This window comes from Pyrus communis, chromosome 12 (assembly GCF_963583255.1).
Source record: "Pyrus communis chromosome 12, drPyrComm1.1, whole genome shotgun sequence".
NCBI classification, from domain to species: Eukaryota; Viridiplantae; Streptophyta; class Magnoliopsida; order Rosales; family Rosaceae; genus Pyrus; species Pyrus communis.
In genome coordinates, this window is record NC_084814.1 from 16,919,497 (window position 1) to 16,972,805 (window position 53,309).

Consider the following 53,309-nt stretch of genomic DNA (forward strand, 5'->3'; position numbering starts at 1 on the left):
CGCCACATCCCATTTCATTCCAACCCGGTAATAGAACAGACGGATAGTGTGATACACTTTGATGCTTCCTAGATGCATGGCATACGCTAAAATGTGAGCCTCATCAAGGATTTCCTTTTTCACCGCTTCATTATCCTTAGGGATATACAACCTGTTTCCCAACACCAAGGCTCTATCCCTTCGGATATTAAAATTTTTCCTTTTCTCATCCAGTACCTGTCTCTTTATGTAGGCACATTCCTGATCAAGTTCCTGGGCTTCCCTTACCATATCCACCAAAACAGATCTAACCTAGAAGTGTGCCAGGCATCTATTGGGATGCCAGAATGAGAAGTCCCAAGAATAGCTGAAACATCGAGGATGGTGGGGCCGAGAGGGCCAAACGGAAGGATCATGGTGTTGGTGGCCGAGCACCAAAGACTTAACGCTGCCATAAGAAGTTCCTTGTCCATAACCAGCTCCATGGTCGATAGTATAATGGCATCATAAATACCAAAAGCCTTCCATTCTTGACCGAAGAAATTTTCCATTCGAACGACCCAGGCTGCCCAATTGGCGTTGGTCGTAGGCCAAGCTCCTTGGGGTTTTGTTAGGTCCCATTTTGACCAATCGAACCCTTGTAGCAAGGGTGTCAAGCAGTGAGCCTTGAAGAGTGTGGTGATGGACGATGGTACTGCATCCTTGAAGAGTGGCCCCAAGATTTTATGAGTGGTGCTCAAATCACTCTCGAAGCGCAGAGTTTTGATGGCGCACCGATCAATGAAGCCTTTGCGTTTGTTGTATTCATCAGTGAGCTCGGAAATAAAGGTGTTGGAGGCCATTGTGGAGAATTTGAAGGATTTCTGGGATGAGAATTTCCGGGTTTTCTGGGGTTATGAAGGCAAAAATGACGAGAGGAGTTTCAAGGTTTCAGAAAGCGTAAAATGCAAATGGAAGGGATTCGGGTATTTATAAGCATTTCGAGAAGAAGGTCAAGCGTTTGTTTTTCTAAAGTGTTTGATTTTTAAATTTCAGGGCGAAATCGACCGGGAAATCACTAATCATTATGGATATCTAGGGAATCTCCGGGAGAGAATCGAGGTTTTCGTGGTTTGAGGACACACGATTGCGTGTTGCGGCGGATTTAATGCATTAATATGGAAGAGACGCTTCGGCTGGCGCATGTTTCTAAGGGTCATGACTAAGGGCTACCAGGTTAATCAAGGGATTGACACACGGCAAGACGTGCAGGGGAATTCGGATCGTGCGATCGTGCTTCATAAATGAGATCGATGGATAAGATGCGTAAGGCTTTTCATTATCCCGTAGTTATCTTGTAGGGTTTGCTTCTTCAAGGTCAAAAATCAGCTAGGGGATTCTAGGCCGAAGACCTCAGAAGTGAGGGGGCAATGTTTGGGCCCAAAATAATATTATTGGGCCGAGTGTAGGTTTATGTTCAGTAAAGGTGGTTGAGTCCTATTGCCAGAATGAGTAGTTTGGATGAGTGGATGGGTCAAAGAAATCCCAATACGATAAGGGGGCCTAGTGCAATATGGATTCTTGGCCGGCAATGAATACAACCTCAAAAATGGGGGGGTGAGTTCAAAGTCCTAATAGGAGTATGATTGATCGAGATAAAGTTGGAACAGAATAAGAAGTCCTAATCCGAATATGGTTTCAATTTGATCTTAAGAAGGATTTGTTAATATAAATAGAGAACAGAGTGCATCATTCAAGCCCCTCAAATTCAACATACAATTGCCCTGCACAAACCTCCTAAATATCTTGAGAATTTTTATTTTCTTTTTCCGCCAACACATCTTCAGTTTGGATAAACAGCATTGTGAAGGCAATCGGCGAACATCTTCAGTTTGGATAAACAGCACTGTTGTTGTAGAATTAGCCGACCGAGGAGCATCTTCAGTTTGGATAAACAGCACTGCATCAAGGCCGACTGGTTATCTATCCAAGTCTCGGTCGAGAAGGGTTTCCGAATCCTTATTGGCAGAGGTCATCTTATTAGCCTTCTTGGCGAAGTAAGGTGTTACGAGTTACGACATTCGGCACATTGAATGCCGAGTGATTTTATGATTGGATACTCACAAGTGAGTTTCAGAGTTCGGCATTCTGACGGTCGAACCACATTTACCATCAAGACATACGTCTCCTTTGAGTACTTGTGTCCATATAGTCTGGTGTCGATTCGACGTGCTTATACTCCCATGAATATAATCATTGTGACCGAATCCGGCACCGACGATTCGTAAACTTCGCAGAACTAGCAGCCTTATCTTCAGGCTCGAGAAGTCAGCAACGCGCTCAATGCAACATCAACAAATTGTACTCCTCTGCCAGGCTCGGCCGACGAGTTGGCACGCCTCGCATCAACCGAATGACGTAGTTAGCTCATTAGTTACTCGGCCTGCGCATCACATAGGCTTTGTAATTTTTTAGGGTCAACAACATGTCATTAGTTTATTTTTTAAAATAAAAATGCTATATGTTGATTTCCCACTTTATCCTTTTAGTTGATAACGGGAATTTTTTTGGCTTGTCAAGATTTATACCTTTTTTTTAGGGATATTATTAATGGCTATTAACTAAATCACCAATATTATCTATAAACTTTGAATTTTGAAATTTTTTTTGGTGTCAGGATTTATACCCCTTTTGTTGGCTCTTTGACATCATAAAATTATTATTTTAATATAAAAGTTGTTGATAAAAATGATGAGTTTGGAGTCTTTGGACTGAGATTAGTGTTATTCGGCATGAGATATATAAATGTGAATTTTAAATTGAAATCAATTTGAAACATATTCAAGTCAATTTGAAACGTACCAATAACAACTTGAAACGTACCGATGCTAAATTGAAATGTACCCATTTCACCTTGAAACGTTCAATAACAACTTGAAACGTACCAATGCTAAATTGAAACATACCCATATATAAATATGAATTTTAAATTAAATCAATTTGAAACGTACCAATAACAACTTGAAATGTACCGGTGCTAACTTGAAACGTACCCATTTCACCTTGAAACGTTCAATAACAACTTGAAACATACCCATTTCACCTTGAAACGTTCAATAACAACTTGAAACGTACCGATGCTAAATTGAATGGTACCCATTCTAACTTAAAACGTACCAATATATCGGTTTGAAACATACCAAATTATCCTTTAAAAGAAAATGTATCACTAAATTCTATTTCCCAAATGTACCATGGTATGTGAAAAAGATGGAAAGATGGTAAAAAGTGTGCTAAAACAAAAAAGCATACCCTTTGATATGGATACTCAGATCAAGAGGTGTGCATAAAATGAAATATGAAGGAAATGAATACGGCCAACAAGGGAGAACGAAAGAGGGTTTGATCGGCCGATCGAGGAAAGCAATGAAATGAAAAAATTGCTAATGGTTGTAGAAGAAGATAGCACGTTAGTTACTTGTATGGTGTGGAGTTAGGAATAAAATGCACGTTAGAAGCATAGTTAGATCATGTTTGATGTGTTAAGATTTTTAAAACTAATCTACTACATTTTAGGAGATTTGGGATATTAACATGATAATTATTAATTAATTAAAGGTACATCATAATGGCAAATCATGTAATATGGCATTAAAAAGATGTTACTTATAAAATAAGTGGCACCTTAATTGTAGGAAAAATATTTAATCAAATTCTTAAAAGCAACAGATGTTTAATCCAACAAATTAAAAAAAGAGGCGACTATATCAAAACTACCCTTGTGTTTTTTTGGCATGGGTTCGTGTACATTTTTTCATTGTTTTCTTATGTATATATCTCTAATTTTTAAAAATTTAAATTGTATGATTATCCATAATATTTAGTCTTATAATAGATAGAATTAACCCACGTAAAATATGGGATAAAGGAACGAAAGGATAGTTGGAGAATGAAATACCACCAAATGTAGTCTACTCAAAACTTAAAAAGCGATGAATGTTTAATAAAAAAAATAAAAAAAAAATCTAGAGATAGTAGGCGGTGGAATCAAATTGCCCTTTGTTTTCAAATAGTATAGGCCAATTACTATTACAAAAAATGGACAGCCAAAATTGAATTGAAGAAATACTATTTTTTTCAACTGCCAATTTAATAGATAAATGTCGAACCACCCAATAGTTCAAATCACTAAAGACAAACCCCCGCATGTCGGTAAAAATCTTGTTCTCCAGTTTCGAAGGTGCTGGTAAATCTTGTTCTCTACTTTAGAAAGTGTTGCTGAAAAACATGGCCAGATTGATCAAGGTCCTGCTGATCGTAGACATCTCTACCTCCGGCGTGTGATGGCCGGATCAGGTGTCCATTTCATGCCGACGCCTGTTCTGAATCGAGACCAACAGATGCACAGCTAAAAAACATAGATACAAGGCAGAAAGTAAATAAATTTCTCACTTTCCCCAATCCTTGTTTCGTTGATCAACAGTTCCTCAATAGTACAACAGATTAATTAGTGTAACGATATTCTTAGTAATGAATGAATCCACTACGTTCTTCCAAAATCGGCATGCTCGCGAAAATTAACCTACTTCTGCTCAAGAATATAGATGGATGAGTAGATGAATACCATATCAATCCAGATTTTATGGATTGTAAATTTGTAATGCCACGAGTGTTCTTCTCGTCGCCAGAATGCAATAGTAAACGATCAAAATTCTGAAGTCATACTTTAGCGTATCACTGGCAAGAAAATAATCAGCACTCTATTCGAGCAGCACCACTCGCTGACGAAATGAATTTGGGCTTCCTTACAACTTGCTCCAAGCATTGGACCATGTCTCCAACTCGGAAATCATCGTAATCTTGGATTACCAGTCCACAGTCATTCCCCTTCTTTACCGTGTCCACATCCTGTTTCTCCCGCTTGAGTGATTCGCAGGATCCTTCAAATACGACTTCCCCACTCCTAAGTAGCCTCAAGATTCCCGATTTGCTCATTAAACCGTCAATCACTCGGCATCCTGCAATCTTCACATCAGGTCCCTTGGTCTTGCTCCTTCCTTTGAGCTCAAAAATACTAAGCACCTCAGCTTCCCCAGCAACCTTGGTTTCACAAGTTCCAGGGGCTTTGTCTACTATAAAATTGCCAATGTCCTCCAGAAGGTGATATATAACACGATGCAGCATTATCTAGGCCATCAAAAACAGAATAACTCGATTTCAAGCTTTGCACGCTAAAGTAAATAAAAGTTCAACACCAATTGTGCACGCCCAAAATTAGAGAGTAGTATCCTAATCCTATAGACTGTTTGACTAAGTGCATCTCTTCTGATCATTTAAAAAGTGAGAGTAACATACTTAAGAAATGGCTTTAATCAGAAAAGGAGTGGTTAGTACCTTTATATTGGCTCGAGTTGCAGCCAAACTGAGGGAAGTGGGCGGAGTCTTTATATTAAATCCAATAATGCAAGCACCACAGGCTTGTGCTATGTCCAAATCAGACTGAGATAAAGGCCCAACACCAACATGCACTACATTCACAAAGACCTGGCAAATAATTGAAGAAATATCAAGAGTGGCAAGATTAGTTAGGACGAAGAGAATCGTATAAATCAATAAAAAAACCTCTCTAAATGCACCATTTTGTAAAGGTATTGCCATCCAAAAAGGAGTTTAGAGTGTGACATATTTCAGCAAAGGATGATGATGTTTATATTTGTTTTAAAAAAGAACAATGTCAAAAGATGATTACTGCACATAACATTGCATGGAAAACCTACAAAGCAACAAGTAATTATTCGAAAAATATTGTAACTATTATAATCTTGTGGCACACCTGAGGACTATTTAAATTCATTAATGCGTCTGTAACAGCTTGGACAGTGCCCTGCACATCTGCTTTTACTATTACTGGCAATTCCACCCGCTTGGGTTCCTCCTTTGGCTCGTCTCCAGACTCTTCTGCTTTTTGTGCTTTTAATATTTCTTCCTCGTTCCTCTCATCCATCTCAGCTTTAATCTTCCTAAGTCTATCTCTCTCAAATTTCTTTTTCCTCCCTGCACTAAGCATTCTAGCTCGCTCCTCAGATTCCACAACAATGATATCATCTCCTGCCCTTGGAAGTCCCTTCAACCCTTCAATCTCAACTGGCATTGCGGGTCTTGCCTTCTCTGCCAACTTCCCCGCCATGTCCCTAATAGCCCTTATTCTGCCCCACTCGGATCCCACCACCACATACTGCCCGGATTCTAAAGTCCCTGCTTTCACTATTGCTGTAACCGCTGGACCCTTTCCCTTATCAAGCCTTGCCTCCACCACATAAGCTTGAGCAGGCCCATCAACTCGAGATTTGAGATCCATAATCTCAGCTTGGAGAAGCAAAGCCTCCTCCAAGTTATCTAATCCAGTCTTCTTTATCGCTGAAACCTCCACAACCTGCACATCTCCACCCATCTCCTCCAGCAGCAAACCCTCAGAAGCAAGCTGGAGTTTTATTCTTTCCGGGTTAGCAGCCGGTTTATCACATTTATTAATTGCAACCACAATCGGTACATTAGCTGCCTTTGCATGAGCCATGGCTTCAAGAGTTTGAGGCATCACCCCGTCATCAGCAGCTACAACTAGCACAACTATATCTGTGACAGCAGCACCTCTTGCCCGCATCGCACTAAATGCTGCATGACCAGGGGTGTCAAGAAATGTAATTGATGCTCCTGATGTCATACCAACAATGAAAGCACCTAGATGCTGAGTAATTCCTCCAGCTTCCTTGGCAGCCACAGATGTTTGACGTAGAGCATCTAGAAGCGAGGTTTTACCATGGTCGACGTGACCCATGACAGTTACAACTGGAGGCCGAGGTAGAATTTCTGTACCTTCATTGGAGTGCAGCCTCCTAACATTGATCCCAACTTCCTACAAATTAATCCACGACTCATTCAAGTTTTTAAAGTGGCCAATATGCAGAATATCATAATGAATACACGTCATTCAAGGAAAACAATGCTAAAGAGCAGCAAGTATAAAGTTCTGAGTTAATTACTATATGAAATATAGTGCCCAACTATGGGTAATGTCACAAGACCTGATTGGAGTGCCATACTGTAAAAGTGGATTGCACCCTTCCCAATAATGATTTTTAGTAAAACATATAACAAGCCATCCGCTTCAAATAACATGCCCTCCCACCCCCAACTTCCAAGAAGTGAGAATGGCTTTGGAAGCAAATTTTCTCATTTAAGCATATTTCAGTCTTGGAGAATTTCCAAAAACACTTTTAATATGTTGACTTCAAGTTTATGTATGCACACAATTTTATATGGTGAGATTCAAAAACTAAAATTTGTTAACCAATAAAATTATATATTAATCAAGAATAACATATTAATTCAGTGGCAATAAGGAAAAATACCATTGCAATCAGCTCCGAAACGTCAATGCTGAGAGGATCAAACTCTGTTTCAACCTTTTCCCCGACATTTGTAAGAATACTTTGCAGAGTTGGTATTGATTCACCAGTACGCTTCGCAAGTTCAACAACTGTCATGCCTTCAAAAATCTCGATCGTCTTATCTGGCATAGGTTTGGTAGTTCTCTGTGGTTTAGGAGGCACATATGGAGCTTCAACAGGAGGGTGGGCCTTATGGTCCCTTTTTTTGAACTTCCCTTTCTTGGGAGTTTTTAAACCAAATGAGTCTTCATTTCCTTTTCTGGCAAACAGTTCTGGGCTTGCATGATAGCATCTAACCACAAAAGTTTCAACCACAAAGGTTGAAATTAGAAAATGTACCTCACACACACTGAATTGAGAAGAAATAATTTCTAACAAATGCTTCAAAATTGGATAAGCCCAACCCTTAAGGATTCAATGAACAAGCAACCAAAATAAACAGAAAGGTCAACTCACCGTATCAGGGAATCTTTTGTCAAACCTTCACAACAATCAAGCCTCCTTGACATAAATCTAAAGGGGGGATCTACAATTAAGAAAATGAGCAAGAATGAAGTATAATGTACTACCTTACCAAAATAAAAATAAATACTGCAGTCTGGAAGTTGTTTTGATTCAATTCAAAACATGCAACTATGATCTGGTAAAATTATGTGGTTAAAGATAATGAAACAACAAGCAATCAAAAGCGCAGTTATTACAAAAAAGAGATGCATTCAATATCAGAGATTTATTGAGGTATACTGAATTCCAAAGGTAAACACAAAAACAAAGTGAATAAAGATTAAGGCTCTATTGAGATATGAAGTCCAAACTATCACATAGAAGGTTATTCCTTGTGCAATGTTAGTTTACCTGGTAAGCATCTGCCACCAGCAGAAACTGATTTTATTACATCCTCAACAGTAGATACAGATGTAAATCCCATTGCATGTCTTCGTAGTCTTGAAGTTAAATCCGTAGTTAAACTAGCATGTAACCCCTGCGACAAGAAATTCACACAAAACGTTCTAAATGTCAATGACATACATGATACATATATACACATACAAAAATATAATACCAATTTTTTTTAATGCTTAACCAAGAATGAGTGAAAAGATTATAAGACAATCGAAGGTAGGGGTGAAGCAAAATAGAAAGGGAGCAGGGGCGGCTAAAAGACCGGCCCTTAGGAACTACAAGCCATATTAAACAAACAAAACCAATTCAGCCAAAAGAGATAATAGAGGCATTTGTGTGATTTGTGTGTCCATTACGAGAAAAATGAACACTTACCCTTTTGCCAAGCTCTCTCCACGCCATTCATAAGTATTCCAGGCCAAAACAACAAAGTATTTCAAAGCTTCAATGTCTGCATAGTTGGACAAACACAACCACAGAAAACAGTGATTAACTAGAGTGATGCTCTGCTTGGTTGCTAAGAAAGTAACCAAAATTTAACGTTATTAAGAACTATCAAGTACACAAACATGCATTATGCGGTTAAAAACTCGAAACCTAGATTGCCCATCCACCAATTCAACTCAGAATTCACAACAACATATCACAAAGTTTAAAAAGTTTCAATCTTTTTTTTCTGAAGAACAACCGAGGAACACGAAAATGAATGGCTTTTTCAAAATCTGAATAAACCCGACAAATAAACACGAACATGAAAGGTAAAATCATTGAATTCCTTCTACATCGAGTGGTGGAATATGAATATCTATGAGCGCACAAAATAAAGCCGAATAAGAAGCAATACAAAGTTGGAGTATGGGAAGCTTTGTGCTTACGGTTTTGCCGGATAACCTGCAGGGTTCGGTTTCTCGGCGGCAAGCTGTTGAAGGCGGTGAACCTTCTTCGTTCACGTTGCCGGTTGCCCCCTTTCAGCTAGAGTTCAAAGGCAATGAGAACCTCAAGAAGAGAGAGAGAGAGAGAGAGAGAGGGGTTGTCAAATAGCCTGGAGGCCCATTTTTCAGCCTGAAATTATTTGGACTAAAGCCGCTATGAGTTGGATTGGGTCTAATCTCAGTAGAGAATTATGACCTGATATAACTTTAGGGCTGATGTCGGGCTTGGACGGCTGCTGGTTGCTATACTGTTTTCTTGGTTCGTCATGCCTTTTTTAAAGCAAGAGACGTTCAGTAAGGGCTCGTTTAGAAGTATTTTTAAAATTACTGAAAATATTTTTGGTTTAATTGATTGGTGCTTTTTTGCAGGAAGCACTTAAAAAACTTTTTAGGAACCACTTGATTTTTACTGAGAATTGGTTTCAAAAACATTTTCACCAAAAGCGTTTTCAATCATTTTAAAAGCACTTCTAAACAAACCCTAAATCTCAATTCTATTTAGGTTTTTAAAAGCGGTCATTTTTCAGTTCTAGTCTCAAATTACACTGTGAACCAATGTAATGTCATGGTTCAGATTGTTTCGATTTAAGTCTCAAATTAAAAGCATAATTAAACCAAATCTAACCTTTTTTTTTTTGGTCAGGGGTAAAGTTTCATTAACAAACAAGCATACATACACAACATAGAGGCCCAATTACAAATAAAGCACAACATCAACAGATGGACCCCCAAAGCAAAATACCCAACACAAAAGTTAAGCCCATAACGAACAAACAGAAGCAAAACCCAACCCAAAGGTTGAGTCCACAACAAACACACAAAAACAAAACCCTAGCAACCTTGTCGCCGTTACTACCACTGATCATCGAGCACCAGAGATCTCGCTAACAAGAACCTCAACATGAACAAGGTAAAAGGCCGCATCAACCTCAAAGACCCGCCAAAACAACCACCACCATGAACCGAACCAATAAACAAGAATCAAGGAAGCACACATGATGATAGATCCCACGAGCAACATCGCCGACAAGGGTGAACATCGAGGAGGACCAACAAGGGTCAACAAAGGTGCTGGTGTGAACACGGGCCAAAACTCTACACACCTTCCCATAGATTCACAACAAATCGAGGTGAGCACCGGTGGTAGTTGAATGGAATTAGGTATGGCCAAAGAGATGATAGAGCCAAATGAATAAAAAGATGGAAGGCAATGCAAATGGGAGGATGGATGACACATATGATTGGGGATTAGAGCTCAACATGGTGAGATCACAGGCAAGGAGAGAAAAAAGGGGGAGATCGTGATAGGCAGTGATGGTGAAAATTACAAGCAACTGAAAGATAAGGGAAGGGGAAAACCCAAAGGAAAACATGGTGTAATGATGAAACTACCACCGACTCTAACCACAACTAGAGTCGGCGGTGACGCGGATCGACATAACTGAAATCACTCACACGCAATGTAACAACCCGTCCTTAATTTTACGGTTTTATTTATTTTAAAAGAGTGAATTGACGAAAATACCCCTAGTGGCATGATTGTTGACTTTCATTGGTCGTCTTTTTGTGACGTGTATGAGCTGTTATTTTACTGTATTCTCAAAGTACTTGACGATACAAACGCGTAGGTACAAGCGGAATCGAATTCGAAGTTACGACGAAGATTTTATGGAACTACAAATCCGAAAAAACTTTTGTGAAAATTACTATTTTATATATTTCTTATAAATATTTTATTATTATACTATTAATTTAATAATATTTAGTGGGATATGTTAAATATTTTATAAAAAAATCTGGCCCATGGGGTCCACACCCACATCAAAGTCTCCACTCTCTTCTTGCCACGTCTCTCTTCCCTCACTCTCCCTCTTTCTTTTCCCCTTCTCTCTCATTCCTCTCTCTGTTACTCCCTCTCTCACTTACTCTTTTTCTCCGGGATCCACATGCCGCTGCCACTGCGTTGTTACTACTTTTGCGAGCATGACTGCACCACCGCATCAACCTATGTCCTGAACCCCAAGCCCTAGAACGTGATATCTCTCATTCTCTCTCTGTACAATGGCGCCACCATTGTTCAGTATTTTTCTCCAACGAGTTATCGCCGTTCCCAGCGAAGATGAGCCTTGAAACTAACCTAAACCTTCTTGGATCACGTTTTAGTGTACGATTAGAGTAGTTTTGAAAATTTATTGTGATGGTTGAATGTAGAACCAGCTCAGGGAAAATTTTGCAGATTTTTAGGTTGACCTGAAGCCTTTACAAGCTTTTTTCGACCAACTCCGGCCACAACTCAACCCTACTTAGATAGATTCTTGTTCCTCATACTCTAAACTTCATTTTGGCTTTTGAACCGTAGAAAATGGTTGAGTTTTGAACTTGTTATATACATTGTAAGTTTCCGGGCTCCCTCCACAAATTCCGGCCTTCTTCTTCTTTGGGTCCGATGACCCACGAGCCCAAATGGGTCAACCCGACCCGATACAAAACAAATGACCTTTGGCCCAAACCTTTGGGGTGTTGTTTCTAGCCTGGCCTAGTTTCGAAATGGGCTCAAAATATTCCTAGAATATTCTTGGAATATTATTTGGAATATTCCCCGTGTTGACTTTTTTGAAATTTTCTCAAAAACCCTCCTAAGCTAATTTTGACGCCCCGAGTCCATTTTTGACATCCATAGTGAAATTCCAAAGTTTTGACATAGTAGACTATCTCGGTGGCTCAATTGACTTTTCAGGGTTGACCGTTGACTTTTTACAAAATTTGTCTGAGACCCTTCTCAGCGTAAGTCAATGTTTGATTCCAAATATGCACTATGTTTTTCCAAATTTAGTCGTTTTAGTTGAGTTTGACTAATGGGTCCCAATATTATGCTTAGGTGCGATTACTATTAGAGACTCCGACTTTCCTAACTTGAACGGATGTGACATCGCAAGTACTTGTGAGTGGGTCTTTTCTTTTATATAATATATATATATATATATATATATATATTTGTTAGTTTCCATATATATATTTCATAAAGAATTTTCTACAATACGTCTAGATTAGCTTAACGTTTATAAGATTTAGCACATTGATAGAAATTATGAAGTTATACTACGTCCTAGGGGATGCATAGGTATGCGTATTATTATTGATGCCTTAATTATATCTATGGCCATGTATTGTGACGTGAACTATTGATTAACCACTGTATGATTTTATTTATGTTATCTGCTCATCGTGTGCTACATTGGTGTTAGTACTCACCCAAGCCAAAGCTAGTCTTTCACGTATATGTTCACATCGCACCGTATGCTCACTTTGGATCCATTGTAGGTGCCAGGCCTGTCCTAGATTACTATAGGAAATTAGGACTCATATGTCATATACATAGCGCCAGTCTTCACATGATTGTAGTACTAGAACGTAAATCATTATTACACCCAGTCCTGCTGATGTTAGAATATCTCTGCATGAACTCGTGTGTCAGCATATGTCGATGAGCACTTGATATGATATGTTTGTCCTATGCGAGATTATGTAATTCTAGACGTTAGATGTTTATTTACAAAATATATTGTGACGTATTAGATTCTTGAGAAATTGCTGGTTACGGTAAGTATTTTCATACTATAGGTAGTATGTATATTTTGGAAACTATACTTGTTTTACGGTGAAGGGTTATTACGTTTTGAAAAGGTTTTACAAAGGTTTATTTTTAGACCCACTCACCTTTGTTTTTCGCCCCCTCCAGGTTTTAGTGGCAAGACTTCTGTGTCGACAAGAATTCTTGGCAAATCTTGGTATTAGTATAATTCTTATCCTACCCTTATTGTACTTTACTTATGCTTTGACATCATGTGTGGAATGAGTTCATTCACGCTCACCATCACACTCTTACATTTAGGCACTTTTAGGCTTAAATTTATACACATTTTCCACATCACTACACTTTATGGCTTCATCACCTTTCTGGCGTTAGCCGACACAGCTCGATTCGGAGTCCAGTGGATATTCTGAATCAGGGTGTGTCACGCAAAGGTGAGAGAGTCTCTCACGAAAGGAGAGAAAGTAATATGCGATTCATAAAGCACAAATCCAACCAAATCTAACAGTTAGTGACTAATTTGGTGTTGTTATTCCCTTTGTTTGCACATATAACTTTCCAAGCCAAATACACCAATGAAAGAACTCCATGTGGACTAGATTAACACACACACGTCTAGCGGACACTTTTATGACACATCATGTACTCCAATGGAAATTTACATGACAATGACCATACCGAGCCAGTCATACAAATGCACACATTGATTAAGAGGACCACATGAGATTATTGGCTTAGTTAGACCACTCGTAGCTCGCCCTAAGAGCACTTCCACCCCTAAAAGTTCTTTTTGGGTACAGACAACTCAATCCCCCTAAGTGAATAGTAATTGTCTATAGTGAACAATAATTGCTCAAGTTCACCACAAACTGAATAGATCTAGGCTATTTGTATTAAAATATCATAATAATTATTATTTTTTAAAAATAATAAAAGATAATTTTATTTTTAATATCGGATATGATTTTTAACCAAAAGTGGAATAGCATAATTAGGTATTCATAGAGAAAAAATTATAATTTTTTTTTAAGTTTTCTGTATTTTATTTTTTATTTTTTATTTTTTAATATTTTTATAATTTTTTAAATAATTTAAATTGTGGCTGATGACATCGTGACGTGGGCCTTGCATCACATAACATAGGCGATGGGCCTATCGATTTGAACCTAAAGGAGAAGTCGGGCTGCCCTTGAGCCAAGTGGATTGGTGTGGGCTGGAGCTATTTTTTTATTTTTTATTTTTTGGACGAGCGAGAGGGTTGGGGGGGGGGGGGGGGGAAGAGGATTGCAGAGCCCATCACCCAAGGGATGTGGTATGGCTAGGCTGGAAATGCTCCAAGGCCATCTCCAATGGAGAAGGCTAAAGGTCCAAAACCAAAAAATGACCCGATTTGGCCAAAAACCAATCTTCAACCAATGGCTGAGGTATAATTCTAGAGAGCCCACCAGGCCATTATTTGGCTAAAAGGCATCAGGCTGGCCAAATGTAGCCCTCTTAGGCCATCCCTAACCAAAGAGGTTTAGCCCCCGTCCAAATTAGACCCCTCCAAGAAATTATTTTTTAATTAACAATGTCAGGTCTTATTTATATACCATCTCCAACTGAAGGGGGCTATTTTTTAGCCCATTCATCTTCAACCAATGGCTGGGCTATAATTCTATACAGCCCATAAGGCCATTATTTGGCCAAAAAGGCATCAGGCTATCAGGTCATATGTATATATCATCTCCAACTAAAAGGGGTATTTTGTAGCTCCCTCAATAATTTCTTATTTTAAGTTTGTTCTTTAATTTTATTGGTTAATTGAATTAAACTACCATATTAAAATAAGGTTTCCGAACATATTTTGAATGTCACTTGTCGCTAAATGAATAAGCCTTCGGATTTCTTATCCTTTGGTGAAGATATTATCATTTGAAAAAATATTGAAAATTTAAATTTAGATTATTAGAAGAGGTAAAGAAGGGTGTTTATGAAAAGAATGTGAAAAATGGCTTAGGTATTTATAGGAAAAAAATTAGATTTTTTTTTTTAATTTCAACTTGAAAAAAATAATAATAAATGGGCCCCTCAAAAGGGCTACTCAGCTGGCAAAGAATGCCCAGCCCAATGGCCAAATGGCTCAAGCTTGGCCTGGTGGGTCCTTTTTCTTTTCTTTTTTGGCCCAGCTCTCCGTTGGAGTTGGGTTTTGGAGCATTTGGGCTGGATTTTGGCTTATAGCCCTGTTTGGACCCAAAATTACACCATCGGCCATTGCAATCAAGACCATTGAGTGAGCATAGCTCCACACTGTCAAATAGGAAAGTTAAGATAATTTTGTTGTTGTTAGGGAATAATATTATGATTTTTAATCATAATAATTATCTTTTAATAATGAATTATCTTGACATTTTTCTTATACGAGATAAATGTGACGCAAACTATATCAAAGTATGCAGAACAGTTCAATTTAATTTGGGATTCTTAGCATTCAACAAGGGGATTGAACATCATGCATTATGAGAAGAGTCCTAGCACGCGGTGGCATCAGTTGGTAACCAAGGTGGAATCCAATTTGAAAGATTAATTATGTGAAGTAAGCTAGTGTGATGCATGCATAGGATAATTATTAGCAAACTCGAGGCTGCCAAACAGGTGAAGTGAATATTATGTGGATAAAGCTTGAAATGCCATGACTCTCATTGGATAATCATTTCCGCATAAGGATTACTATTTGTGGTGATTGATGGTCACGACTGGATTTTACGTTAAGTTAGTTCTATAAATACAGAGGCAGTGGCAACGGAATCAGCTCCTTCAAATCAACACAAAAATTGCCCTGCACAAAACTTCTCAATAACCCTGAGAAATTTTCCTCTTCCCATTTCTTCCCTTCAACACATCTTCAATTTGGATAGACAGCACTGTGAAGGCAATTGGCGATATTTTCAGTTTCGATAGATAACACTGAAGTCGTAGAATCAGCTGACTAAGGAGCACCTTCAATTTGGATAAACAGCACTGCTTTGAGACTGACTAGTTATTTATCCAAGTCTCGATCAACAAGGATTTCCGAGTACTTGTTGGTAGAGGTTATCTCATCAATCTTCTCGGTGAAGTGTGGTGTTACCAGGTTACTACATTCGGCACATTGAAAGCCGAATTTGAAATTGAACTTTGCAGAACTAGCAGCCTTGTCTTTAGGCTCTAGAACCCGAAGACCGAGACATGTTCCTTCCTCGGCCGTAGTCGCAAGATCAAGAAGTCAGCAGCACACCCAATGCCACATCAACATATTTTACTTCCCGGTCGAACTCAGCCGACGAGGTGGCACGCCCCACACACAATCGAATGACGTAGTTGTAAAACTTAAAGACACAAGTAGTTTCACTTCAATTGCATACCCATTGAATCGTGGGATGCATATATTTACAATCACTTTCAGATTACAAACAAGGTTTGAAAACCCTACTTATAAGGAAGTTCAAAATTCAAAAAAATACAAAACTAAACTCTACACAGATTACACGCAACTTTAGTTACAAAAATAATTCAAAATGAAGTCCTACAAACAAGGAGATAAAACTTCTAAGCACAGCACAACTCCTCAAAAAACGTTGGTGGTAACCAACTGTTGACTTCGTATAGCAGCCCCCTGCAATCTAACAAGCTGTGGAAAAACTAGAAGCTTGGATACTAACAACTTGAAACGGGACGAAGAGAACCCTTTTGTAAACAAATCAGCGAGCTGATCTTAAGAGCAAATGTAGTTAACTAATAATTCAGCATGGACTACCTTTTCCCATACGTAATGATAATCAACTTCTAAATGCTTTGTGTGGGAATGGAAGATTGGATTAGAGGTAAGTGCAATGGAAGAAATATTATCACACCAAATCGTTGGTTGACTGAGATGCAATTGCAGATCCTTAAAAAGAGATCTGAGCCACGATAACTCGGCTGCAGTATAAGCTAACTGCATGTACTCAGCCTCCGCGCTAGACCTCGAAACCGTCTTCCGTTTTTTTTAACTCCATGAAACAAGATTAGAAACCAAGTAAATGCAGGAACCATCTATGGAATGTCTAGTATCTGGATTACGAGCATAGTCCTCATCTAAGAAAGCAGTCAACTAAGCACTACCAGGTTTATAAAAAAGTCTATGTGTATGTGTGGCTTTCAAATGACGGAGTATACGCTTGACTGCCTTCCAGTGAGAAAGCTTGGGTGCATGCATAAATTGACATACCTGATTAACCGCGTAAGATAAATCAGGACGAGTGATAGTGATGTACTGAAGGACACCAATGACATTGCGATACTGTGCTGGATTTTCATAAGACTCTCAATCATACTCAGTTTCTGTCCAAAGGAGACTGGAGTCAAGATAGGTTTAGCTTCAATAAACTTTATGCATGTGAGTAAGTCCAAAGCATACTTGGACTGGCTAAGATGCATGCAGGTTCCATTATATTTCACTTCAACACCCAAAAAACGGTTTAGAGGTCCCAAATCCTTCATGGAAAACAAAGTACCTAACTTCTTGATCAAATGGGCCATTTGTCGTGGACTATTTCCTGTGAGTAAGATGTCATCGACATAAATTAACAGAATGAGATACACACATTTTTTATTAAACACAAACAAACTATAATCACAAGTGGACTCTTAAAAACCAAGTTGAAGCAAAAATTCTAAAAATCTTTGAAACTAAGCCATAGATGCTTGTTTTAAACCATAAATGGAACGCTGCAAACGACAAACATGATTTGGAAACTGTTTGTCAACAAAACCTACAGGTTGTCTCATGTATACTTCTTCATTTAAATGGCAGAAAAGCATTCTGCACATCTAGCTGTCATACATGCCACTTCTTTGATACTGCAAGACTAAGAAATAGTCGAATGGTAGTGTGTTTAACAACGGGACTGAAAGTCTCGGTGTAATCCACTCCAGCCTTTTGATGAAATCCATTTGTAACTAAGCGTGCTTTGTGTCATTCAATCGTACCATCTGCATGCCTCTTTATTTTGAATGTCCATTTGTTTGGCAATACATTCATGTTTGAATGATATGGAACCAAACTCCATGTTCCACACCGTTGTAAGGCATTAAACTCTTGAACCATGGCATTCCTCCATTCTGGATATTTGACTACCTGAGTAAAACATGTAAGTTCAACAGGAAGAGTGTTAACAGTAACATGCACAGCATACTTAGGGTTTGATTTTTGTATCCCAAACTTGGTGCGTGTAGTCATGTGATATTGTGGTTCAATAGGAGCCTCAGGAGGCATTGGCATTGGTTCTTGAATCACTGCAGCTTGCTCATGCAAAATGGAAGGAGGTACTATGGTTAAACTAGTCTGGTTAGGCACATTTATGGGTTCAGTGGAAGTAAGCAAGATGGGTGAAGAAGTATATTCAGGTTCAATGACTAGGTGCCATGAATGGTCAGGTGTGGAGGTGTTTTGTGGTTCTATGGGGTTTAAAAGTTTGGGTAGGGTTAGGTAACTGAGTCACATTAGGATTAATAATTAAAGGAAAAGTAAATAGCAAGTTCGGTGAATCAATATTACCTTGTGTGCCAACACTCTCGGAGGAAGATGTAAGTCCTTGAAAAGGAAAAAAGCCTTCATTGAATAAGACATAGCGAGACAAATAAACTCGTCTTGTGGCCAAATCCATACATTTATAGCCTTGATGATTTGAAGAATATTCTAAGAACACACATGATTTTGATTTATGTTGAAGTTTATTGTGTGTATACGGCATCAACCATGGAAAACATTGACAACCAAATATTTTAAGCATATCATATTTTGGTTGTTTTTGAAAAATCTTCTCATAAGGTGATTCGTGAGACAAGACACAGGTTAGCAGCCTATTAATCAGATAGGTTGTTGTAGAACACGCATCAAACCAAAACTTATTAGGCATATAGGACTGAGAAAGCATTACAATACTAGTATTAACAATATGTCGGTGTTTTCGTTCCACAATTCCATTTTGTTCCTGGTGTTTTGGGCAAGACAATCTTTGGGAAATTCCATGAACTGCTAAAAACTTTTGAAATACAAAGCTTTTGTATTCACCACCTTCATCACATTGAAGGGCTTTGATTTTTAAATTGAACATATTTTCGACTTTGGTTTTAAATTGCACAAATATTTCAAAGACTTCAGCTTTGTGTTTCATTGGAAAAATCCAAGAATATTGTGAGTAATCATCAACAAACAACACATAATAATGAAAAACTTCATTGCAAATAATTAGAGAACACCAGACATCAGAATGTAAAAGTTGCAAAGGAAACTGGGAAACAGACTAGGACATTTTGAAAGGTAACTTAGTACTCTTTCCTAAAGGACACAACCAACAAAAGGTTACATTAAAGGTACCATGAATTGGTACCAATTTATTTGCAATTAAAAATTTTACTGTAGACTCGGTAGGATGACCAAGGCGAGCATGCCATTTTTGAACCGACATTCAAATTCCTACAAAGGATGTGACTGGATTTTGGAGATGTCCATCGCCACCAGAAAATGGGTATAAGCCATTCTCACATCTCCTTCGAAAAAGCGTCATCCAGGTCTTGAGGTCCTTAAACAAGAAAGAAGTGTAGGAAGATTAGTAAATAACAGTCATTATCTAAGGTAAACTTATAGGTAGAGATTATACCGGTGGAAGCTTTAGGACAATGAAGAATGTCTTGGAGGTCAAATGAGCAAGCATCAGTGCGAATTTTGTTAGAACCATAATGTGAGATTAAAATGCCAGAATCATTACCTACACCACCAACACCTCATTACCATTATACTCATTCGCTCCCCATTAGAAGCACAGCATTCAATATTTCTAGAAGCATTTCTCTAGTTATTATTTGGAAGAGGATTGAATCATCATTGATAAGTGCCGACACCACGGTTTGAGGGTGAAGCACTATGCCCAACACCACAAGTGTGTCCTCCCCTTCGGCCTTTTGCAACAGTAAAGGCATTGACAGGGACTGGTTCCACCAAAGGAGCAGCGTGCTTCATCATTTTTCTTTCAGTAGTCAACAATAGCGCCTCAAGAGTCGGATACGTGATGGGTGTATCATGAGCTTGAGCAGCACTAACTGTCATCTCGAAAGCTGGACCAAGATGGTTCAACATAATCTGCACTAACTCATCATCACTCACAGGTTGCCCAGCTATGGCAAGGTTGTCAGCAATCGTCTTCATGCGATCCAAGTAATCCACCACAGAGAGATCACCATTTTTGGTCTGCGGCATTTCATTCCTCATAAACAAAAATCTTTTTGGTGAAGAAGATGCATACCTTTGCTCCAGACCTTCCCAGGTCGCTCGAGCAGTTTTCTTGCTAGCTACATCAGACAAGACTGAAGCAGTGAAAGAGACATTGATCCAACTAAGGATCATTTAATCCTGCTGTCCAAGAGGTATAGGCAGGATTGATAGTGGCAACACCAGGCATGTTCTTTTGGTGGGGGGGGGGGGGGGGAGGAAGGGCACACCAGAGTGCCATCAATATATCCCATTAAATCTCGACTCCTTAGAATGGGAAGTATTTGGGCCAACCACTGTGGGTAGTTGGTTCTGTCTAACTTAATGTTCACCACAGTGGTCATGGAGGAAAATGGATAGGTAGGATTTTTTGGGGGCACGGGGATGGAAGTTTAAGAAGTAACACCGTTGTTTTCAACCATTGGAAATGAGAAATAAAAAATAAAAATAAAATATAGGGATCGTGGTCGTTAAACAATAGGGCTCAATACCATGTAAAACTTAGAGACACAAGTAGTTTCACTTCAATTGCATACCCATTCAATCGTGGGATGCATATATTTATAATCACTTTCAAATTACAAACAGGGTTTGAAAACCCTACTTACAAGGAAGTTTAAAATTCAAAAAAATACAAAACTGAAACCTACAAAGATTACACGCAGCTTTAGTTACAAGAATAATTCAAAATGAAGTCCTACAAGCAAGGGGATAAGACTTCTAAGCATAGCACAACTCCTCAAGAAACGTTGGTGGTAACCAACTGTTGACTTCGTCTAACAGTAGTTAACTTATTAATTACTCAGCTTGCATACCACATCGACTTGATAGTTTTTAAGGTCAACATTTTTGGCACGCTCAGTGGGACCCAGTGTTAACACTATGAAGTTCACATGATATATCAAGATCTCAATCAGGCTCCATTAGACGAGATTTTTCGCATATTAAAGAAAACTTCAAGAAGCAAGAAAAACTCCTTGAGAAGTGCTATAGAAAATTTTTTGATGTGAGTAGAATTCTTGAAAAAGAAAGGCAAGAGGCCTGTGAGCAATTTTTCGCTCTGGCCATAATCAAACTTCAACCTCGGGAAATTGTCAATGTGTTCGAAGAAAAGCCTAGACCACCAATTATTTCGGTCGAGACTGAAAATTTAGTAAGCCTAGAAGAAAAGGTTCAAGTTTCTGAGCCAAAAATCGACTCAGAAAATGATTCATCAGAGGAGTGTTCCGATGACGAACAAGATTGATACATTGCTTCAGACGAAAAAATCACATCAATTGATATAGTAATTGGAGACGTGGTCTTAGAAGCCGAAACCATGACAGTCGATATGGTTATTGGCGATAAAGCCGATATGGAGAAATCCCGTTCGGCTAAGTTATTCGAGTTAAAAGCTAAAATTGGTAAAATTATGATGCCCGAAGGGCTTAATAAATGTCGAATGCAGTCGGCAACCGAAGATGTCGAATATTTCGCCAAGTTGAAAATATTTGGAGATCATTTCTTATTCGACTCAATGCAAAATCTAATTAGCTATATTGATATACAAAGATCTCGGCTCGGAATAAAGCATCATTGGCCTCTTAACCATTTGGCCTCTCGGCCGATACTTAAGAAAATAGGGGGGCCTATTGAAGGAAAGAAAACGAATAATGCTTTATCCAATAAAGCATTCTGGGATTCTCCAATTTGAAGTCAAGTATTAGACCGATTACAAAAGAGAAAGACAGATAAAGTAATTCCTGGTGAGGTATTCAGACTATCATGGAAGAAAAGAAACCTCTATCAACTGTCATGGACCTATTTGTTGCAGTACCCCAACTTACTCCAATCCGCGCTCTTGTACTCAGATCGCCACCACAAAATGGGGAAGCAAGGACCAGCACAAGCGACTCAAATGATTCTAACTCGAAAGAGCCTCATGACCCACCAGCGTTGTCTCGGGTGGGTAGTACAAGGTATCGGAAGAGACTAGGGTGGTGTAAGAATGGCATGAGAATGCAGGAGCTACTAATGAAGCGTCGTGCTTATACTCTTGTTGTTCCCACCAACGACATGGCCGTGAGGGCTTGGCTTCAACGGCTTGGCGAACCCATTACTTTCTTTAGGGAGAGAGAGATGGAAATGCGAGGCAGATTGAGGATAATCATGGTGAGGCTTGATTCCCAAATGAAGTTGAGGAGGAGAAAGTTGTGGCTTCTTCCGTTGCATTAAGAGGATGATGATGATCAAATTGTTTAGTACCATTTTTACACTAAAGAGTTCAAACCCTTGATGAATGCTAGGATTGACAATGCCAAGTACTCGAAGGAAGAAGGTTGACCCAGATGAGGATATGGATACAGAGTTGGACTTGGTTTTGGAGTAGGCAAATAGCTTGGAACTTAATTGCAGCAAGATTGGGGGAGGAGTGTGGAAAATTCTGGAGTGTTTTGCTAGCGATTTGTTTTCACCGAGTTATAAGACAAAATAAAAAAGTTATCAATACATTCGGTGGAAGGCAGTGTATTCAGTGGATGTGAAGTGGATGTGCCAAACTCGGCAGTGTCATAAAAGTTTGACCAAAATCATTAGTTGAAATATTTGTATACAAATACGCTATCAAGGCATGAATGAAGCATTGGAGATTCTCGGTGGATAAACCACAGGGGGGTAAATCCAGAACAACTTTCTGCCTAGTGAATTTTTATTCGGCGGTCGATGCTCGTTTTTTCCTCGACCATATGCACTCGGTGACAATCGAAGATATAAGGGAAGCCAGCCATACATCCCATGTGTTTTTCTATATATTTCTCCAATTGTATAACCTGTATGGAGATATGATGAGAAGTCTAATATTGTGATTTCATGGAGAAGTTCTCGGCCTCGGATTGGTGGAGCCAAGAAAGTCGATATTCAGCTAGTAAAGGCGACAAATCACAATATGGGGATGAGTTAACAAGTGAGACATTATTTCCATACTATTTGGGTTCCTTTGTTTCTAGCTAAGCTCACTTTTTCAACGAAATATGTCTCATTTGGTGGAGAAGTTCATTCAATTTTGGCACTAATATATTTGGAGGAAGACATCACAAAGGTTTCAATCAGATCAACGAAGTTGTTCTTATCACCTTAGACAAGTCCAAGGACGTTATCTATTCGATGGAAGTACTCGGTAGTAGCCAAGTTCAAACGCAAAATGCTTAGTTTCCTTAACCATTCAGCTTACGAGCCAAAGCTCAAGGAAACTGGGGGGCAATGTTTGGACCCAATTTTACATCTTCGGCCCAAGCAATCGAGGCCGTCAGATGATTATGAAAATTAAGAGATTTTCCTTAGCATTACTATTGATTTTAATCATAGTAATTATCTTGAAAATATCCTTAAAGCTTACAGAGTTCTGCGTGGGATTCTTTTGCAAATAATCAAGAGTTTTATCGGATTATGGAGAAATTAAAGGAGATTACACAATTGTCTGCTTGCCAACCCCTTACAATCAACACGGCAGTAAGGAGAGTTATGTGAGGGCTTGCTGTGCAGCTTTAGGATTATATCCTAATCAAAATGGTATCTAGTCAGTTGCATGGATTCCATATTTGAATGGGTTTGCATGCAAAACTGCATGGAACAATGGTACAAGGATGCAACTTTGGATGATTAGCATATGGATATGCCATTTTTTATCCATTTGAAACATTAAGATGGGAAGATTAAAAGGTTCAATGCATCGCAATGATTAACATTACGATATCACCAAAAGTCAGAAGATAATGTGTAGTAGTTCATGATTATTATTTCACAAGGTATGGTTTGCAGATGACTCTACAACTTGGTTATCTGGTCATCGTGAAAGTTCACACTTATAAATACATGACGATCTGCAATGAGGACAGCCCCTTCCAAATCAACACTTAAATTGCCCTACGCAAAGCTTCTTGACAACCCTGAGAATTTTATCATTCTCCCCTTTCTTCCCGCCAACACATCTTCAGTTTGGATAGATAGCACTGTGAAGACAACCGGCGACATCTTCAGTTTGGATAGACAGCATTGGAGCCGTAGAATCAGCCGACCGATGAGCACCTTTGGTTTGGATAGACAACACTGCTTCGAGACCGACTGGTTATTTATCCAAGTCTCAATCAACAAGGATTTCCGAGTCCTTGTTGGTAGAGGTCATCTCATCAGTCTTCTCGGCGAAGTAAGGTGTTACCAGGTTACTATATTCGGCACATTGAAAGCCAAATTTAATATTGAACTTCGCAAAACTAGCAGCCTTGTCTTCAAGCTCTAGAACCTGAAGGCCGAGACGTGTTCCTTCCTTGACACAGTCACGAGATCAAGAAGTTAGCAGTGCGTCCAATGCCACATCAACATATTTTACTCCCTGGCCGAACTCGGCCAACGAGTTGGCACGCTCGACATTCAAATGAAGGACGTAGTTAACTTATTAATTACTCGGCCTGCGCGCCATGTAGGCTTGGTAGTTTTTAGGGTCAACAAGCCATATAGCCATCTCCATTGGAGATGGCCTTAGCCCTTTTTTTTTTTTGGACCATGTTCCTCAGTTGCAATAATTGATTCAAATTTAAAGGCTAGATTTGAAAAACATCCAACGGAAATTTGACTATATTAACCAATAAACTTAAAGTATTAGCTTAAAACTAATAAATTATTGAGATGGCTATGTTTAGCCCCTTCTGTTGGAGTATATAAGTATGGCATAACACTGTTAATTTAAAATAATCTTTTGCACAATTATAATTCTGAACATGGCTATGTTTAGCCTTTTCAGTTGGAAATAGCCTAATGGCCAAGCAAGCGAGCCAATGGGCATCCCGCAAGATGGCGACAATCAAGCTTCGACCCAGTGGAGGAAACTTCACCTTTGTTTAGACATAGGTTTGTTAGGTTTAGTTTGCAAACTAGAAGCATAATCAAACCTGTGAGAATGTAAAGAACTATCCCACATTAAAGTTTTCCAAATAAAAAGTTAAAGTTCTACCGTAAACCAATTGACAATATGAAAATAGCTCAACTCTTTGTAAGTGCGTACAAAATATATTAAGTTGCCGATATGAGACATTTCTTCTTATTCTTGAAAAATTTAATAAATAGTCACTTAGTACTACGGTCTAGTGGTATTCTTCTTCACTTGTAAGTGAGAAGTCTTATGTTTGATTCTTCCCAAAGGCGAATTTGAACCCCATTATGTGAGAATCAAACATAAGACCTCTCACTTACAAGTGAAGAAGAATCTTATGTTTGATTCTTGCCAAAGGCGAATTTGAACCACATTATTGCTAGCACATTGTGATGCTTAGCCCACTCTCCCCAGCCCTTTGTTTGTTTGTTAAAAAGAAATAGCTCAACTCTTTATAAGGCATTCCATAGTGATTCAGGTGAGTGGTACTTGTATATAGAAAACAGGCATCTTGAGTTTGATTTCTATAACACTATTACTACACTAGTGTAAGTTCAATATATTAGTATAACACTTATGAGCTTGATATATTGAACTCATGAGTTTAATATAGAACTCAGTTCAATAAATTAGTATCACACTCAAATTTTCCCGCCAATTATAAAAAACAATTCTATAGAGTTTAGTAACCCACTCACTTTCTCCGGCGCTAAGGATTGAACCATTGGAGCGGTATTCATCCAACCCGTTAAGCTTGGAAATCAAAAGGGGAATTCGTGAGGGTAAACTTAACAATAATAACGACAACAAAGTACAAGAAGGCAACATTTTGTCATTTTACAGGTAATTGCAATGGTCCATGACTTCCATGTTACAATAAAAGACAAAACGACAACAAAATATTGGTCACCGACATAATCTGGAAATTAATATACCGAAAAAGAACAGACATGGTTCACGTGACAGCTCACGTGATCCCCCATTCATCAAATTAATGAAAACAAATTTAAATCCCAATAATGCTCTAACAAGCTGCAAACTTTTATTAATATCATCTCATTACCAACCAGAATGAGTACATTTGCAATATGCCCCAGACGACATGAACACCAAATCAAATAACAGCTAATGCTATTTTTACCCACATATAACAACAACGTTATTCGGAGAACTAGAAAATCGAAATACACAATCGAATTGGAAAACAGATCCGCTGGTCCATGACCGGTATCTTAATCTCAAGGCCACATAATTTAGGGTGGAAAATTAAAACACAAACCAATTCATCATCCCATTTATGCAGCAGCCTGACCGAAGAGCTTTCTGCGGATCTGTAAAGAGAAGAATCAGAAGCTCAGCTGAAGCATGGTTACACAAACCGACAAAAAATAGTGCCAAAATTGCATAAAAATCCTTTGCAGTGAAAATAAAGTGATCTACTACAAAAATACAATTGATGCTTTGAAAGGAAAATACCTCTGGAAGTTTTTTACGGAATACAACATCCAATCGTGCATCAAGGGTGTTCTCACACACAATCTTCCCATCCCGAGAAGCCAGGACCACACCTCCAGAACTGAACAATCAACAAATTATCATCAGCAAGTTCCATCATTTACGTTCTCTCAATAACCAACTGTTTGATAAGCTAAACTTTAGCAAGGCAGACTAATTCCAGAAGCTAGAAAGCCTGTGACTCGGTACAACCACTCATGTATTTCCAAACTATGTGATATTAGGTTTAAATATATAACTACGGAAACATACCAGGAAGAAACATGGGGATTATGATGGGTAGGAGCAGGTGGAAGAAAGACAGTAGTGTCCACTATAATCTCAGGTGAATGAACCTTTGCTTTGTCCGCATATTCCCGTCCTGCTGATTCCAGAACAGACTCCACCAGATGTAGATCATCTTTCCGGCAACGCAACAAAACAGCAGGCTCTTTCAGCCTAAGCAAATTCTGCAACAACAAAAAAAAAAAATATCATAATTCTCAGTAGACCAAACCTAATCATTAATTTATCCATGAAAGTGTGTTATAGATAGAAACAGCAATCTCTTCTCAATTAAGGATATGAAATCATCACCCTGAATTATACATTAAACTCAAGCCATTTCCACCGGCAGATGGTTCTGTAGGTTCACATAAAAACTGAGGAGGCAGGTTAACCTTGCCAACTACATAAGTAGTACAACAGACCTGAACGATAAGATCTTTCAGAAGCTTTTTGTACAGATGGTGATCTCGGCTCACATTCAGAAGCTCCTTGGATGCTGCCTCCTTCATGGAGTTAACCACATCATCTTGGGCCTGAAGAACTTTAATACGAGAAGCATTGAGCTGCATGGAATACTCACTGCAACAAACCAATAAAAAATTGTTACTTGCTCACATAGGTGGCATTCGTGCATAGCCAGGAAAAGAAAAACAAAAGGAAAGCCTTCCATTGAACAACCCAAATTGAACCCCGCAGAAACAGAATTCGTTTTACTTAAGATAAGATTTGAACCTCGTTCTACCCAATTCCTTACCTAGTTCAATACCCTATGAACTAATCTAGTTTCCCAAAATTCTAATACAATAAGCACATAATATTCAGGATCATTGAAATTCAACAATCATTTCATACACATCCGATTCATGACAATAAGATCTCTCGGAATAATCAACTCATTTTCAAGTTTCAACTTAACTTCGAACCAAATACCTCGATTTTCATCAAAATCCATAAAATCAACGAAAGAAACTATCTTTGCCACTTCCAAACTAACGATTTCACTAACGTATTCCACACCGAGCACATTAACTTCCCAATCCGAATTCAACCTACCAGTAACTAATATTCAAAACCAAACAGCAGAAAGCGCATTCGTTTCAACCATAAAAACATAAAACAAGGAGATAAATATACCAATTGAGACAATATAAACAGAATTAGGAAGATTCAAGTACTCATACATCTTCTTTCGGACGTCGACTTGCTTTTCCTTCTTCTCATATTCTTGCCTGATCTTCTTCTTCTCCGCCTCGACGAGCTGCAACTTCTCAATGTTGAATTCCTACAAAAAAAAAAAAAAAAACCAACACAAAAACACCCCAAATAAACACTCGAATTAAGCTTATACACACACAGAACAATGATTTCCAGTGAATTGGATCAAGATTAAGATCGAATTTAGGGTTTCAGAAATGTAAGTATTGGGGAAAAATGCGGGAGTTACAGGAGAATTGGGAAACGTACTTCCTCAGCAGATACGGAGATCTCGTTGGCCTTCTCCTCAGCTTCTTGGCGGATGAACCTCACCATCTGCTGGATCTGCTTGGAGACATCTGCGTCGTTCATCTTTGCTGATCGGTGAATCGAGTCGGAGAAGATCGACGGCTTTCTTCACGCAGAGCAAAGCGACAGTGAGCCGTTTTCCGGTCGTAAATCGTAGATGAGAGAGTGAGGCCGAGAGAGAAACCCGTTTTTTTTTTTTTTTTTTGGGGGGCAAACGAGAAACCGGTTTTATATAAGCATTAAGCATCGTCAATCAATCATTACTCATAAGTATGTGGATTTATTTTTGGTTTTTCCAAGTTTAATTGAGCCGTCACACCAAAAAAAAAAAAAAAAAAACTTCATTTTTTTTTTTTTTTAAGGGAGACAACGGGTGGCAAATCATGATTATTTATCCCTTCCGGGGGCCGGAAAGACTCACATAAGCATTTCAGCCACCCCTTCTGTCACTAAATTTTTATTCTTCAGAGCAAGTCCACCCCTAAAAATGCGCTGGCACCGAGCCCATTTAATTCACTCAAATGAATAGTAATTGATCCCAATGAACAGTAATTGACCAAATGCATCTTCACACCTAAAAAATGTCGTGGCACAAAGTCTAGTCAATTCGTATTAAAATATTATTAATTTTTTATAAAATAATAATAAAAAAAAGCTTTAATTTCGGATAGGATTTTTAATTTGGGATAAAATAATATAAAAAAAAGTTTTAATTTGAATCCAACATTCACACAACGTAACATCTTCGATGATTGTCCAAGTAGCCATTTTTTGCACACAAAAGTATATGAAAGCTTTTGGTTGAAAGTGTTGAAAATATTGAAATGTGGTGTAAGGTGGAAGATGATGGTTAGGTATTTATAGAAAAAATAATAATAAATTTTTTTTGTATTTTTAAACAATTTTTTTTAATTTTTATTAAGTTAAATAATTTGGACTATTGGATTTGAAAAAGACTAAAATCCAACCGCCCAAATTTGGACACGTGGCCAACGGTCATAATTACGATGGTTTTCTTTTCTTTTTTTTGGCTTTTTGGCCAAAAATTGTGGACCATTAATCTAGGAATCAGACGGCCCAGAACGCGACACATCACTAGCCATTGGGTTTGAATTTCAAATTTTTTTTTACCTTTAGAAATCCAACAGTCTAGAAAACTAGCCGTTGGAAATCCAACGGCCGAAGACGCGTCATGTGGCTTCTCCCAGCTATTGTTATTACGCCTACAACTGTGGGCCTTGCTGCCTTTTTTCTGTCGAGAACACGCACCCACACGTCTTATGAAAAAAAAAAAAAGTGGGCCTCATTGACGTCATGTTGACGCCATCGTGACGTCACATAGGCCGGGACATTGCTCATCACGGTTTGGGCCGGCCTACAAGCTAGCTTAGGCTGGGTGCGAGCCTATTTTTTAGGCTTTGGACCAGCCTATCTCTATGGGGTGGAGTTGCTCTCATTGATTATCCCTTTATTTTACTTTTCACCTTTTTTTTCTTCATATTTTTACTTTTTACCTCCTTCATTGCTTCAAATTCTAAGATATGTACTACTGTTTAGTAGTATTCTTCTTCATTTATATGTAAGAGGTTTTAGATTTGATTTTCATCAAGGGCAAATTGAAACCACATTATTGTTAGCCCATTATAAGGCTAAGTTCACCTCCTCCTTTAGTGTAGATAATATCGTTTGTTCAGAAGAAAAAAAAAATTGTGTAAATAAAATTTGATGTACATTTAAATATAACATTCGCTTTTACATTTAAACATAACATTTGTTTTTTTACTAACGGCATGATAATTTAAAACGAAAACTAATAAAAATGGCTTGAAAACTTTGAGTTTTAACGATAAGGACAAAATAAAGGGTAAAGTGAATTGTGGATGCAAATTTCCTTCTCCTTGATCTTGGACAAAATTGCACTTACAAAACAAATAACGCATTTGGTCAAGGCCAAGAGCCTTACGCGCCCACGATGAATTGGGTGTGGGGGGGGGGCTTTGGCCGAAGAACCTCCGATGCCAAAGTCAGGATTTTGAGAGAAATGTGTTTAGGGAATTTTTTGAGTGTTTAGTAAGAGTCAAGACCTAGGTTTTTAGAGGAAATGAGGTTGAATATATAGTGCATGGATGGTCCCTTTGGGAGAGAAGATGACATGCCTTTTGTGTATTTGTTTGGGTGTAATTGGTGGTTTAATTGGCCATTAATAAATTAATTAGGTAATAAATCCATTAATTAGCCAATTAACATAATTTAAAAGAAATATTTTGGGGGTTACCTTGTGGAGAGGATTTGATGAGGATGGATGAAATATGTTTAAAAATAAATACCTATTTGGGCACTTTTGACTTGATTGTGGGATGTTTGTCCACTGCTTGCGTAGGAATTTCAGTGCTCCTCAAGGGTAATTTTGTCCTTTTACCCCAAAAATTCATGTGTCGCCTCTTGATTATTTTTTGCTCCACATGAATATTATCAAGATTGACTTTTTAGTGTAAAAATGTGGTTTTTTGTTAAAGTGAACAATACCGGGAGTTTTTCTTAAATTAATTCATCCATGTTATGGGAGACAAAAATGTTGAAGCTTTGTGCCTCAATTGTCCCACATCGGGAAACCAAGTTCTCCAATAGGCTTAATATTAGGTTTGTCTCTTATATGAGTAAACAAACAATGCAATTCGCCATAATTCGACAATCATCATCTTCTACTTCTTTTCCTTCTCTTTCGTAGATAAATTTCCAGAGAGTAAACACACAAAGCAATTTGCCATAATTCTATAATCGCACCAGTTTATAGGATTCGATAGTTGTATCTTGGTCAGGTAGACATCAACAAACTACAAGTACAAGAGTGAGACGAAAATACTATTCGAATGACGTAGTGTTGCTAGCCTCTATCAATCAAGTTAGTATCATTTTTGTTTCCATAACTATATTATAATTTTCATTTTGTATTGTTAAGTATTTCAATAATAAAGATTCGATTATTTTCCAAATTATGTTATTATTTATATTCTAAATTGTTCTCCAACAAGAAATTCTAACTTGGGTGCTCAAAATGCAACACACTGCTATAGTCAATTTAACTAAGGGCCAATTTGGAATTGATCTACTTAAAAAAAAAATTAAAAAAAAAATCGTTTTCTAATGTGCTTTAAGAATATTCAGCTATAAGCAAGTGAGTGTTTCATAAACTGTACTTTTAAAAGTGTTGTAAGTATGAAAAGCAGTGTAAAAATATTTGATAAATTTTAATGTAAAAACAATATAATCATAGATAACGACAAAAATAGCCATGGTAGTATGAGCGGTGGTGACGGCAACAGTAACGTTGGCAAGGGTTGTGGTGCTAATAGTGATGTGTAGTGGTTGGGTTACATACATAACAATGGTGGTAAGGGCAGCATCAACATTGATAGTTGTTCTTGTGGTTGTGGTGACAATGATGGTGGCGGGGGTTGTTTTATGGTATTGGTGGTGGTAGTGGTTATGGTTGTAATGGTTATTGTAGTAGTGGTAGCGGAGCGATTATGGTGCGGTCATGATGGGAACAATGGTGGTGATAACGACGGTTGTAGTGTAGAAGATTAGGGTTCGTAGTGATAAGTGGTGATGATCACTTTATTCTTTAAATATAAAATGTGTCTAAAAAAATAAATAATGTTATTTTTAAAAAATTAATAAGAGTATTATATGAATTAGAACTGCACTTTGCAAGGTAGCATAGGCATTACAGGCGGCATAATAAGCAGCGACAAGGCGCCACTGATCCTATGCCATTGCCGAAGGTTTAAAAGAAATTACTTAGCTTCGAAACCCTATCTCCTTAACTTACATTCTCCCTTTGGAGGATGAACTCATTTTTCCACTTGTAAATAACATAACTTTACCATAGAAATTCATAATCTGAACCGTTTAATTTCTTAATCTTCTTTTGAAGGTCATCTTTAAAGAAAAACACATTTGAAACATATATTGTTTAGTTATATAAATGTGTCAAATAAATTAACAATGTATTCAAGTATATTCACGATAAACTGTTGATTTATTGCAAATATTTTTTAGATGATTATATGATATCTAATTCGAATGATTATTTATATGGATGATTCAAATGAAGATTAAAAGATTGAACGGTTCCAATTATAAAAGTTTTACGGTGAAGATATATATAAACAAGAGGGAAAATGAGCTCATCCCCTAAATAGGGAAGGTATTGTTATGCACATATCTATTTTTATTTTTCACACACTTCTCTCACTTTTTTGCCATCAAATTGAATAAATTGAAATAAAATCAATGTCTAATTTTATAAGGATGTGTTGAAGTTAAAAACGAGTGTCTGAAAAACACTTTCCAATGAAAAATCACTTCCAATTTATAACTCCAAATTGCAATTACCAAAATGACATGAATATTCTTTCCTATTATTTTTTGGGTACATGGGTTCTGTTATGTTTTTTGGTAATTCAACTTTTACTGAGGATGTAAAATTAATTGCAAAAATCCCGTTACTGCAGAGAGCACAATCGGTTACAACGTCTTCGTCTCCTTGTTCTTCTTCCTTCTTCAATCGAGAGTATCAGTTAGTTTCAGACTTGATCGAGCTCCGAAACCCCTCCCGTGATCTAGCTCGCCGCCACTCACTCAAATCCGCTCGAGCTCTGCGCCCCTTTGTTTTCTGCCGCACCGGAAAAACATGCATAGCCGGCCGTCGCACAACCGGCTATCCGGCTCGGCTTTTCACTCTCGGATTTCAGCACTCTTGCTCGCCATGGTCTCCACCATGGCCGCCATCTACGTCGCCGGCCGGTGAGTTTCTCAATTTTCAAACTTTGCTATTTCGTCTGTGATTAGAGCTGTTCATAATTTAAATTTTGGATTTTTGTGAAAAAGTTTGGTTTTTTATTTTTGATGAATGTTTGATGGGGTGTGTGGTGTGTTGATAGATTGTGGCAGGATGCTGCCGATAGGGTTTATTTGATTCAGGAGCTTGATAAAAGAAATGGTCAGGTAACTTTAGTTTTTTCGGTTTTTGTTAATTTTTGTTTTTGTCCAAGTTTTTACCTTTTAATTTCAGTTCAAATCCCTCATGCAAACAGTAATATGTTGCTGCTTATATGAATTCAATCTAAGAGATTATGAATTAGGCAGATAATCGTTAATTTTCGATTTTTCAGGGTCAATCTGCTATAGCCGTAGACGACACACTTAAAATTATAGATTGCAGGTACATTGATCCAAGCTATTCTGTAAAAGGTGGCATTGTTGAATTTTGAGAATTTGTGGTATTGTCTTTGCTGTGATGAATGATGGTCGTTTTCTAGGGAGCAACAGAAGCAGTTGTCTGCCCTTGAGATGCAACTGGCTGGGGCAAGACAGGAAGGTTTCGTTCCAAGGAGTTTGTCGAAAAATGAGGGGGCTCATTCTAAGAAGAAGCTTTTAGCTGTTATAGGAATTATTACAACATTTGGCCGCAAGAAAAATAGGGAGGCAATTCGTAAGGCGTGGATGCCGACAGGTACCTCCTGAAAATATTGTTGTACTTTTCTTTTGTCTTTTGTGCAATTTTATGCATTATAGTATTATCCACTCCTACCAATTTTCTAGTTATAAACTTCTTCTGGTGGTTATAGTAATTTTATGTATATATGTGCAGGTGAAGCTCTAAAAAGATTGGCAGATGAAAAGGGCATCATTGTGCGATTTGTAATTGGAAGAAGGTCTGTATATTGATGATTTAGAATGATGACAAGGAATTGTCTACAGTTCTGTTCAGTTAAGCATGTGTATCTTGCAGCCCAAATCGTGGAGACAGTTTGGACAAGGAAATAGACAAGGAAAATGACCAGACCAACGACTTCATTATTCTGGTATGTTAACCATTTGAACAATTCTGTTTTACATATATTTGGTGGGATCTTTTGGTTGTATGAAATTTCGTATTGTAGAGAACTTTTTTTTATTACCATGCACATGTGATTCTATTTGGATTTCTTAAGAAGTTAAGTCCTGTGAAAGATACAAGATGGTGTCTGAGGCTTTGAGCAATAGCGGGGGTTGGCATACAGACTAAGTGATGGCTAGTTAGAGTATGACTAAGTGATGGCTAGTTTGTAGTTATGAATTAGCCAATGTAACCTGGATTGTAGTTCAAGGAAAGCTGGCTGTGCATTTCGTATTTTTAATTCTTGTATCATGCTCATGAGTCATGGCCCTCAACAAAGATTTATGCTCATCCTTCGTGGTTGATTCAAGAATCATATATGGGATAGCTGAAATTGCTATAGGCAGATAAGTTTATGTCACATTGTTGTTGAAATTGTTCTTCTACTTTACAGGATGATCAAGCGGAGGCATCTGAGGAGCGGCCAAAAAAGACAAAATCATTCTATATTCATGCTGTACAGAACTGGGATGCTGAGTTTTATGTTAAGGTCAATGATGATGTTTATGTTAATCTTGGTATGTAGTCGTAGTATAATTCTTTCTAGTAAACAAGAAGATAGTTAATCCTCATGAGACTTCTGTTATACCTGCATAACATTAGATTGTGGTAATTAATTTGGATAAAACTAGTTAACAAACATGTGCTTGCTATTGGAGAAAACCAAAGAAACCGTTAGACGAGAGCATAGGTATATGGTTATCTAGTCATGATCTCAAGTGAAGTGTTCATTTCTATCTCAGAAATCAAAGCTGCATATATAATTTCAATTTGAGGATTGGAATTTGTTGCCATTGTTTTACCAATAGAACCTTTCTGCAAAATGCTGCAATTGTTTGTCTAACTTCAGAGTGGCATAGATTTGGACGCCACTGGGTATAATTGATAAGTCATGGCGGAACCAAATATATTGATAACGGGGTTATTGAAAGTTAAGGAAAGCAATATTTGGCTGTTAACCATATCAGAAAAATTAATGCCCCTAAACAGATAATTTGAAGTGCATACTAATATTTGGCTTTTACTTTATTATTGATTCAGATGTCCTGGGAGCAACTCTAACTACTTATATAGATAAGCCTCGTGTCTATGTTGGGTGCATGAAATCAGGCGAAGTCTTCTCTGAACCGTAAGTGCTGAAAGCATACTTTATTTGATGAAAGCTTTGAAATTATGAGTCATTTTAGAATAGATATAACATGTTTTTTGTGTTGTCTTAATTACACAGAACACACAAGTGGTATGAGCCAGACTGGTGGAAATTTGGCGATGCAAAATCGTAAGCACAGATAATGTCTATTTAATGAGATATGTAAAAGGCTCTTTTGGATTGACATGGCCTGTTAGAGTAGCCCAGAAAAATATTGTCCTAAAAAACAAACATGTGTAATAAACGCTGATGATTGGTTTTTTCTATAGTGCCTTGGTGATTTCTTCGTATAGACTGTTCTACATGATATTGGATTGCCTAACAATGCTGGGAGGGTGACCATTAGTTCTTTATAGGGAAAAACGTATTTCTGAAAATGTTTGTTAGCTAGGTAAGTAGGATCAAAAGGTGTAAAGCTGATTATTTGGTTTTCTCTATATGTCCTGTATATAGAGGATTCTCACCTGAACAATCATGGTAGGCATTAGGTCGTTAGTCTTCAAGTGCTGAAGCAATTCATAATAGCATTTGAATTTGCTGCTTAAATTCCCAGGTTTTACTGTGTAATATTTCATTTGGTTTCCGATGCAGATACTTTAGACATGCTTCTGGTGAATTGTATGCCATTTCTAGAGCCTTAGCTCAGTTTATATCAATAAACAGGTGCTTCCGCCGCCTCTTTCCTTTTTTTCCTGTTTCAATAGTATCGTGTAGCATGCTTACAACCTTGGGAGGATTTAGTTTATAGCTTTCTGTCGGTTTGCAGGTCTATACTTCGTGCTTATGCTCATGACGATGTTAGTGCTGGATCATGGTTTATTGGGCTTGATGTGAAGCACATTGATGAACGGAAATTTTGCTGCTCCTCTTGGATGCCAGGTCTGTTGGTCTTTTTCGTCTAGAACATATACAAATCAATACGAACATAATAAAACTTCTCCTGATCATAACAATCTTGAAAAGACTATTGAAGTATAACTATTTTTTTAATATCAAGGCAAGAAATCATCCGTGTACTTTCATTTCAGGAGCAATATGTACAGCTGTGTAATCTAACATGCCGAACAACTATTGATTCAACCAGTACGTTACGAAAGGGAAGGCCCTTCGTTTAGAGCAACGCCTTCGTCGACCAGATGATTCAAGCAGTACAGAATGATTTATTCTGCCCCAACTTGATTCGAGCAGCCTTGAGCTAAGAGGTTACGTTAGAATTGATTTCTCTATGCTGCTGGTCGAAATTCTCTCGGAAGTTCCAGATCCTGTTAGCTTAGTTTTCGCCCTCGTAGTTACTGAAAGTCCGGTGTCATTCTTACTTTTTCGTCATACCTGTATCAGTACCGTAAGAGTTCACCTTTGAATTTCACTAATTTAACATCTATACGTATGGAACGATTACTAGAGAGACAATTTTTGGTTGTTGATAATATACAAACTTGGTGCAAGCATTGGTTTCGTAGTGGTAACATTGCAGTGCTTATAACTTTTCAGTTAACGCCAGTTAGGGAATGATTTGAACATGACTTGCACCTGGCACGAAATTAACCGATTTAAGGTTAAATGTTACTTCATAAGAACCTGAGAAGGGATACGCTAAATGAACTTAATTACGCTCAAATTAATTCAGAAATTTTTTTTTCTGTAAAAAGCTGATTGTGTACACTTGGGATTAATCGATTAATCAATTCAATTCAGATTTTAGTTGATTAATCTGAAGTTATAAGCAAACTTTTATCAACATTACAAAACAAAATCAAAATCGACTAGGAAAAAAAAACAATTAAAATCTTAAAACAAAAATTAATCAAAACAAAATAAAAAAGACTGATTTTGGTACGAATAACCGTTTGTGGCGGGGCCCACAGACCGGTACAACATTGAAAAACGAAAGTCCCGTGAAGAGGACCATCGGCCAATGTCTCTACACGTGTACGGTTCAGAATAATAGTGCCACATCGATCATCTGGGCCAATCCTATTAACCCAGTTCACGACCAGACCGGCCGGTGTACGACCCCATCGAAGCCAAAATTTTCCATCTAAAACGCGGGAAAATTGAGGAGCTAGGGTTAGGTTCTGTTGACGCTTCTTCAAAATTACTGCTTTGATTTCATTTCTCCTCCCTTCTGAAGATTTCCGAAGATTCAGGTACATTGCAATTGCCTCTTATGTTTTGGTAGAATTTCATATATAAATATATATAATATTTGTGTACGACTCGAATATAAATGTGGAAGCTTTCCGGATCTCTTAATTTTGCAGATGCATGAATGGGGAAAATTTAAAATTTCAAAGTTAATTGTTGAAGATGACAATTTTTAATATTTTTAATTAAAAAAAGGGGGAATTATTTGGTGTGCAATTGATCCGATTTTATCAATTAGAAATTGTGGGACAATTTGGGAACAGTAAAATTAGAAACTAATAGGCATGAGGAAGGTGAATTCATGAGATAGTAAGGTGAATTCTGTGTGTGTTGCATGTGTTGATTGAAATGATAAGGCTTCCGTTTTTGGTGAAAATGGTCAGGTTTTTTTTTTCGAAAATGGTCAAGTTTTTTGTTTGTTTGTTTGTTAAATAGTGGAATTTTTCGTTCAGTTATTTGGAATCGGGTTAATTGAGTTCAGCTGAAATTTGTTTTGAAATAATGTCATGGAAGCAAATGAAAGAAAAAAGGATGGTTATTAAATTTTCATTGAACAATATATTTGTGTAGTTTTACATTCCCAATGTGAAAATGCAGCTGTGGAGAGTAACTTGACGGTTAGCTACCCGTCACAGTTTCTTTAAGCACAGGAAAGGCCTTCTAAAATGTTGGACAACATGGACCAAGATGTAACAAAGAAGTTGAAGGGATCGGATGGAACTGCAGTGCCAGTTGGATATGACAGTCCCAAGGACGGGAACCTAGTCCTTGAGGCATCAAAGAGGTTCTTTCTTTATTCTTTTTTCATTCACAATGGGGCTAACCTTCGTACAGGACAAAATTGAGATTATGAACAGTCAGCTTCCCGTTGGTTCTCTGATGTTGTCACTAGATTTAGCCAAACTAAACTTTTGATCTTATGAACATGTGCAGTTTGGAACAAAAGGTTGATGGTTTGACTGATGGAAATGATGGCAACACTAAAGTAAGTGTTTTTTTTTTTGTTATGCCTGATCAATCTGAGACAGGCCTCTCCTTTGAATTCTCCTTTGATTAGATGCTATCTATGCATGAAGTTAAACAGTTAAAGTAATAATGGATTTCTTCTATCAGGCAAAGCACCTCACTCAGAGGAAAAATGGGTCGGAGAGCATGCAATCTGCTGGTAAGATTAGGTCTTCTCTTTAATTTATATTTTGCAATTGTAATGTGGGACTTTTTCCATCAGGATTTCTGTTTCTGGGTTTCAATGTGGGAGGGCACAATTTCGTGGCCTGTTTTTGCCCTCCATCATCTGTTGGTTTTGTATAGAAAAGGGGATGGTTCAATCCAGTTTTGGTTTTACTTGGATAAGTTAGGACTTTGCTACCGTTTGTTTCATAGTTCATAGTGACTGATTTGTTTCCTTAATTATCTGAATGACAGAAAATGATGTGAAGGTTCATACTCGGGTCAGTCCTACAACTAAAGGGGAAACGAATGAGAATTCCAAAAGTGTTTCCGGTACTGCGCCTCCTGCTGTTGGTTATATTGGAGTATCTCTTGGGCCGCCATATGAGACAGTAGGAATTAGCACAGCTTTTGTTGCTCCTTCTGCTGGTTCTGGGTTTCCCTTTGGTGCACCTGTTCTGGTATGGAAATATTTACCTTATTGATTTTGGTACTACTTATTTGTTTGCAAGCTTATGCCTTTCTATTTCAATTTGAATTGTAGATAACGGTTTAAAGAATTGCGGGCTTTGATACTTCTCTATTTGTTTGTTTTGAACAACGCTCAGTTACTGGTTTGATTGAAATCATGAGACTGATGAAAGATTACGGATTTGGAATTTCCTCAAATTTTGTGAGCCAGAGTTAGCTGTGAAACAAAGCCCATCTTAAGATTCTGCAGGGCGGTTATTTGCTGAACCGTTTTTATATTCATGACTTTTGAGTACTGTTGAGTCCAGACTCATCTTGGATGCACCAAATTCTTAGATAACTCATAGATGTTCTGCTATTCACACTATTGATTCACATGTTGATTTCCTCAGGATGAAAGGCAGATGAAACGAGAGAAAAGGAAACAGGCTAACAGAGAATCTGCAAGGAGATCTAGGTTAAGAAAGCAGGCTGAATATGAGGAACTGGTGAAGACATGTGAATCCTTAAACGCAGAGAAAATGGCTCTTCAATCCAAAATAGAAAAATTGAAAGGGGATTCAGAGACACTGAGGCTTGAAAATGCCGCATTAAGGGTACTTCTCAATGTTCTCATAGAATTTCTTGAGCTGTTGGTCTGTTCTTAGTTATTTTTTATGTGTACCAAGTTGTCACGTTCTCTTTTCTTTTTAGGGGTTATATTCATTTGTTGTTATAGTAAGCGGATTCTTAAAGATCAACAATACAAATAGGGAGTTGAAAGAACAAAGTTTCTAGGTTGTTCTTCGTGCAAAAGTTTGGAGGTTGACTTATGAACTGGTAGCATATCCCGAGCCCAAGGCTGGGTTCATAGGAGTGGGCTTTAGGTTAGTTTAAGCTTTTGCATATGCACCAGCAATAGTTACCCAATAGGGAAACACCAGTATATTTTACCCAAAAAACAGTAGGCACTTGGACAACTATGTTCAGATTGTTTTGATTTCTGATGTCCAGCATATACTTAGAGTAACTAAGCCATCTTCACATTGAATTATCATGTTTTTTTTTATTTTGGTTGCCAAATATTGACCAAGAGTACAAATTTGCCAGCGTAGTGAAGGGTGTGGTGTTGGGATGGGTTTTGTTGTGATGTGTTGTAGCACGTGCTACAACGTTAAGTTGAACATGAAAAATCGAGGAAAACTGATTTGGTCCATCCTAGCTTGTTTCAACCTAAGCTATATTTACATTCACTTGTAGCTCGATCTCACATGTGTTCTATCTTGTAGGAGAAGCTGAAAAATGCTCAGGCAGTGACGCAAGGAGGGATTGCTGCAGTCAAGATTGAAGTAGACTTGGAGCTGCCAAATGATGCCAAAAATATAATTAGCAACTTGGGTTCTGTAAGCAGGAATGGTGAACTGGATCGCGAGAAACATGAAAGTTCCATGTCTGAAGCCAAGTTCCATCAGCTGTTGGAATCAAACTCTAGGACCGATGCTGTTGCTGCTAGATGATAAGGAAGCTGGTGTTGTCTGCAGCCTCACATCACACTCGGTGGACTGAAAAATCTAATTAACTTAACTTTTGGTTTGCGACCAGCAGGTGGAATACAGGAAATTCCGAGCGGAAGGTCAGAAATAGAAGTTTCTAATTTATTGTTCCTTTAGAATTCAACTCTCCTTTGTGCTATGATGTCCTAGATTCGAGATTGTCTTGGGGATTTTGTGATGAGTTTAGGTGAGGCTAAAACTGTGTTTACATATTATGAACATGAACATTCCAAAGGATTGGTCTCTGAAGTTACGTGATTCGTAATTGTTACTGCAGACTTCTTGTTAGATTGACAGAGTGTTCTATTTAACCGGGTTAAGCATTATATTTTAAGGATAACTAATAAAACGGACTTGAAAACTTTGAATTTTAACGATAAGGACAAAATAAAAGGTAAAGTGAATAGTATCACGATTGATTCTTTAGTGTAAAAATGTGATTTTTCGTTAAGGTGAACAGTACCAGGAGCTTTTGGTTAAAGTTCCCTATATTTTATCCTTGTACTAGAAATTCGACCATGCCGATGAGATTCTAATTGTTTGGAATTTCGACTGAAAATGTAAATATATGGAATCATTATCGGCACTAGAAAATGTCATTGCGAATTTCACTCTCATTTATTTCATTGAGGACTACAATATGACTATTTTTGGAGCATCAATAGCATCTTCGTTAATCAATACTAAGCATATATTACACACTTTGTATGTGAATACTTTTTATTTTTGTTTTAAAATGGGAAGGAGAGAGAGAGAGAGTAGAGAATGTTCCAGTGGGGAAAGGGGTTTTTGTTTTTTATTTTTTATTTTTTAATATTATATATACGCTAAAAATACATATAGGTGAGATTTCAATAAAAAAAAAACACCAAAATTTGGTTTCGTGAAACTATATCATCGTCCATTATTTTTTTTCTATTATAGAAGACTAAATAATATTTTTATCTTTTTTTTTCTATTAATAGGTAGTTTAAATAAATATCTTGTTTAAAGTTTTAGCACATAATCATATTATATTGCGGTATCCATTCTACGCTTGACTATTGGAGAAAGTCATGAGTTCAAATGAAATGATATTTTAAGTTTTTGAGTTGAAGGTGCAAATGGATATAATTGGCTGGTGAAAAGTGCAATTCAAAAGAGGAACTTGAAAGAAAGCCACCAAGTCCCATCAAAAGGGATTTTCAAAGGTAACTTTGATAGTACCTTTGATTGCACCTAAGAATAAGATGCACGCTCCTCAATTTTGTGTGTTGGCGACATTGCACCTAGAGTTTTATCCATGACATTGAATTCAACCCCAAATCATCCTTTTCTCTCTCTCTCTAGTGCCTTTCAATTCAAAGCTTAATACTTAATAGTGAGACAAAATTGTGGAAAAGAAATTATGGGTCATTAGGAAAAAGAGTTTGGTATGCTAGACTTCTGAAAAACTTTCTATGCATTTCTCCTGTGTTTAGGCATCTCTTTTGTGGGGTCCAGTTGAAGTTTCTCTTAAGTGTGTTTCCGTCGTGATCCTTCATGTATGAGTGAAAATTAAATAACGTTAGATGCGTATACCGTCACGTAATGAGTATTATTGACATAAATTTTGTATTATCGTTTATTAGTATTAAATTATAAGACATGTGTGTCGAATACAAGAATGAATACAATCTGGGCCATGGCAGAATCTCCCCTCGAATACATGCAAATTCAGTACCATCATATTTTTGTTTGTATTGTAACTTGTCCATCAATAAACTATTTGAATTTGCCTTGTTGGGAAGATGAGACTCACTAATCCGTCCCAAGGATAATATTCTTTATCCAATTTTCAAGTGATGAAGGAAAAGTTGCTTCAATCAAATATTTTCATCATCAATTTTCCTTGGCCGATGTCTAATGCAGACGATGTGAATGGTTCACCTCAAATTATGCAGAGTTTATTGAATATATTTTGGCAATAAATTACAAATACATCATGTATTATACCAAAATCCAATATACCACATTAAACGTGTGAAAATATCAACAAATTTACGTATCCATGATTTTTAACTAAAAATTCCGCCGTTTAATACTATCACATTAATGAAATAGACTCACGCAAATTTTTCTCCACAATCAAGCAATCGAAAAAGTCAAAAACTTGAAATTCCCACTTTGTTCTCGATTTTCCCTTCTTTTGAAAATGGATTAGTTAATTCAGTTAGAGAGGATGGCACGTTCATACTTGTCTATATCACGTGTGGAAACCAGCAAAGACTAATCATGGTTGGTTGGTTGCTCAAGTTTCCACGTCTTGTACGCACATGTAAATACACATAAATAACATATTTTAAACTTGTAAATGCAAGTGGTATTAATTTAGTCTCAATCTGTTCATTACCCTCCTAAGATATGCCTAAGGACTTTAATCTCTTGTATATTATTTGACATTTCAATATTTGTTTATCAGGAGTGCTCAAACGCTAATCCTTTCGAGTGGTTTGTTGCATAGATGGATTAGATTTATATTTGATATTTCCGCCCACAAAGGTGTTTTGACCTCATTTCTTCTTAGTCACAGCCTTCAATTTTTCTTTCTGTTTGTTAGACAAAACTGTTCCCATCATAAATGCTTTTTGTTTTGGTTTGAAACCCCATTGTGCAGGAATTTTAAGACTGTTTGGTTTCATTCGTTGGGTAATTAATCATCCTGTATTTCTTTCAGAAAATTTGGATCTGTTCGAAAAGTGAGAGAGGGGAATTGGTAGTTGGGAATTTGGTTTCAGTTCACAGGAAAGTATAGGTTTTGTCACGAGAAAGGTTCATGTGAAAGTTGAGTTTCAGCTGCTCGATTGAATGAACAGCTAACCACTTTGTTCCCTGTTTGAAGCTGGTTTCTAGAGAGAGAGAGAGAGAGAGAGAGAGAGAGAGAGAGAGAGTCATCTGTTCATTCAATTGATGTTCTTGCTTGCTGTGTTCTTGAAATGAATCCTTCTGGAGCAGCAGTTGAATTTTCGAAAGACAAGAATGGAATCGATCAAGTTCATCTTCACAACCCGCGAGGTGCTTCCGTTAGGGTTAGATTTCTTTTACCTTCCTGTTTCTACTATCAAGCAGCATCGATATTGTATCAACTTAATCACCTGCGTAGTTCATTTAGAACGGAACCATTCAATATAAGTTGTATTTAATTAGAAGTCTAGAATTGCTGATTTTGTAGTTTAAATGCGTTCTGATGTCGTGCAAAAACAATCCAGGTGAGCTTGCACGGAGGCCAGGTTCTTTCCTGGAAAAATGAACGCGGCGAGGAATTGTTATTCACTAGTAGCAAGGTGAAGAATTTCTTCAGACTTCTTCATTGTTATCCATGAACTGTTGGGAAATATGTACACTGATGCTAGAGCTGGCTAATATATTTTCTGTTTCGTCTTTGTAGGCGATTTTTAAGCCGCCAAAAGCAGTCCGAGGAGGAATTCCAATCTGTTTTCCGCAGGTTGGGACCGGATCATTGGACCAAAATGGGTTCGCCAGGAACAGAATTTGGGCCATCGACAATGATCCTCCACCACTACATCCAAATTATTCAAATGGAAAAGCCTACATCGACTTGCTGCTCAAACCATCCGACGATGATCTAAAGATTTGGCCACATAGGTAGCACATATAGCAGCATGAATTCTGAAAAAGTAGCATGCTAATGCTCTGTGTACTTGAAATATTTGTTTGTGACATGATGGTTTGAAACATGTTTTGCAGTTTTGAGTTTCGCCTTAGGGTGTCGCTTGCAGCAGAAGGGCATCTAACGCTTATATCGCGCATCAGAAACATCAACAGCAAGCCTTTCAGTTTTTCATTCGCTTTTCATACGTATTTCTCCATTTCGGATATCAGGTACATAATCTTCAACTAATCGTAATCTAATTAAAGACTAATTGAAGTTCCGAGGTCTAAATGAATTTAATCTGGACTGACAGTGAAGTGAGGGTTGAGGGATTGGAGACTCTAGACTACCTAGACAACCTATGTCAAAAGGAGCGGTTTACAGAACAAGGCGATGCCTTAACATTCGAATCTGAGGTAATTGTGTTTTCCCAAAACCTTCTCGAGTTGTCAGTTGATCCAAAACTCTCCTGCTTATGAAGTGTTATTCATTTTCCATCAGGTGGACCGCGCTTACCTTAAGTCTTCGGATGTGATAGCTGTTTTCGATCATGAAAAGAAGAGGACATTCACCGTGCGAAAGGAGGGACTTCCAGATGTTGGTAAGAATCATGTTCTACCAAGCAAACTTAGACATATGGATTGGTGACAAATTAAAATCTTGTGTTCTTGAACTTTACATGTACTAGTTGTATGGAATCCGTGGGAGAAGTCCAAAGCAATGGCGGATCTTGGAGACGACGAGTACAAACAAATGCTTTGTGTTAATGGAGCATCAATCGAAAAACCAATCACCTTGAAGCCCGGCGAGGAATGGACGGGTCGATTGGAGCTCTCTGTTGTCCCTTCCAGTTAAATCAAGAGGCTGCAAATGACTTGCAGGCGAAGAAATAAACCTAAAGTATTACTTGGGGTCGAAAAATTCGACAATGTTTGCAATAAAAAATCAGTAAGAGCATGATCAATACCTTTAATTTTGGTTCATGTTTCTTAATCGATTTCGTTTCGACGGAGGCGGAGATATATTTTTGCTTCTCCCCATTGTAGCTGTAACCTGTAACCTGAAAATGTATATGGTTCGTCTCAATTTAGTTGTGGAAATTGTAATTTGTACACCGCATGCAATAGATTGCAGAGACTCAAAAATAAGAGAAAGTTAATCATGTTTTTTGGTGGAATATAACGTCGTTTCTTAATTTATTTATTTTTGTAGAGGATAAGAAATCTTTTGGTTTCACCCATGAATCTAAAATCTGAGGCAGAAGAGGACTAAGTTGGTGTAAATTGTAACAAAGCAAAGCCTCAGAGGCCACGAAGAATGGAGACGAAAACTTGAAATGCACAACTTTATCAGAGGCTAGTTTCGGAACAAGATTCTATCTGGAATCTCTTTTTGAGGATCCTAGAGATCGGTTCATTTTATCCCTTCATCATTCATTATGTGATTAGAAATCATTTTGAATTTTTAATTTAAAATTAAACATTAACAGTACCTACTGAAAGCTGGTCGTACAATACACGATAAACAGATGAGATAAATTGAAAGCATGTGCTTTATGGGCCCACCATGCTTCCGCTGCACCACCTTGCAGATATACAACTGTGAGGGCTTTTTTTTTTTGTTTGGGCCAAACAGAGTAAAGGCCTTGTGGCCCATATGATCATGTCCAAACTTTTCTGCAAACGGTGGTCCTCGTCATTTTGAAGGATGTTAGACTTGGAGCACAGATCTTCATGTGTATTGCCAAAACTAGGGTGTTATATGACGAGATATTTACTCGAAATGATGGACAATAGATTAGTATTAAACGCAGTTTTCACGATATTCGAACATAATTTTTTTTTACTTATAAATGAAAAAAATATATTATCAAACTGTAATACTAAGAGATACAATATTATGAACTTGGCTTTAAATAATTAGATACATAGGGTTTACCAAAAATAAATAAGATTTTTGTCTTTTCAAAACTAGTACTCATATAAGTGAAAGAAAATTGTATTTACTCTAAATGTGCAATTGTTTTGTCATCCAACTGTAATAGAAACACACTTTTTATATAATTTTGAAATTCAAAATAAAATAAAAAAGTTATGAACACGTTTTTCTGTAATTTTGAAATTCAAAAGAAAAAAAGTTAAGAACACGTTTTTCACCAGAAGGTATTAAATGATTTTTCCTTTTGACCGGCATGGTGGCTCTTGAATAAAGAGATAGGATTCTGGCCGGATTTTTTTTTTTTGAGGATCCTGAAGATCTTTTAATTATATTTGTTCATTGTACATCATACGATCAATTTTCGTCAGATACTGTTTGTGTTTAATTTTAAATAATATAATTTAAAATAATTTTTGACCGCAAGATGTACGATAAAAAGACAAGATTAAAAAATTTTCGGAATCCTCACAAAGAGGATTCGGCGAGAATCGTATCTTTTTGAAAAAATGTTATAAAATAAATGGTTTTTATCACAAGTGGTTCCTAAGATTGATTAAACTTATCATTCCCTCACTTTCAAAATCAATGTCATCCTTGACATTTGCTACCACACATTAATTTGGTCATTCCGTTAATATTCCGTCAACTATTCTGTTAGTTTGTATGTGGAACCCAGAAATCCAATGAAATGGTGACACGTGGATTTACACAAAATAAGGATTTTTATCACAAATGGTCCCTCACATTGATCAAACTCCTCATTTTGGTCCCTGAGCTTCAAAAATCGATAACTTTGGTCCCTGACTTTCAATACCGCACGTCAATTTAATCCTTCTGTTAAAGTTTCGTCAATATTTTTGTCCCACTAATCCAAGCATATGATGCCACGTGGATTAGCTACAAGAAACTTTATTTTTTATTTTTTATTTTTTTTAGACTTAAAACTAAAAGTAAAATAAGAAACTAAAAATCAAAACTAAAAGAAAAAATAGTCATCGTCGTTTTCATCAGGGTATGCTAAAAAAGAAAGGGAAGACACTATGACATCACTAAAGTACTTGGCTTCCTAAACTCACTCCTCATTCTCTAGTCGGTTATAAACCTATCAAATTTGAATTGAATTTGGATTCGATTTTGTCGAATTTAGATAGAATTTTTTTTCAATTTGGGGTTCTGAGATGCGAGAAAAATGCCAGCGTAGAATACTCGTTCGTTGGTTCGCTCTTAAAAAAATAGTTTCTTGCACTTAATCCACATGGAGTCATATGATTGGATTAATGGGACCACATCAGCACACAAACAAAAAATATGGGTGAAATTAAAACGAAATGACTAAATTGATGTGCATAGTGAAAGTTATGGACCAAATTTATCGATTTTTGAAACTCAGTGACCAAAATGAGGAGATGGATTAATGTCAGAGACCATTTGGATAAAAACCTTTATTTTGTGTAAATCCTCATGTCACAATTTCATTAGATTTGTGGGTTCTACGTACAAACTGAATAGTTGACGAAATCTTAATGGAATGACCAAATTGATGTGGGGTAATGAATGTTAGGGACGATATTGATTGATTTTGAAAGTGATGGATCAAGATGAGTTTGATCAATCACAATGATCATTTGTGATAAAAATCCTAAAATAAAAAATATTAAGAAGTCGTCTTTGTGAATCAACTTTCTGAGTCCCTGTCTTTGAGCTTGACCGACCAACGACAATTGCGGCTTTGGTCTACTAAATAAAGCAGCGATGCATTCTTTGCTAAAGACCACAACCCAAATTCTGCAATAAATCCATCAGAGCCTGGTTTCGATCCAGGGACTTGTGGAGTTATGGGTCCACCAACCTTTTGCTGCCCCACTGATTAGTTTATATTATTTTATTGTTCAACTAGTGCCGATCAAGCTAAAACTCTCCTTCACAAAACATAGACATGCATGCTGGTTTGAAATTGTGATGCTTTGAAAAAAAGAAAAAAAAAAATTTGCTTATTATAAAATCTGGAGCATCAAATTTATTTGGTATAATGACAAATATAACCCCCCATATTTTAGGAAATTACAAATTTTTGCTCCTAAATTATTATCTTTGATAATTATTATATTATATTAAATTTCATATCATTTTTTGTCATTTAACATGTTCACTACAATTTTATAAAAGTTTACTAAACTTTCAGACTTTTTTTTTTTTTTTGGTTAAAAACACTTTTACAACAGAAAGTTTATCAAACATTCAACAACTTTATTTTATAGCTGTTTAATCTAACAACACAAGAGAAGCAATTTTTTAGAAAGTACAACAATATCAAACTAGCCCGCATAATAGTTACATTATTTAGAGCGTATATGATTTTTTTGAATGCGAACAAGTTTGAATCTTCTTTATTCGATAACATGCGAACAAGTACAAAGAGAAACAGAGAAAGAAAGATAGAAACAAAGTAAGAAAAGAAAAAAAAAACAAACAAACCCCTTACATGACAGTAACGTGCGCATATTCATCCCTTGATTTATTCACATTTCTCTCTCACTACAAGTAGTCCTGTGTAAATTTTTGCTTTTGCATAAGGGAGAAACGAAAATTCATTGTACAATGAGGGCTGGTTTGGTATTCTTGTACTTTGAAAAAAAAATTGTTTCTGCTGTGCTGTGAGAATAAGCAGCTGTGAAATAAAGCAGCAGAGTATTTGGTAAACTTTTTTGTAAAAGTGCTTTTGGAAAACAAGAAGCAGTATGATAGTGTTTGGTAAATTTTTATGCAAAACAATTATGATTGTGTGAAATGACTAAAAAGGGTATAATACTAGATGTGCTATTAATTTAATTTTCTTAACAAATAAAGGTGAATTACTAAATATACTTTATTTTTAAAAGAAAAATATTTATAAACTTTATCTTAAATATTAATTAGTATGACAAACTAATTCAATTGAAATATTTCAGATTGAATAGCTATAATTCATTAGTACAATATTGTTAATGTACTTGAAAGTAGTTTAATTAGATGCATTCATCAAATCCACGCCCACTAACCAAGCTTCAATTCCTTTCTTTGTCTCTATCTCTCTCTCTCTCTATCTCTCAATTTTCCCAGTTTTGTTTCCTGTCTCTGTCTCTCTTTCAATTTTCCCGAGAAAATTCAACACCAACAACCAAATCATGGAAGAAAATCACGCCGCAGCTTTCGAATCAATCGCCAACGGTGACCACCACGATGCCACATCCACTGCCGCAAATGACTACAACAATACCCATCACACCCACGCCAACAACGACCACAGCTGGCAGAAGGTCACCGGAAAGCACCCGAGGAAGAAGAAGGAATCAAACGCTGAAGTAATCAATAATCAGAACAAGCTCGTCCCCGACATCGCGAGCGCCAACGGAAACGGCGTTTCCAATCGCTGGAGAAACAATCAAAGGATCGGCGCCAACGGATTCTCGAAGCTCAGAGGGCCAATGTCGACCTCGACGATGTTGCTCCGGTAAGATCGAAGCTCCGGTCCAATGACGAGGATGGGGATAATAGCAATGATGAAGCTGCGGCGCAGAATGTGAAGGCCAATGAGGCGAAGAAGGGTAGGATTGCCAAAAACTTTCATTAAAGGGTTATTGTTCACCCGCGTTTAGGTTTGCGCAGAAGCTGAAAAGCTAGTTTTTCAAAGCTGCCTTTTGCTGCTTCTGTTTTTTAGTTTTTTTTCACCCAAAACTGTGAAAAAAAGCTGAAGTTTGAAGTTTGCCAAACACCAAAAACTCTCCCAGCTTTTTTTCATACCAGTTTTTTTTTAAATCACCTCAACCCCAAACCATACCTGAGTCCTACTATGCATCAGTGCATTCAATACATTACTTTTTAAGTGGCTCAGGTTTAGTCGTTGGATACTTTGACATTTTTCAACTCACCCAATTATAAAATTAATTTAACAATGTGGCATCGTTTGGTGGATCGTATAAGGACCGAATAGGACAAATAATACGAACCCAGTCGTTTGATGTCCTCTTGTATTAAATAGTTGACGAATTAATTTAGTCAGTCTGCTTATTTAGTAAGGTATACACCTGCATAATAAACCCGTCTAAAAGGATTGGATTATTAATCCTGTTCCTTTCCCTCTTTCTCGCACTTCGTTCTCCACGCCTACGACCGCCACGTCTTCCTCTGCTACAAGAACCTCGAGGCCTGGTCGTCACGTGTCGAAGGTTTTGAGTCTGATCCGCTCCCTAAGTTCTTCGCCTGCGCTCTCAAAGCTCGCAAGAACAACATCGTCGTTAAGGTCTGACTTGCAGCTCAATTCCTCTTCGATTGTGTTGAAGACTTTTGCAGCTCAATTCCCCCTTCCCCATTTTTTGTTTTCTAATAGTAATTAAGTTTCCTTATTTCTGGGTAATTTGAGATTCGTTTCAGATGTATAGAGGGGGAAGATTTGCTTGAACTGGTAAAGAGAAGGGAGTGAGGGTGTCTGGGGGCAGTGAAGAAATGATTTTTTTTTATTTATTTATAATTTTGTTTAAATAAAGGACAAATAGAAAATGCAATATCAAAAAATGACAAACAAGATTATTTTTATTTTATTTTTTAATTTGATGCATTTGGTTGGTGTGAATTTTTATCAAAAAAAAAAAATCCCTTTTTTTTCATTAGTCATCAAATTTTTTTTCGTAAAAATAATATAATCCGATCTCTTATCCAGGACGGTATCAAACACATTATAAATAATATGGTCATTAGTACGATACTGCACCAAACACCCAACTAATTTAGTCAGTATAGTTCGGTGGTAGATTATCCTATCCGACTGAAATAGTCAGTATAGTCCGAGCTGCTAAACGAGGCATGTATAAAAGTTTTGTTGTACAATATAGCATGTTGCAATAAACACTTTGGGTTGCGCAATTGAATGGAGATGACTACTAAACGGGACCATGTACAAAAACATGTTCAATGTCTCCAAGAATTATAACGACCTTTGATGTGCTAGTTCAAGGTTTAGGAGGAACAATGAAAGCGACTTTGTTCACCCAACAGCTTCTTGGGCTACTCATAAATCAAATGAAAAACAAGTTGCCATTGACCGTCATTGAAGATAGAATCATCAAGTCCTTCAAGGAAGATGGGTTAACTTGTTGCACCCGTTGTATGAAACATGTGTCTCACATTTTTCGGTCGGTTAGAGTTAAAAAGTAGGTTTTAAAGTGTAAATTATTCATTTCAAGGTAATTTACATCCTCTGTTGGAGATGGATGAGACCAGAGAATTAGCAAATAAAATGTTAAAAAGGTATTTTTTGAGAAAGAGGTAAGATATTCATTAATGGGTGGGATACGTACAAATCCATGAGGATAGGATGCATACAAGTGTCTCGTCAAAAACATTGTCAGGGATTTCTCGGTCGAAAAGAAAAAAGTATCCCTCACCAAATAAATTAAGAGTTACCATCTTCAAACAGAAAGTTCAAGAATACATAAGAGGTTCTTCGAATCAAAGAATAGAATTATCGCAATTCAGACTCATCCGTATGATCTGTATTTGCATGCTCCCTAGTCCATCTCATGCATTATTCCCTTTCACCTCCAATTCACATGCAATTTCAACTCTGCAAGTATATATGCAGTCTAAATCAAAGCAGATATATGTAGGGCGCAGATACTAGCTAGCTAATCTATTCGACAAACTTCCAATTGCAACATGCCTTCAATTTGGATTTAATAATTAGATTCTTTCATAAAATGTTAATTATTCGTTCAAACGATAACACGTTGATTTGTTTTTTTTTCATAATATACCTTTGACATGAGACATATCAATTCTATGACTTGTCCATATTATAACTTCATAATATACCTTTGACGTGAGACATCAATTCTATGACTTATCCATATTATAACACTGCGCAATTGTAAGTCACATAACGTGTGTTCTCTATACACGCAAAAAAATTTCATATAAAAAGTGGTGCTATCCACACATCATTTTTTACTTTTAATGCATCCCTCTTCATTTCCAGTCGTCATATCAAATAAATTGAAAAAGATTAATAAAAAAACATTAACAAGGAATTCGTGTAAAAATATGTGTGTAGATAACATCATCCTAAAAAAATTGAGAGAAGTTGTTGACTAGGGGTGGGTTCAAAAAACCGAAAACCGAAAAAAACCGAAAACCGAACCGGACCGAGACCGAAAAAAATCGAACCGAAAAAAAAACCGAACCGAAATTGTCAAACCGAACCGAACCGAATCTGACCGGTTCGGTTTCGGTTTTTGAGGCTCGGAAACCGAACCGAACCGAACCGAACCAATATATATATATATAATTTTTTTGAATATTTATAAATAGTTTAGTCATACAATCATAACAAAACAGAACCTGTTGCCAAGTTGGTTTCAGTGAAACTTTACAAGCATGGAGGCATGGGTTCGAACCCTCATGCCTCCAGGATTTGTGAGATTTTTTTTAATTTTTTAATCTTTTTAACAAAACAACCCTAACCCTCCACCTCCTTATTTTTCATTTCGCCTAGCCTATTAATATGAATGTGAACTTTTATATTTCCTTTTTTTTTTTAAATAATTTTGGAGGGAGAAAAAAAAAAAAAAAAAAAAAAAAAAAAAAAACCGAAAAAAACCGAAACCGAACCGAAAAAAACCGAACCGAAAAAAAAACCGAACCGAAAAAAACCGAAAAAAATTTGAACCGAACCGAAATTTCGGTTCGGTTTCGGTTTTGAGAAAAAACCGAACCGAAAAAAACCGAACCCAGCCCTATTGTTGACACCTCTGATAATGGATTATTGATCCACTTTTGACCCCGCATTCTATCAATCAAAGCATTCTTTACCAACCAGCAGCATGGACAAGAATGGCCAAATAATGCAGATAAGAATTAGTGATGAGAAAGAAATGGTGGTTCATGGTTGGTTGAAGTCTTGAAGATAATAAAGAACAATGCCATGCACTAAGACAAGAGTGGGTGTGTTCTTAACAACAAACAAAAGAATAAGACAGATTAGGGATAAAAAACAATAAAATTAT

General features: G+C 37.2%; 5 protein-coding genes across 5 annotated transcripts; 3 read left to right on the forward strand and 2 right to left on the reverse strand.

Moving 5' to 3' along the window:
* Positions 1–4,359: 4,359 nt before the first annotated feature.
* On the reverse strand, positions 4,360–9,328 carry LOC137710548 (uncharacterized). The gene is made up of 8 exons (XM_068449611.1): positions 9,185–9,328; positions 8,685–8,760; positions 8,262–8,388; positions 7,863–7,932; positions 7,368–7,698; positions 5,792–6,871; positions 5,353–5,502; positions 4,360–5,145 (listed from the first exon to the last, which is right to left on the reverse strand). The coding sequence occupies exons 2-8, from the start codon at positions 8,709–8,711 to the stop codon at positions 4,711–4,713; spliced, it is 2,220 nt and encodes a 739-aa protein (XP_068305712.1). The 5' UTR covers positions 8,712–8,760; positions 9,185–9,328; the 3' UTR covers positions 4,360–4,710.
* A 16,698-nt stretch (positions 9,329–26,026) lies between these two features.
* On the reverse strand, positions 26,027–28,487 carry LOC137710749 (V-type proton ATPase subunit E). The gene is made up of 6 exons (XM_068449870.1): positions 28,253–28,487; positions 27,970–28,070; positions 27,211–27,367; positions 26,774–26,970; positions 26,483–26,582; positions 26,027–26,337 (listed from the first exon to the last, which is right to left on the reverse strand). Exons 1-6 carry the CDS (start codon positions 28,352–28,354, stop codon positions 26,302–26,304), a joined length of 693 nt encoding a protein of 230 aa, XP_068305971.1. The 5' UTR covers positions 28,355–28,487; the 3' UTR covers positions 26,027–26,301.
* Positions 28,488–32,746: 4,259 nt separating this feature from the next.
* On the forward strand, positions 32,747–36,840 carry LOC137711036 (hydroxyproline O-galactosyltransferase HPGT1-like). The gene is made up of 12 exons (XM_068450232.1): positions 32,747–33,100; positions 33,238–33,301; positions 33,469–33,518; positions 33,616–33,809; positions 33,948–34,011; positions 34,089–34,161; positions 34,630–34,753; positions 35,277–35,364; positions 35,464–35,514; positions 35,977–36,048; positions 36,152–36,264; positions 36,414–36,840. Exons 1-12 carry the CDS (start codon positions 32,988–32,990, stop codon positions 36,434–36,436), a joined length of 1,029 nt encoding a protein of 342 aa, XP_068306333.1. The 5' UTR covers positions 32,747–32,987; the 3' UTR covers positions 36,437–36,840.
* A 535-nt stretch (positions 36,841–37,375) lies between these two features.
* LOC137711198 (common plant regulatory factor 1-like) lies at positions 37,376–40,991 on the forward strand. Its single transcript, XM_068450407.1, has 7 exons — positions 37,376–37,532; positions 38,128–38,314; positions 38,464–38,515; positions 38,644–38,695; positions 38,956–39,161; positions 39,564–39,767; positions 40,440–40,991. The coding sequence occupies exons 2-7, from the start codon at positions 38,196–38,198 to the stop codon at positions 40,665–40,667; spliced, it is 861 nt and encodes a 286-aa protein (XP_068306508.1). The 5' UTR covers positions 37,376–37,532; positions 38,128–38,195; the 3' UTR covers positions 40,668–40,991.
* A 2,044-nt stretch (positions 40,992–43,035) lies between these two features.
* LOC137710851 (putative glucose-6-phosphate 1-epimerase) lies at positions 43,036–45,496 on the forward strand. Its single transcript, XM_068449994.1, has 7 exons — positions 43,036–43,750; positions 43,931–44,005; positions 44,110–44,327; positions 44,430–44,564; positions 44,648–44,750; positions 44,836–44,935; positions 45,023–45,496. The coding sequence occupies exons 1-7, from the start codon at positions 43,658–43,660 to the stop codon at positions 45,187–45,189; spliced, it is 891 nt and encodes a 296-aa protein (XP_068306095.1). The 5' UTR covers positions 43,036–43,657; the 3' UTR covers positions 45,190–45,496.
* The last annotated feature ends 7,813 nt before the right edge of the window (positions 45,497–53,309 follow it).

Coding starts and splice junctions, on each gene's coding strand:
- LOC137710548 (XM_068449611.1), bottom strand. CDS start 8,711: ATGGCGTGGAGAGAGCTTGGCAAAAGG. Junction 7,933..8,261: donor TGGTGGCAGATGCTTACCAG/GTAAACTAACAT, acceptor TCTTAATTGTAG/ATCCCCCCTTTAGATTTATG. Junction 6,872..7,367: donor TTTCGGAGCTGATTGCAATG/GTATTTTTCCTT, acceptor ATTAATTTGTAG/GAAGTTGGGATCAATGTTAG.
- LOC137710749 (XM_068449870.1), bottom strand. CDS start 28,354: ATGAACGACGCAGATGTCTCCAAGCAGATCCAGCAGATGGTGAGGTTC. Junction 27,368..27,969: donor GTCGACGTCCGAAAGAAGAT/GTATGAGTACTT, acceptor GGTTTGTTGCAG/TGAGTATTCCATGCAGCTCA. Junction 26,583..26,773: donor AATCCCCATGTTTCTTCCTG/GTATGTTTCCGT, acceptor TTGATTGTTCAG/TTCTGGAGGTGTGGTCCTGG.
- LOC137711036 (XM_068450232.1), top strand. CDS start 32,988: ATGCATAGCCGGCCGTCGCACAACCGGCTATCCGGCTCGGCTTTTCAC. Junction 34,754..35,276: donor TGATGTTTATGTTAATCTTG/GTATGTAGTCGT, acceptor TTATTGATTCAG/ATGTCCTGGGAGCAACTCTA. Junction 36,049..36,151: donor CAGTTTATATCAATAAACAG/GTGCTTCCGCCG, acceptor GTCGGTTTGCAG/GTCTATACTTCGTGCTTATG.
- LOC137711198 (XM_068450407.1), top strand. CDS start 38,196: ATGTTGGACAACATGGACCAAGATGTAACAAAGAAGTTGAAGGGATCG. Junction 38,516..38,643: donor GAAATGATGGCAACACTAAA/GTAAGTGTTTTT, acceptor TTCTTCTATCAG/GCAAAGCACCTCACTCAGAG. Junction 38,696..38,955: donor GGAGAGCATGCAATCTGCTG/GTAAGATTAGGT, acceptor TCTGAATGACAG/AAAATGATGTGAAGGTTCAT.
- LOC137710851 (XM_068449994.1), top strand. CDS start 43,658: ATGAATCCTTCTGGAGCAGCAGTTGAATTTTCGAAAGACAAGAATGGA. Junction 43,751..43,930: donor CGCGAGGTGCTTCCGTTAGG/GTTAGATTTCTT, acceptor AAAACAATCCAG/GTGAGCTTGCACGGAGGCCA. Junction 44,565..44,647: donor TTCTCCATTTCGGATATCAG/GTACATAATCTT, acceptor CTGGACTGACAG/TGAAGTGAGGGTTGAGGGAT.